Here is a 72,089-nt window from a genome sequence, read left to right as displayed (position 1 = left end):
ACAATAAATTATTTTCTCACATTAGGTATTACTGTAGTTACTTGACTCAGTCTGTGCTTTCAACTATCCCACAGCCATTAATAATAGGTTACCAAAAAATTGCAATGCAACTATAATGCAAACCATGCAGACCTACTATATAACAGCCAATTGCTTACTGTAAATACTCTATTTCTCAATACCTACACACACATTAACTTAGTGTGTTTTGGAACCATTAGCAAACATGGTTCCAAAAATCCTAGGCAAAGGCTTATAATAAGTTAATAATATAAATTACTTTATGCTTTAAAAAAAGAATATAAAGGAAATCAGGATAGAAGAACAAAAAATAAATATCAATGATTAATAAACCTGTATAAATTACCAAGGCAATGTAATAACAATATACTTGAATTATAACAATATTTTAATTGAGTAGTTTTGTACTCAAACAGTCTTAATAGGGAAGGATTGCACTTTGATATTTGACTTTCTTAATGGTGATGGGAGAATTAGGTGAGGCCATCTGTCCCAAATTTATAAAAGAAAAAAAAACCATTCAAGGAAAAATAGGATATGTGGCTCATATATATCTCAAGGATGAGGGAAAGTTCTGCATATTGCTCTTGTTTCAACAGAAATGAGTACAAGTACACAAAATAATATATCATTGATACTTTACACCAGCATTTCTTAACCTCAGCAACTTTAAGCTGTGTGGACTTCAACTCCCAGAATTCCCCAGCCAGCATGCTGTTGAAAGAGCTGAACTCCACGCAGCTTAAAGTTGCTGAGGTTGAGAAACACTACTTTACACTATGCTGACTTAGCCAGATCCTTACAAATGGAAGGAGGTGTTGGATATGTTACAGTCAAAGGCTGATCTCTTTCTCACATGTCTCTTGCAGTTGAGGAATACAGATAATATATATTGCCCAAGTTGGAAGACATTATCTTTTGCATCCATTTTTCATTCTGCTTAACTATCTAGATTGCATTTTTCATCAAAAATATGCAAAAGGTAGTCACCTAAAACAGCAGGATTTTTTTGTAATTGACAGAATGGGTCCAACAATTGTAAAGGTTGATAGAATATATACATCTAGGAGAAGAGTGACAATAATTTGAGCTGACTCACTAATTATAATGTGCACTGGGACAGAATAGGGTTCTTTAATCAGTCCTAAAAAACTTCTATTATTTTAAAAATTGATTTATTATACTAGACCAATAGGTAGATATGTACATACAACAGACAAAATTATGTGAAAACAGGAAAAAGAAGCCCTGGAAAATTCCACTGTAAACAACTCCAAATAATTTGATCTAATTGCTTGACAATTCTTTTTTTTCCCTTTGACTATAAAAGACTAATTCAAATGTTGATAAACCATACGTATCAACAGTTCATTCCTGCAAATTAGCTATAGCTTTATCCTTCCAGCATTGTATACGTCATTTGGACATAACTCAGGAATGGTCCAGAGTTTCTGATATCTTGACTGATTCCAAATATTAGGGATATAACCTATAAAATAATTAACCATTAATGAGACAGATTCCCCTCAAATCTTGCTATGCTATTTCAGTGTGGTGTGTGTGTGTGCGCGCGCGCGCGTGCTTGCGTGTGCATGAGCACACTTCTGGGAGCGATGAGTGAAGACTTCTGAGCATGTACACCAACAGTGTATGCCTCCAGCAGGATCCCCCAAAATATAAAGGTCATCCCAGCTGCCTAGCTAAAACAAGCAGATACCTACAGTATATCAGGCAGTGGTGATACAGGAAGATGCTGGTGGTGGACTATCACTTTAGTGACAACAGCAAAGACATCATTTCATCCTATGTGGGTAAAGCAAGAGTAAACCACTCTTGTATTTTATCAAGAAAACTGTATGGATAGACAATATAAAATGATTGATAATATAGTGCCAGGTGATGGGCCGCTCAGGTCAGATGGCACTCAGTTTGCTACTGAAGAAAAGCCGAGGATCTTTCAGACTACTAATGGTATTTATGACATGGCTAAATTAAAGCCTTCAGAATATCTAGTTACTGATGTTGCCATGCAGGAAAAGGCTAAGGAACACAAGACGTTACTGCTGATGCATGCTGGATAATTGGGAAAGCCAAATACCAAAAAGAACTCAATATGTGCTTCATTGATTATAAAAAATCCTTTGCTTGTATCAGTGACATAAAGCTGTGAAATATGCTTATTGTCCTCAATGGAAACCTATACATGGGTCAGGAAGCTATTGTATAGACAGAACACTGCAGAACAGACTGGTTCTAGGTTGGCAAAGGAATGAGACAGCCATCCCCTCATTTATTCAAACTATATGAAGAATATATATTGAGGGAAGGTGGATTAGAAGAACAGCATGATTTTAAAACTGGAGGAAGAAACATCCATAACCTGGTCTATCCTGATGACACTACGTTGATTGCTGAAAATGTAAACAAACTGCGAGCTCTAGTAATGAAAGTCAAAAAATGAGACTAAGATTACATACTGTATAGAGAAGACAAAACTAATGACTGGAGATACAGCAACCAACCTTGGACTGACAGTGAAGATATTGAGGTGGTGGATATCTTTTGTCTTTTAGGATCAACTGTCAACAGTAACAGAACCAGCAGTCAAGAAATACACCACAGACTAGCACTTTGTAGAGTAGCAATGAAGCCCTTGCTGTTGGTTCTCTACAAGGAGTGCATACTTGTAAAGTAGACATTGCAATTGCGTGCTAGTGACCATAAATTGTCTTTACCGTCCCTTCAGAAAGCCAGGTTGGTGTGGCGGTTAAGGCACCAGGCTAGAAACCGGGAGACCAGGAATTCTAGTCCCGCCTTAGGCACAAAGCCAGGTGGGTGACTGGGCCAATCTCTCTCTCCCTCTGTCAACCCTAGGAAGCAGGCAATGGCAAACCACTTCCAAAATGCTGCCAAGAAAACTGCAGGGACTTGTCCAGGCAGTCACCAGGAGTCAACAATGACTCAAAGGCACAAAAACAAACAAAATCATCCCTTCAACTCCTGCTTGATTTTCATTTTGAGATCAAAAGGTTTGAGTGCTGGGAAGGCTGATTTTGATCTCCTTCAGCTTACTCTAATCGTTGGAGAGAAAGCTCTTCTTCAATATGCACACTGAACTCCATCTCTTCCCCTGTTTGCTTTCATTAAATACTTCACCTGTATTTACAGGTAGTCCTAGCTTAATTTCCACAATTGGGACCAGCAACTCTGTTGCTAAGTGGTGCAAGACATCATGTGACTGCAACTTGCAATTTTACTGCCAGCTTCTCCATTGACTCTGCTTGTCAGAAGCCAGCTGTGAAGCGTGCAAATGGCTATCATGTGACCACAGGACACTGTGACTGTTATAAACACCCACTGGTTGTGAAGTGCCCAAATCTCAATCACATGACCACGGGGATGCTGCAACAGTTGTAAGTGCAAGGACCAGTTGTAAAGCTACTTTTTCAGTGCTGTCGTAACTTCAAATAGTTGCTAAACAGGGCAGTCATTAAGCGAGGACTACCTGTAATGTATTTGCCAATCCGATGAACATTCATAGAGAAAAGGGAAAACTCTATCCCTTACTCCCACAAAGTACAATAATTCAATAATTGAATATGCATGTTGAAAAGTAAGATAATGTTTACTAATATGCTGAGACTTACATGTAGCCATGCTTTTAGCAATTGTTATTGTCTGAAGAAACCAACCATTGCCACCAGCATGTGCATTTTGGAGGGGATGAGTAACTATTTTCTACCCATAACCTCATTCTTGGCAACTATTTTAAAGCTTTGCCTAAAGCCCTAAATCAAATGCTTTTGACTAAGTACTATATCATCCAATTATCGTATCAGTTTCTGGCAGGATAGATATATGACAGAAAAGGGAAAAGTTGAACGTTATGATTACGAGAATCATCAAGTGCTAAGATTTTGTTCTGTATGAGGTGATACCATTAAAGCCTGCCTAAGATACTGGAGGATTTCACCTCAGGATAACTCCACTGGGGACAATTAGAGTCCTTCCAGAAACAGTGTGATTTTAAAAAAAAGCAGAATAATTCACAATAGGCTATTTGGAAACTGGTTCTTACAATCACCAACTACTAGGAGTCACTAAACATTTACCTACCCTAATGTTTTGCTACCAGGGTAACCTGCCTATCTTCGTCTTTAAGGATGAACTGACCACAGCTGGAAGGCACGGAGTCTCTACAGCTGAAATAGCTTTTTAAAAAAATCAATGGAAATGAAGCTCAGAGCTACAGTTTTGTGGAAGAGCAGTCTGAAGGGGAAAAGGAAGTCTAGCTGTCAGTGCCTTGCTCCTTCCAAAAGCTTTGCCTCTTCTGTTCTTTGTAAAAGATAACAGTATAATGTGTAGCCATTAGAACAAGTCATATAGATTTATTCTTTAGTATCAGACTAATTACCTGTCATGAGTACTGATGGTGAGCAGGAGGGGGCCTCTATCCAGGGGGGAAAACGCATGCGTAGTACTGAGGAGTTAAGCAGCCATTCAAAGAGACACAGATCAGACCCGCCTTAGCCTTTGGGGTTTATATGTCTGGGTTTTTCCCACGCTTCTTCAGTTTGTTAGGATTCTGTTAATGTAGCAGTAATAAACATTAGAGACCTATTCATTGTCTCAGCGTGGTTCCTGACTGTTAGGACATTACCTCTACTTTATTTAGGAGCGCTCAAAGGACAGAAAGAATACAATTATATGAGCACTCAGCAATTTTGTTGCATCTGGAAGAACTATTCCCAAAGTTTTGAAAACTTTTTTTTATAAGCAGCTGTATCACTCCATGATGCCTTTATTGATCATAGGTAATGTCCATGTATTTATTTCTGCAGATTTCAGTATCTGTTTCCTTTTATGCTTTATTTATGGCATTACTTACTTTCTTCCATGCAACTGAAGATAACAGTCTTCTCAATCACTTTTTATCTAGACAACCCATGATCCACTGGGTCATCGTTTCAGAGATATTTCCTTACCAGATTCCTCAATGCTTTCAAAAATCACAGAGCTTCTAATGTACTACCTTCACTGGAAAAGTTCTTAAAAATTCAGGGAGATATTCAGAAATTCAGAAATGTATCTGCCTTGAAAATAGCTCATGTCATTCATACTGAACTGTACAGCACAAACATCAGGAGTTGACCACAGGAAATGTTTTATGACATTTTGTATTATGTCATAAAATGTTTTATGATAATTTTTATGTCATAAAATGTTTTACAAAATTTGCCAAATTTCTATTCAATGGGAGTCATGGGTGCCAGATTTTGGACACATTCTGTAAGTTAGCCCATTTGAGGTACCTTGGTTCAAATATTTTTGGCTTATGATGCACCATTTCACCCAGTTAAAGGTTACAAGTATCAGACAGACACACGAATTTTAGTAGTACCGTATATAGATAGATGGTACATTTCTGATAATGTTTAATTGCACAGAAATGCATTTGCACCTATATGACCAGGGCCACTGTATTATCAGCCATTAATGAAGAAACTCTGCTTTACACAGAAAAATATCTGTGATGAGATAGGAAGGCAGAATCAAGAGGCATGCTCCATTCCTCCATTATAATTTGCATCAGATACAAGAGCTGGAAATGAATTATTAGCCACTGAAAATTATCGCAGACATGCTGATATATAAATCTAACCATAAAACAGGAATGGGAAATCTGTTCTTGCTGTTGTTGTTCAGTGGTTCAATCACTTCTGATATTTGTGACCTGACATTTTGCCAAGGCTGTCTTACAATAACTGCTTCTCTGAGTTCTTTTAAACCATAGCTTGTATTCATACTATCTAGCCACCTTGTCTACTATCAGCCTCTTTTTCAGGGTCTTCTCCATTATGTGCCCAAAATACTTAAGTTTGATTTGTTTGTTTGTTTGCTTGTTTGCTTGTTCATCTGTTCATTCATTCATTCACTGGCCACCGAACTCCAGTGGACTCTGGGCAGCATACCAAACCTAAAAAAAATCCCAAAAAACATAAAAACAGCTAAAAATATAAAAGCAGACAGACAGCCCAGACTGAAATGATCTAATAAACAACAAAATCAACAATGCAAAACAGGGGCCTTAGACAAATAATCATCAACCCCAGGCGTGGGACCAAAGCCAGGTTTTCAAAGCTTTCCAGAACCCTAGGAGAGAGGGCACCATCCTTATCTCGGGGTATGGGGGGGATGCTGTTCTAGAAGGTGGGAGCCACAACAGAGAAGGCACACTTCCTTGGTCCCACAAGATGTCATCAACATTTAATGGAGGCAACCTGGAGTGCACTCACTCTGCTGCAACGTACTGGGTGGACTGAAACGATTGGAGACAAGTGGTCTCTCAGAAATCCAGGTCCCATAGCTTTAGCTTCATTATTAGTGCTTCCAATGAGTAGTCTAGCTTTGCTTCATCTAATATTGAATTATTTGTTCTTCTTTCAGTCCAAGATATTTTTAGGAATTTTCTCTAGTATCACAATTCAAAGAGATCCAGTTTGGTGTAGTGGTTAAGGCACCAGGCTAGAAACTGGGAGACTGTGAGTTCTAGTCCCACCTTCAGCACAAGGCCAGCTGGGTGACCTTGGGCCAGTTACTCTCTCTCAGCCTTAGGAAAGAAGTCATATAAATCTTATGAATGAATGAATGAATGAATGAATAAATTTGGATTGCAAAACCTTGAGCATTATCTCATTAGCGTGATATATATATATATATATATATATACACACACACACACATACATACATACGCGCATATATGAATGAATGAATGAATGTGTGGTAGTTTGAACATTTCTCAGTACTGGTTTTTTTTTATAATGGAATATGAAATGGACTGTTTCAGTCCCTTAGCCACTGCTACATTTTCCATACTTGCTTACAAACCACATGTAGTACCTTAACTGCATTGTCTTGTATGATTTTAAACAATTCTGATTGTATTTCATGATCTCCTGAAGCCTTGTTAGCAAAGTTTTCTAGGATACATTTAATTTCATTCTGCAGAATGTCTTAGTCTACTTCAGTGACTTAACCTTTGAATATATCCTGATCGCATAACTCATAATGTCATTAGATGTGAAAGTTTCTTCGTTGCCACAAGGTAGCCATCCATGAAGAGTTTCCCCATGACCATCCTAGCGCATAATTCCAAATTTCTCCTGCATTCTTCAAAAATCAGAATGAGTCTCTTAACAAATCAATTTGTCCATTACTGGTCATGAAAAATTATTTCACAGTTCTTAGCCCCAATACTTGCTTTCTTATTATGAGAAAAAGTATATGGACCCTAAAATAAACATACTTTTGCAAGATCTGATTAACAGGGAGAAGGTCTTCCAAGCAATAACTACACTGAATAAATAAATAATAATATATGTTTGTATATTGGTTTTTAACTTGTTTTTATTGCATTGTTTTTACCTGTTGTGAGCCACCCAGAGTCATTTAGATGAGACGGATGGCCATACAGATTGAATAAATAACAACAACAGCAGCAGCAGCAAAGCTGGAAGGATTTTCATTAATTTTGTCTTCAGCTGGACCCACCACAAAAATCTACTCATAGCATTAAAATGAAGAAGTTATCTTACAATTACAGTATTCAGCATAAGTTATTTAGCTCCCTTACTACAGTTAACATCAACTTCTCCGGTTTTGTGCATGTTTTTATTGTTTTCATAGTTTTAATTATTGTTTTATATGTATTTTTTGGTTCTTTTAATTGAGTGTTGTACGCCTCCCAGAGTCACTTCCTTGTGATATGGGTGGCTGTACAAATATGATCAATCAATCAATCAGAAATGTAAAAATTATTTGTTAATTTTATTTTTAGTTTCTGATTGGCTCTGTTCTCTCTCTTCCTAAGTTTAATAAAGTTTCCTTAATGGAACTTGTAGTACCTTTTCTATATTAAAAACCTAGTGGAAATCTCATACGTTTTATTATCAGAATACTTCAGGCCACACACAGATTTAAGGGGAGGTATAAAGACTTTGCCCATTGCAAATGCTCCAATGGTGCCTTGGACTAACACAATTCAACCACGCCATGAACGACGACATCCGATGACAACTGGGAGTCACGCCAATTGTGGCAAAACTGCGGGAAGGAAGGCTTGGATGGTATGGACATGTCGTACGTGGCAAAGAAGACTTGGTGGTGAGAATAGCCATGCATCTGGACCCTGGTGGCCGGCAACCCTGTGGTAGACCCAAGAAATGGTAGATGGACCGCATTAAGGAGGACATGGAATGCATGAACATCACCCCTGAAGATGCCTTGGATCGAGTCAAATGGAGACGGATATGCCGACAAGTGGACCCTGCCATAGCACGGGAATAACGCTAGGAGGAAGAAGATAAAGACTTTGCCCATTCCTGCCAGTAGAGTTTAGATGTCTACAGAATCCTTCTTGGTTAGAGGGATCCTCCTGGCAAGTTTGAGTAGAAGAGAACAGGTAAATATCAAAGGAGGGCTGCATGCCATAGACTACAATGTAGTAAGGCAGAGTCCCCATACATGCTCAATGTCCACTTTATATGTGACAGGGAAAGACAAACAGGCCGGCTATTTGGGGGGTTACCATATTTGAACTTTTCAAAAAGAGGAGGTTCCAGGGAGGGTGGATTATCTCTGTTAGTAACTACCAACTCTTATGATGTGTTGCATATCACATATACTCACATTATTATAACATGAGCTGATAGAATGAGTAAAAGTGAATATAAAATACGACTACAGTATACTGACTGCCTCATATAAACTCCACTGAATATAAGGAATAATAAGCAGTTTTTCAAAATGCAATCTTTTAAATCAAAGAATTCCTGGACTAAACAATATTGCAAAATGAAATATGTATAAATCTGAAAGCCCTAGATTGGCGAATAAGCAGCATTTCAAAGTCTCTTCAGTTGCCCTGGACTGGACTAGTAAAGAGCTTAAGACCTTGACTTTAGAAGCACACCTGCCAACCCACCATGGAAACCTTCTGCCATACCTTGTCATGGTGGGCTCAGATTCAGATTCAGAGGCAGAGACTGATGAGCAGCCAGCTCCAGAAGTGCCCATAGAGGGTGAACAGTCAGCTCCAGAGTCACAGGATGGACTGCTGTCTAAGCAGGCAGGGGAGGTGGGGCTGGCCCAGCAACCAGCAGAGACAACTGCCGCTGCTCTCCAAAGATGAGGGCATGGAATTACCACCCGCTTGCAACACAAGAGCTTGGTGGGCTGCAAAGAGAGCAGAGCAAAGGCACTCTGTGAGATTACTCACTAGGAAGGAGCCGCACCCTCCTAAATGAGCCACACCGGGACTGCTCGTATTTAAGAAGAGCTATGAGCTTGAGCCTCTTCGTTGGTAATAACCGTTCACAAATCCAGACTCTGTGCACCTTGCTTTTGGACTTGAACCCGTGTGACCATGGCTCTGAACCTGGGCTGGCTGACGACTTTGCTACAACGTTTTGGGCCCTGGATTTTGCCTGACTCCTCTTGTGCTCCTTGGATTTTGGACTATTTCTTTAGGCAAGTTTGCTGGACTTGTGGGGACTTGATTTCTCTTGTGTGCATGTGTGCGTTTGCACATACCTTTCCCTCTGCTGCTTGCTAAAACTCACCTAGTAAAAGTTTGCAACTCTCTCTTTGTGTATTTGTGTGTGCTTGGCCTGAGTCAGGACATACCTCAATCCTTGCCGCTTACTTGCCCCTTCTGCTTTCCAGTGAACAGCAACATCACCAATCAGAAGAGGAGCATAGCCTTTCCTCTCAAGCCACTGTATTGATTCCACTGCTGCTGCTACCTTTACCAGGCGGTGAATTGTGATTAAGAAGGCTGTTCTTGTGCCTAGCTTTCATCCCACTAGGTTGCAGCATCTGCTTGGTTTGTGCAGGGCTCACTGATGTTCTTGGAATGAAGTTATAAGTTATTCATGGTGTGAGAATGTAATGGATGTTGGAATGACCTTCGGAGACAGGAGGAAGAGCCACAGACTAGCCAATGCATAGATTGATGTCAGCCTTGCGAGGTAGTCCAGACAAGAAGCACATGCAGAAGTACTAGCTCTAACTTTATTGTCAGGTCACATTAACAGAATCTTGCAAGTCTGAAAGTACATCTCTACTCCCCCCACCTCACCTTTACAGTCCAAGAAACTAGGGAAAGTTCCTCCTGAGACATTTGCCCTGCCCCCATTCTTTCTGTGGACTCAGCTACCACTCGTCTGACCATTGTCTAGTCTGCGGCTCTTCCTCCTGTCTCCCAGGGTCTTTCCCACATACCATTACAGAGAAAGAGTTTTGTTTTTCAGCCTGCTTGTCACAGAGCCTGACCCTGAGAAGGAATCACCAGCCCAAGATTACTCAGCTGGCTTCCATGACTAAGGGAGGACTAGAACCGGACTCTCTCTCCTTCCACTCCAGCACCCACTGCATTCTCCCAACTGGGATGAAGAATCTACATTGAAAGAATGGCAGAAGTCCAGGCACTTTTGAAAACATCCATCTGACCAAAGACCTCAGGATCAAAAAAGAAACTGTCCCAAAAAAAAACCAGATGCACTAGTAACCCTGCTATTTTCCCCCTTTGCCTCTGGAACCATGACATCTATTCTCAATTATTCTTGTCTCCAGAAGGACCTCTTATTTGAGGCCTGTCCAATCAATTAATATATTCCATGGATTTTCTGGGGACCTTTCTAGAAAGGAGGGAGAGAGGAAAGTGAACAATGTGAATATTTATAAAATAAAATCATGGTATCATTTCAAACAAACACATGTAATTTTCATTCTTTCATGATTGCTAAATTTGGGGCCTGCCCAAAGCAGGAAAAAAAATGCTAATGAATTAAGGCAGCCAGATTAACTATTTGGCAAAGAAGTGGAATCATAGTGTTTGCTTTTGTATTTATCACAGAGGTCAAATACTGAGACTTGACTTCATGAAACAATCGGTCCTTCTGTTTCATTCTTAAAATGTCATTATTTCCAATCCTTGGCTAGCTTTAGTGAAAAATCTCAACTATACGTTTCTACAAAATTAACTATTGCAAGCTAATTAAGGTGCACTTTCTTCTTTTGAACTTTCCAGGAATAAGACAAGAATAGAATTTATTCTCAGAATTTGGCATGTCGGCTTCCTGAGCTATCTTGTAACACAGCACAGAGGTGCTGCTAACAAATAAATGAGTAGAACAAATATACAGACCAAACCAGCTGTACTTAAAAGTGAAAATATGAACTATTTCAACCATTTCATAATTTTGATTGCTTCTTTTTAGGTTTCAGCTAATTAGTGCCTGATTTAATCAGCTTTCTGTCTCAATGCTAGGAAAGGACTCTACTCAATCCCTATGCAGTCAAGTCTTCTTCTGGCATCAGTTCTAAATTTACTGTGAGAATGGTGAGAGAAATTTGTTTTTCTGTCTACAGGATTGCATTGTATATTACATTTAGTCTCATGTGGCAAACAAGAATTAACTCATTTTCCTAAATGTCATTAACACTTACATGATTTTTTTTCACTTCTTGGTGATTATAAAAACTCTAAATGCATGCCAGCTAAAGAGGACAGGCAACATTTACACTCTGTTAATTAATTCATCACCTAAACGCTAACTGTCTGATTCATTTAAAGCTCTATTTTTCAAACTTGGCAACTTTAAGATGTGTGGACTTCAACTCCCAGAATTCCCCATCTTAAAGATGCCAAGCTTGAAAAACACTGCTTTAAAGCTTTACAAATCTGCTTAAGCTTGTGTGATGTAATTAAGATCATTATATATTATTTAACCAATAGATAACTGCTTTATATCTAACTCACTTTCCTTATGATCACAAAATACTGAAAAAATGATTGTATATTTATTCATAGTTTCTATAATCCTCAGTAGCATTCATCTAACTAGATTAGAGATTTATTACATAGATTAATCTTTATTCCTTCAGCATCTGTATACCAATCACTGTCTGACAATTCTCCCTTCATCTCTTTTGACTGTATTACAGGTCTAGCTTCCTACACCAGACAGATGCTGGCTAAGAATTGTAGAGATCAAACTCCAATGGAGCCATCAAGTCTGAGAAGGTTGTTTTACATTGCAAACAATGAATTCTTAGGCCCCTGCGCCTGGAACAAATACAAATCATAAGAAAAGGAAGCAACATTGTACCTGGAATAAGACAGGAACAGAACCAGGCCTAATCTATAGTAAAACAATATTCCCAGAGAGTTTTGGTCTCAGAAAACACCTTTCTGATTGAGGCAGCAGTCATGAATAGTTAATATATTACAAAGCACCTCAAACTAAGTTCTTCCATCTATTAGTCTTTGTACCATTACTGTTGCTTTTAAGACCTTGATGATGATGATGATGAAGCATGTACCATTTGACTAAATTTATACGTAAAAATTTATGTTTTCTGGACAAGAAATTCAGAAGGCTGCAAGTGCTTTTCAGGTCAACAGCAATATGTTCAAAAGCACCAATATTAGGAAGCAATATTAGGAAGCAATAAAAAAGGAACAATGTCATAATGTTATCAAAGCAAATGAGTTTAAAAAATAGTCAAAGGCTTTTCTGACTCCTTAACTCCATTCTTTACCTGATTGCACATTCAGGAATCTGCTCCCCCAGCTAATTTGCAGCCTTTCAATTCATGTGGAAAAATTTATGATTACATTAAGTCTACCCCTAAAAATGCAGAGCACATATTTCATTTTATATCGGCCCCCAGAGGGGGGGCTGCAACACTTCTCCCGAAAAGAGCTTCTGCTGTGGCTTCATTTTCAAATGACATCCAACTGTTAAAGGGAAAAAGAAGATATTTGAAGCTACTCCTCATGCAGAGATAAAAAGCAGGCAGCATAATCCTGCTACATCTTGATAACATTAATTAGCAGTACAGCTTAGAGATTTTATAAAAAGTTAGATTTAACACTTTGTTGCAAAATTGTTGAAACATTTCCACATTCCGATTAATATTTCTTTTTCCTTACAAGCGGAGCAGCAAATTCTATCTATCATCTTTCGTTCACTTTACAGTCTGTGGTTACAGTGGCATGAGAAGAATATATGAAACATTTCCTACATTAGTTGTATATTGTATTCTCAAGAGATGTTTCAAAATTCACATCCTGTAAATGTCAGAAAGGAATAAGGTCTCTTTTCTCCCTTCATATTTGTGGTCCTGAGCATCCTAAAGTAAATCCCAAACAATATATCCAACTTGCCTTGAGTCAGTTTAGTTCTAACAACCCAAAAAATGTTCTTGCAGCATCCCCCTCAATTCTTCCAAGTGCTGAGGCACAGGATTTCAGAAGTTTGTGTTTCCTTTCTAAGGATGTAGACTTACATCCTCCCTGTCATACAGTTAGTCTTGCTTAATGACCACAATTGGGACAGGAATTTTGGTTGCTAAGCAAAGTAGTCATTAAGCAAATCTGACCAGATTTTACAACCTTTTTTGTGGCAGTCATTAAGTGAATCACTGCAGGCGTTAAGCAAGCCATGTGGTTGTTAAGCAAATCACATGGTTCTCCATTAATTTTGCTTGCCGGAAGTTGGCCAGGAAGGTAAAAATGGCAATCACATGACCATGGGAGGCTGAAATGGTCATAAATGTGAACTGCTTGCCAAGCACCCAAATTATGATCATGTGACTGCAGGGATGCTGTGATGGTCGTAAGTGTGAGGACTGGTCATAAGTATTTTTTTCAGCAACATCGTAAGTCTGAACTGTCACTAAACAGTTGGTCATTAAGCAAGGACTGCCTGTATTTGTGTTTAGTTATAAATATGCAAGTTGAGAGCCAGTTTAGTCAAGTGGTTAAGGTGCTGGGCTAGAAACCAGGAGTCTATGAGTTCTAGTCCTGCCTTAGGCATGAAAGCCAGCTGGGTGACCTTGGGCCAGTCACTCTCTCTCAGCCCAACTCAGTGCAACGTAGACTAGCCTCCTCGTGGTGCACCCCAGGCAACGTGACTTGTCACGGCTAAATAGTCTACACATCTGGCTGCTGGACCTCACAAAGATTTCCCAGCAAGAAAAAAGCAGCATGAACACCAAACTATGCCATACGATTAAAAATATATATATGCAAGTTAACCATAGGCACAAGCTCAGCTTAATTTCTCTGGGGTTTATCACTGTTCCTGCTCCCGTTGCTAGGTCTTAAACAAAACTCTCCTTTGAGTTGAGCTCAGCTCCTGGTGACTTCATAGGCACATTGATATTGTTGTCTTAGCAGACAACAGTACAGAAATAGTTTGCTATTGCCTTTTCCCAGAGAACTTCAGAGTCTAGTCTACAGGCCTGCGAATGTCCCATTTAAGTACTAACTAGGGGCTCATTCACACAGCCTGATCCTGAGATGTAAGAAAATCATGTCTCTTTCAAAATCGTGTTCTTTTTCCCATGGTTCTGCAGAGTGGTAATAAAGTTGCTGCCATTACTTTCTATATGGAGTTGGCAGAAGAGCAGACATTGAATGCTAGTTTTTCCAAGGTCAGAAGAAGAAATCTTCTGGGCTGAGAAAAAGCACTAGAGAACTTCCTCTGTCTGTGCAAGCTCTGTGTCCTCCTCCTTCTCCCTTTAAACTTAGCACCTGCAGGGAGAGAAGTCATTGCCTGCTGCTTTTTCCCAACCCAGAAGAAACAACCTGGAGCTTTGCCTTCACACCTCCACTATCACCCTTTCTCCAAGCTCCATGCCTAAGGCAGGCAAAGGGGCCCTTGGAGGGACCTAGAAAAAGAGCAGCTGGAGCAAAGCCTGACAGATTGCCTCCAGAAAGAGCTGTTCCAAAGTTCTGGCCTGGCTTTCTGGAGAAGTCACTTCCATCACATTCTCTCTTGATTTCCTTCTCATTCAAAGTACTTTTTACATGAACTATCTTATGGCAGAATATCCTCTATCTAAGAGAGGGTTTTTTTTAAAAAAGAAGTAGGAAAAATTTTCTCTCCAACTATTATAAGTTTATAAAATATAACACAAAGGCGGTGGAAATGAACCATCTTGTTATCTGGCCAAAATACATATTAACATCATCACCTATATGAAGGCAGAGAATTAAAGGAACCATTTTGTTCCTATACGAATATTGACCTTCTAGAAGACCCATTTCTACCAAGTTCATACTGAACCACAGGAAAGAAAAATAAAACAAATAGGTTCTGCCAGGAAGATCTTCTTGTCTGTCTGACAGCCAGAGCAGAAATGGCCAGAGAGGATCAGAATGTGAGAGCCAGATGGGAGAGGGAGCTCCTGCAGAGTGGCTGGGAAGGTGAGTCCAAGGTGGAAACTTCTTCATATTTAACTGAAAACTGGAAGGTCACATGCATCATCCATTCATTCATTCATTCATTCATTCATTCATTCATTCATTCATTCATTCATCAAATTTATATAGCCACCCATCTCACACAAAGTGACTCTGGGTGCATACAATAAAACCTACTATTAAAACATGCTACAAAACCAATTAAAACCAATTAAAACAGTAAACATAGATGACAAGCGGGAGAAGATCACACATAATGCCATGTAAGTCAAAATCAGCACCTTGAATTGGACCCAGAAGCAAACTGGCAACCAATGCAACTCACAAAGCAGAGATGTAACATGTGTCCTCTTAGGGGCACGCATAATTGCCTGTGCTGCTGCGTTTTGTACCAGTTGAAGCTTCTGGATACTCTTCAAGGACATCCCTGTGTAAAGCACCTTACAATAGTCCATACGGGAGGTGACTAGGGCATGAGTAACTGTGAACAGTGTCCTCCAGGCACTTTAGCTCAAGTTCTCAGAGCCAGCGGGACTCAACAACCCCCTCCTCAAATGACCTACCAACACTGGCCTCCCCTATTAACTGTTCTCACTAGGCTGGCCAGGGGTTGTGTCAATTCCATACAGCCCCTACATCCCAATCCCTCTCCTGGCTCTCACCTGAGGGAAGGCAACTCACCCAACTACAGCACACCTCCACCCTTCCGGCCTCAGCCTTGGACCCAGAAACAAAGGGGAGGAACCACAGCATCCCTAAGGCACCCGCCCTCCACTGTCTCTGGCCCTCCCAGTTTAGCTCAGGCAGTCTTCTGTCCTTTACAGAGTCCTGTACAGCCTCTCAATCCACGAAGACCACGTAAAACCATGCTGCCATCTGTCCCTGGGGCAGGCTGATCCGTTGCACTGAGTCTCCCAAGAAACAAAGTGTTACTACTAAACAACATCACAAAGCCACAACTAGGCAACCTTGCAAACCCCAATTGGACAACTTCAGCATTGGCTCCAAAAGCAAACTCACTGCCAAGGCCCACACCAGACTAACCAACAGCTGGGTTACTGCCCATAGAAGATAGAATGGTGGCAAACCCCCTCTGGCAAACCCCAGCAAGCTCCTGCTATAAGTCCGTGGGACTTATAAGCCGCTATAAGCTCCTGCTATAAGTCTGTGGGAACCAAGGAAACATGCCATTCTGCCTTCTCAAAGCCAGCAGCTCAAGGAGGAGTCCAAAAGGAATGATGACCTGGCTGAGGATCCAGTCTGAGGTGGTCCAGTCCTCCACCAAGGCCAACAAGGGAAAGGCAGGTAAGTCCTCCACCAAGCCACCAAGTCCACATATCTCTGGCATTTCAAATCCACCATGACATCAAAAAACCCCAATCAAATAGAGCTCAAATAGAACCCACATTCACATACACCACTAGTCTCACCGCCATTTTTTCTCATTCATGTTTATGTATGCATATAGTGAATGGATCCCATCACATCTATAGATGTGACACCACAAAAACAAACAACTGGGTCTCCACCCCAAGAAACCTACAAATTGAAGTTCAGTAGTGGGAGGGAAAAGAGAAGGAAAGAGCCTAGGCAATTGCATGTGTTTATATTTACATACAGATGGAAAGAGGACTGAGATATGACATTACTAAGGCCTTTAGACCAATTCAGAGTAAGAAGCTGATACTGCCACAAAGCTATTTTGGAAGAGAACTCCAGGCAATACAGGAACTATCAGGGCTCAGTAGCCTTCCCAATATGGTAGATTCCAGATGTGTTGGACTACAGCTCTCATCTTTTTTAGTCAATGGGAATCAAGGATCTGGAAAAGCTAAAACCCTTCTGTGTTGGCAAACTTTCCACATGCCAGATTTTTTTTTAAAAGTCTGTAGTAGTTATCACATAGAGAATTGCTTATCTTTGCTTGCAGATTTATGTCATACAATGCCAAGAAACAGTGTGTATGTATGTGTTGTTGTTGTTTGTCCCCCATTTATGTTTCTCTGTACACATACGTATATGTTGAAATAGCAGTGGCAGAGGATCATGCAAAAAAATAGGTCATTATTTAGATTATTTGTAGTGTCTTAGACATACATTAGTTGAAGTCACCTAGGCTGCTGTACTTGATAGATGTGTTGATCCCAGGCTTGATTATTTTGTGTGTGCGCAGTTATGAGCAGGCCACAGCATGCCCATGTAACACTTTTACTCCATGAGTTGCACTGGTTGCCCGTAGGCATCCAGGTGCAATTCAAGGTGCTATAAAACCCTTCATGGCACAAGGCCTGATTATTTGAGGGACTGCCTACCTCCTCCAATTTCTGCCCATCCTACACAGTTTGAACAGAGTTGGCATACTCTGGGTCTCATCAATTAGATAATTTCATTTGGTGGGACCAAGAAAGCAAGTCTTCTCTGTCACAGTACCTGCTCTCTGGAACACCAGTCCATCAGAGATTTATACAACCCCCACCCTGGCCCTGTTCAAGTAAACCCTTAAAACCTGCTTCTATCCCCAGGCCTGGATTAGAAAGGGTAGAGAACCCTTTGTGGGATTTTCTTTGGACTTTCTTTTGGATTATACTGTATATTCTGGGTTTTCCCTGTGTTTTATTGTCGCATTTTGTAAGCCGTCCAACCATGAGTTGAATGGATTGGGGCAGCCTATAAATCTAATAAATAAATAAAGTTTGCTAAATTTTTAAGTCACTATATCTAACCCCTTTATTAAACCACTCAGCTAAAAATTTACCATATTCTCTCTTTAGTTTACAAAACATGTAGAATGAAATTCATGTTGGAATAATTCTGCTTTAGGAAAGTCACAGATGATCGACAATGCATTTTTATATTATTTTAATGATAAAAAAATATTTATGGAACTTTGCCATCCCTTCCTCAGCTATGAATGCAATCCTATATAATGCCTACTCAGAAGTCAGCCCAGTTGGTGTAACGATCCACACGCTCGAGCATTCACTCAAGGACAGTTCTGAGACAGGCTCGTTTAAACTGTTTAATGAAGCGAAGCGTCTGGTACAAAGCAAAGTTGCAAATGGCTTCTTTCCCACGCGTTCTACAATTTAAAATTCACATTCTCTACTTCCCCCCCCCCTTCCACCCATCAAAGTATGTACTCCCCCCTCTGCCAACAGATGGCCCAGATGGTACTGGCCGGATGGCCTTGGGCCATAAACACCTAGCCTAAACAACCCACTTCAAACTCCAGGTCAACACCCCCTCCCTTCTGGGTTTCTGGAGACTCTCAGTCTGTTGACACGGGTTCAATGAAGATGGATGCAAGTCCAATCAGGATGTTCTGAGGATGTTGTGATCAGGGAGTATGACAGTTGGGCTCCATGGGATTTGATACCAGATCAGTGGGGATAGCATAAATAGGCAATCTATTTCCATTCAGATTTTCCTGAATTCTCAGCATGGTGAAAGGGGTTAGGACACAGTTCCTCCATCTCTCCACTGTCTTTTCATTAAATGCACAAGAAGGACAGCAGCAACTCTTTCAGTTCCACTTAATTGATAGACAACTCTGAAGCAGAGGCATTAATTGAGTCTGTACTCCATACAACCTCTGCCATTATGAGCTCAGTTACCCTACTTCCATTTCCGTCCAAATTATCACCAAACCACCCTAATGACACCATGACTTTCCCATATTGGCCTTGATTTTTGAACACTGTCAGGATGGCAACTTGATCTCTCCTTAGTGGGGATGGGAAATTATCAGACCTTCTAGATAAAAAAGAGGTATTTTGCATGGCTGATGCTTTGCCATTTGGAGGAAAAACACAAGCTTGGAAAAGGAGGCATTGGCAGACAAATATGGGGGAACATAATTCTAGCCATCCCTGAAGCACATCATCCCAAAAAGATGAAGTAGCTAGGAACCCCCCCTCCCTTTGTTTTTCAAACTGATGCACCCTAGAATCAGATTGCAGCTAGCATTGTCAGAGTACCAGGGATGCTGGCATCTCCAGGACAGTGAGGGGGCAGGATGATAAAAGCAGCATGCAGCATTGAAATGCAAGCCCCGCCCCTTTGGATGTGCATTGTGATGTCACATGGAGGTACAAAAGGGCATTGTGCGTGAGGCACAATGCTTTCTGTGTTCTGACAAAAGCAGCAAGCCTCTCGTGGCCAGGGATGTCTCCAGCAGCAAATGGAGGATTTTCGTGGTGTGTGGTAGACCATAGTAATTTCTAGTCTATAGACTGGCCAATTTGTGAATGTATACAATGAGGAAAACTGTGTGGCTTTTTGCAAGTGTTCTTATTTATCCTCATCAGAGATATATCTAAGGTTCATCCATATAAACACCTATCACCAATCAGAGTAATACAAGAACAAATTAATCTATTATTAATCAACCATGTTCTCTTAAAATGTCATGCTTATTTAATTCTGTCCATTTTTAATGACTTTTTAAATTGTTTGCTGGTTATGGTTTTCTGTTGGGGATGGAGTGTAAATTGGGTGAAAGAGTAGCAAATCAGCTGGGAATGTTAACAAGATTTTCCTTAAAGTGGCATAATTAAAGGCTAAAGTCGACTTTAATTTTTTTCCTGACTTGCTTCTTTTCACTTTACTGCTGCTAGTGTTAGTTTCATCATACTGAGCTGGACAAAACACAGTAGTAAATGTTGTGGTGGGGGTGTTGTCTCTCACTATTGCCCACACCAGACCCCTCCTCGGGATCTCTACACTCACAATCCTTCCACCTAAGTTCCATGCAGGGGCAACTGTAGGGCAAAGAGTCAAAAAAGTCAAGGTGGCAGTCAAGTGTGCAATTGAATTCGCATCCTTTTACATGTGACATGTACATTAAAAATAGGCAGAATTTGATCAGATAGTCACACCCACCATCTTGACATTTTTAACACACTCAGCATCCATAGTGTTTGGCTGTGAGGTTGGACTTGGATCACGTGGTTGTGACCACCATCTTGACTTTTTTGAGACAAACCCACCCACCCATGGACACTCCTGGTTACACCCTTGATAGGTAGTAATATTGCCAACACCTGTTCTTGAATGGGAAGATGCTTCCGTGAGCTGGAATCTGAATGAAGCAGAACAAGAAATCTCCCTTTCTTAGAAATAAGCATTTAAATAAGAGGTTCTAGTTTTCCCTTTTAACCAGGATTATCAAGCCCAAGCAGCTTTGGAATATGTGTTGCTAGTGCAAGCTCAACACTAGACTAAGGAAGAAAAGAAGGCTTTTATTTTAATAAAAACATCAACAGTTCTGAATGAATAGTTGAACTACCACAAGTCACGTGAGGCTGAAATCTATAGAGTAAAGCTAGCAGTCAGTAATTCATAAACAGTCTGAGCAAAAAAGAGAGAAACAGAAATTTGGAGCATATATAAAATTATCCAGAATTGAGCGAGCAGCACAACTGAACTGAAAAATAAAGATGCTACCATGTGATCACCATGTGATCAATGAAAGTGCCTACTCCAGGCTCAGAGAATAAAGAAAATCTAGACTTATTCTCCCTCTGAATTCCATCCATCTGCTTCTTATTGGAGTGGACAGTAGTGGTGTTTTCAGAATATTTAAAACACACACCCCCAAGGTTAAGAGTGCCCAATAACAGGCAACTATCAGGCCACCCAAAATTAAGAGTATCCTTAATCCACTACAACTATAATTCAGCTTTCAGAGAATGGACTACATCAGATCTTTGGGCTAACTGCTAGTATTTTCTCATCCTCCAGAGTAGCTGCAAAATTGAATTTGGAATTTTTTTCCTTCCATTTTAAACTTACCATAGCTTGCTATGTCATCCAAGCTGTATTTTATCTTAATCATTTAAGACAATAAGCCAACTTCAAACTTCTAAGCCTAGCTTGTTTTACTCAGCCATGGTTAACAGCCATCACTGTATAGTGCTGGAATAACATGCTGAACCAAAAGCTCTCAACTGTTTGCAGTCATGCTAGAAGAATAGAAGAGATGAAGATGCATTAGATCACACAATTCTAAGTGAGGCCCATCCTTGTAACTATGGTTTACATTACATCCAAGAGCAGCCACTGTCTTATATTAAACACACTGTGATGATAGATTATCCAACCAAATCCTGAAGAAATTCTTTCAAGCTGAGGTCATTCTCCAATACAGAATCTAACCCATTAAAAGTACTATTTTCCCATTTATTCAAAATTAAATCCCAGCTGTTTTGAGTAATTCTATCTATCTAAGTGAATTTACAAGCACTGTGTTGTAATTCTTTTTTCTGGACACTACAAATAGCTTTTTACTGAAGTTTGAAACAATGATTATACTCTAACATGAATAACCCATTGTTTTCTAGAATTTTCTCAGATACTTTTGTGGAAAAGCTGTGTCTGCTAAATAAAATCATTTGGGAGGAGGTCATTGCAAAATTGTGTATTTTTAAGAAACTTCAGTTCAAAAGATCAGTTTCTCTGTTTCAGCCAAGAGAAAAAATAGGATGTTAACTAAAGGAAGATTTTTCAGACATCATTGTCACTTTATTACCCTAACACAAAGATTTTTTTCATTAAAAAAATCAAATGAGATTTTTCAGTGCTCCCCCCCAAGAATTTTATGGCAAGGCTAGCTGACAAGTGATGTACTACTGTGGTTTTACACTACCCTCATTGTTCTGAGCTTTGAAATTCCTGAGGCTAAGCTGACATGTGCTCAAGACATGAAATCCAGTTCATTTTTTGTGTGCATTACCACACATCAAAGCTGCAGCTTAATGAACAAACCATGTGGGCTTATGAAACGGATGAAACTACTCGAGCATATATTAGTCTGTTTCTCTGGTTTAAAACTCTACTTTAAGTCTTCTGAAACAATTGTTGTTGGACAGAGATGGGAACAGTCCCATGATTCAGATGGAGGGAGATAAACATATAACATTAAACTTGTTGGAATGAATCCTTCACAGTGCATTAATTTCTCTTGGCTAATTAATAACAGTAGATTATATCTGGGCTACATGATTAAATGTTGGCAATATGGGTATATAAACTCCTCAAGATGCCCTGGATTAAATCTATGGGCCTTAGAAATAGTACCAAAATGCTTAGTGAACAGCCTTCTTTTGATTTCAACCTCATCAGCTCCAAATTCTGGTACATTTCAGTTCCTCTTAATCCTATAAACTGTCTCTCTCTTGATCCTCCATTTGATTTTTTTGTTTGGTTATTGTTTGCCACTCCTAGTTTAATAAAATAATATTATTTAATATTTTCCCTTCTTTTTACTTTTCCCTAGCTAATGCAAAGTTTTTCTTTTGCCCTCCAATTCCCCTACTATATTTTCTTTCCTCAAGATGGTGACCTATAATCAGGGAGTTACATGCATCTAAATCATATCCATCTGGTGGCTCAAGGCCCAGATTTAATCCCCAAAGTAATTTTTCTTATATTTGCTTGCTTTACAAAATCTTTCATCTCTATCAAGATGTAAGTGGAAACTGTGCTTTTAGCTACACTCCATGGCCTCTATACTTCTGTGCGTGTGTGTGTTTCTGAGTCACCCAGCTGGCTTCGTGCCTAGGGCAGGACTAGAACTCACAGTCTCCTAGAATAGCGTCTAGCCTGGTGCCTTAACCACCACACCAAACTGGCTCTCTCTCTCTATGACTAACTTTGGAAAAAAGATCACATGTATGCAAATACTGATGTATTTGTTGGGTCAATATGAGGAGAGAAGGGGAGAGAGGAGAGAGAGGGGGAGAGGTAGGAGAAAAGTGGGGGGAAGATGAGTAGAGGATGACAAGAGATGAAAAAGGGAGGTCGGGAATGAAAGTGGCAGAAAGAAAATGGTTAGCCCTCTGCCTTTTTCTAAGTGCACCTTCTTTTAGTTTCAACCGCACCAACTCCCAATTCTGCATTGCGTTTGCTAGTATACGGTCCTAACAACATTTCCCCCAAGGAATTACATCCCTGGACATGAAAGAAGTTTGCCACATCCTGTCTACAGAACATTGTCTCCCCCACTTCTGTGCCACAAGCACAAGAAATGATATTCCCTGTTTTAGGTCACTTTGCAGATAAGACTACCCATATTTTAAAATATTGGCTCAGAAATGTCACAGTGGTTGGATGATATATTACTAAAGTAAGGTTTGCTCTGTGTAGCATATTATTTAAATTTTTGAGAAATAACGATTCAGCAGTATTGCAAAGAGAAAATAGATGAGGGAAACCGGGTCCTTTCTGATAAGCACAGTGCAAGGTTTTGAAGTATGTGTTAAATGCTGTCAGAAATTCAGATGGGATTTGTTGAGGGAATACATTTCCTAACTCCTATAATTGCAAGTGCTTATAATAGTTGGAGGACAGGGACAAATACTGCTTAGATGGTGGCTATGTTATCAGTTCATGCTCAGCTGAACAGAAATTAATCCTGGATTTCAATTCTATAACCTCTTTCTTGCAGATTAATCCAGTGTAAAAACTATGATATGTGAACAATGCCTAAGACAGTTCTGGGAGTAGCATTGGCATACCGGATGCTGTTTTTGTTAGACCATAACGGTCAAGCTTTTTGACAAGTTACCCCACCTAGAAAAGCCTAGGGTATCCTAGGCTGGGCTTCAGCCCCTGATGGCTGTGCTGTGATGGTGGCAACTTCAGACCAAGAGCCATGAGAGATGCAGCAGTAACTTTAGGGTACCTGCCATTCCAGGCCCTGAACTTCACCAGCTTCTCTGTAGCATCAGGAAGAACAAAAGTGACACACATCCTGCTCATCCAACCAACCCACTTGTTTCACTTTCCTCTTTCCAAATGGAAATCTTACCAACTTCAATTATGCTAGCACATCACTCCAGCAGTGGCAGGCAGGAGAAGTGGGGCTGCCGGGTCATATGGTGCCAATGCTAGTTGGCCAGGGGAGAAAGTGACTCCTAGCATCAAATGAGCACAGGCAATATTTTATTTTCAAATGCTGAAGTATAAGATGATTGATTGATTGATTGACTGACTGATTGATTATGTGCCATCCAGTTGTTTTCAACTCCTAGTGACCACATAGATTTCCTCCATGATGATCTATCTCTAATCTGTTCTTGCAGGTCTCCCAACAGTGCCTCCATAGCCACTGTAACTGATTCCATCCACTCTGTTTGTCTTCCTCTTCTTCCTCTTCTTCCACCTTTCCCAGCAGTAGAGCTAGGCCTTCGGAAAATGTGTCTGAAGTAGAATAATTTGAGCCTGGTCATTTGTGCCTTGAGTGAGAACTCTGGGTTGATAATTTTTCAGTGATCAATTTGTTTGTTTTCTTGGCTGTCCAGGGTATTCTCAGGAGTTTTCCCCCACACTGAAAGTCAAAAGAAATTTAAATCATTCCAAGCAATGAAGAGCTTCTTGATTCAGTCCATACATTTCTCCTTGTGACAGGCAAAGCAAACATCACAGCGCTACTTTTTCTATTTCTTTGTACAGTATGTATGTGTGTGTGTGTGTGTGTTTTATACAACAGCACAGTTTACCCTTTACTGTGAATGACAGTTTCAGTAAGCCAGTCAGCAGAATGTTTCCAGACAGTGAAATAGCTAAAAAGTATGCATAAGGCATGCAGATAGCTGGATACACAAAACGAGAGACCTGAAGGTAGCCCTGAAAAGAAGCAGCTGCTGTTGTACCACAGGTGTGAATCTTCAATTAAGAATAATCATATTTTTCTGTCAACACTAATAAAATTCAGAACTCCAGACATGACAGGTACCGTAGGTGTTTCAGTAAGCTGCGAGGAGTGACAAACAAACTGGTGCTCTTCAGAGGTCTGATGAGGGATATGAACCCAGAACGGTGATATTTGAAACAAAGATTGACAGCTTTCCAAGGCAGATGTTCGAGTTGCAAATTTACGCCACCAACTTCAGAATCTGACACAAGCCTTTTAGAAGGCTAAACTATCTAAATAAAATCTTTTCAGGTGCAAGTAAGCAGCAGCTAACGCGAATAAATGGCACTGTGGAAAGGTTGCTCCATTTAAAACAAAATTGACTTAATGGAAGAGGGAATCTTAGTTTCATCTTTCCTATTTTTTCAGACAACAAACATGCAGGATATCCCTCAAACTGGAAAACATCCTTTTATGTAGCAAGCAGAGACAAACCAGAGAAATATCTGGGGAGTATGTCAAAAGTAAACTTATCACCCACACCACCAAACATACTTTCCTAGTTTCTCTAAAGAGCCCAATTAGAAAAATTCTCCATCTGACTGCCTTTTGACACCTATTCCACCCTCATAACTTCATTGTATGTAATGAGAAGTCCCACTAAAATGATATCAAAACTCTTTTGTGAATCGAGTGCCATCAGTGATTCCTCTGCTGAAAACTCTTAAGTGGAGAGAGATGGAATTTTATCAAGAGCACTTAGGAGATTGTTATAAAAATGAGAGTGATTTTATGATTAGTTTAAGCGATGCAGCATGGCAATTCCTGAAACAGGATTTGTAGGCTGTACAAATTTGGGGTGGGGGGGATGTATGACATGTTTCATACATGTTTCATGCTTCTGTGAGCTGGAATCCAAATGAAGCAGAACAAGAAATCTCCCTTTCTTAGAAATAAGCATTTAAATAAGAGGTTCTAGTTTTCTCTTTTAACCAGGGAATCATGTTTCATGTTTCATGCTTTTCTCCCCTCTCCTCCTTCCAGTATTTCTTGCTGTGTTGTGTGTAACATGCTGTGGACTGGTAAAGAAAGGTCAGAAAGGTCAGAAATGAACAGGTTGCTGCTCTTAGAGAGGTTTATGGCTTTTCTGTTAGATATGCATCCTTCTTCCTCATCCTCAGTATAGTGTGAAGCCTATCACAAATGTATAAGCCTCAGCACTATCCTCAGATTGGTTTGCTCACTTACTAGCAGAAATGTCCAAAGAAATCCTCCCATTATAATTCTGGTTAACATCCTAATTCATAAACATCTCCATTACTGTCTTTCCTAACCCATTCATTCATTCATTCATTCATATATATATATATATATATATATATATACACATACACACATACATACATACATACATACATACATACATACCTGTGTTACTGATATACCAACATGCTGTCTCAATCTTAATATTGGCTTTCTAGTGAGGGGAGAAAAAAACTGAAAAGTATTACAAGTTAATGAGCTTTATAGTGGCCATCATTCCAAGGGCCTTTTCAGAAGACCTGGTTTTTCCCTTAATGCCAGCAGATGCAGGAAAATTCCCAAGTACCTTCAATAAACTATTCAGACTGGGTTGAACCAGATACAATGGTTCATACCTAGCCTAACACTGACCAGAGGAGGATCTGTCCACCACAATGCAGTTATACCGATCTCCTTCACACTCATATAATCATCTCTACCTCAATAAAATACCAAATTTAGAGCATGTTCTGCTGGACACATGGGACTAGATACTGCTTTTTACAAATAAAGTTCTTTCCTTCTTCTTCCTCCACTATGGATCAAAGGCTGAGAGATGCAAACTTTTTATTAGAGCATGTAACTTCCTTAATAAATTCTGCTTGTCCCTTGGGACTTGAAATATCTGCCTCTAGATATTCTTGAAGTGCTTGATTGTACTCAGACATCTGTTCTGCAAAGCGATGGAGAAATTATGAACTGTGGAATTCAAATCATGAATTTCTTCATTTGTTTTCTTACAGGATTGTTCTATCTTAGCCACCAGTCAAAGCAGAATGTACTCAAAAATGGTAGACTGTTGGATGGCACATCAACCCAGTTGGGTAAATTCTTACAGATCATCACCGCTTCACCTCACAACAATACCCATGTGGATGGAGCTGGGAAAGAAAAAAAATCTCCCTTTTCTCCTATCCCAGTCTTGATAACACATGCCAGAATAAAATCCTGAATTACAGATACTTTTATCCCAAGTAAACAGCATTAAACAGCAAAATCTGTAAGCTGGAGATATCTATTTCCCTGTCACCTTGACTTTCTTGGTCAGACGGCATACAAATCCTTTCTTCATAAAGGATTTATGAAAGAGGGCAGGGCTTCAATCATGCAGTCATGGCCACCATCTGAACATCCCCCCCATCCCCACCCTTGATGCCACTGCTGGCCTCCTTTCCCTTGAATAGACAGCTAACATTTTTCTTCACATCTACCCCTCTTCTCTTAAGAAGACAAAAGAGGAATGTCCAAAAAAGGGAGGGCCCAAAAAAAACAAGATGGCGGCCACAACTTCTGATCAAAACCCTACCCTTTTTTACATATGCCACATGATCGTGGCCACCATCTTGACTTTTCTCACCCCCATGCCGAGATCCTTGAGGCCAAGTTGTCTGTCTTGGTGCTTGGTTTAAAATGAACTGTTTATGTCTGAGCAAACTAGTAGAATAAATAAATAAAAATGGAAGGAACACACAAGAACAGTGTGTTGGTGATGTTTTTAACTTCCACCAAATGAAATAATATTTAATATTTGAGGCTATAATTTCTCATGAAAATCCCAAAGCCACTTAAATATTTCTAGATATTCAACATAAGACAATATGGTCAAGGATTACCTACCCTCAGCCTTGCAGGTCAAAAAGCTATAAAGGGGTTCTCATTGTGTGTAATTACATGGATTATTGTATTGATATGGGATTCTCACATTGTGGCTTCCCATTAAACTCCAGGCTATTATGCACACACACACGGCTTCTTAAACAAAAAAGATGAACATAAACCATGCAATAACCCCCACCCCACCCACATCTCCAATGTTTTATATACAAAAGGAGTATGAAAGAGATGTTTTGTGACTTCCAAAGTCTTTATCTTCTGCACACTAGCATAACTGGAACACCAAATGTACTTGAGGGTGAAAGAACCCGTTGGGTTTAGACTGGAATGAATGAGGGCAGGAGAGAAGGAGAAATTTTTTCCTTCATGTTATAGCTGATTAAATGAAGCTTTCCTTACTCCCCTAGTGAATTCAATGTGAAAAAGAGCTGATAGCAACTATTGTGAGGGTGGGGGTAGAAGAGAGAAAATGGGGCTGTTCTTTCCCCCTTGAGCCAATGCTTTCCTGAAAAGGGATGAGAATTTGACAAGGATCAATAAATACATCATCACCATAAGAAAGAAATGTAACTCCAGGAGGAATTCAGAATATAATTTGACAAGTGATTGTTGCTCAAGCATCACCAGTACAAATAAAATACAGAAAGAGCCTCATTTTGGCTCTACAGTGAAGAAATATTTTTTAAAACAACTTTCTTAAGCCTTCCTCCAAACAGAGGGCTCCTGGCATTACCAATCCAAATACATTGTGTAAATCAGTGTTTCTCAACCTTGGCAATTTTACGATGTGTGGACTTCAACTCCCAGAATTCTCCAGTCAGCAAGACTGCCTGGGGAATTCTGGGAGTTGAAGTCCACACATCGTAAAATTGCCAAGGTTGAGAAACACCGATATAAATTGTCAGATTGGGATAAAGTACATTCTCCGGTGCTTTATTCTTTCTCATCACAATTTTCCACCCCACATTTCTTCACCCCCTAGCTCTGATTCTCCCACCATCCACCCTCTGCATGCTCTGTCTCTTCCTCCATTTCACTCTCTCTTCAAAACTCTGCCTGTTAGGCCAAATTGCTAATTTTGCAGTTTTTAAAAATCAGTTTTAACAACAACAGACCAGAACAGTGTCTTACTAATATGGACAGTAAAACAGAACAGATGTCAAATGATCCACACATCCGTAACTGGGAAGCTCCCAAACATCAAATGCTTTCTCACTGCATATTAAGAACACTATGAATACTAATGCAGCAAATTATGTTACTCAGAGACATGCGTAAAGCAAGAGAGAATAAGTATTCAATAAAGGCAAAATGCAAGGGCCGTGTGTATAGAAAAGGCAAAAATTAAGCTGAAATAACAATGACATGCTATGAGGTATAGCGGTAAAGAGATTAACAGGAAGATTTTTTTAAAGTAAGTTTGCTATGGATTGCATGCTTTTTGTCTGTAAACCCAATGCTCTACGCATAAATTGTTGAAACTTCAAACCTTCCATGATGTTTTTTTCCTTAGGATTACTGTGTGGTGAAGTAAGGCTGGTATTTATTTGGTTCTTAGATCAGCCAGAGAGAAGTGTATCCCATTATGGACATACCATAGGATTTGGCACCACTGTTCAACTACAGTACTTTAATAGACATGTAAAATAGAAATTCTCATAGAACGAAGCAGCACTGAAGAGCAGTAATTATATGGAACGAAGATGGAAAGCTTTCAGTTTTCACTGTGGATGCTTATGCTATATTGTGAAGATGGGTGGAGAGACATTAAATGGTTAGGATCTTGAAGTGAGCCTAATTGCACACAGCTGTGCTGAAAATGGAAGCAATTAGATGAGCTTATCTTGGGCACGTTCAGAAGAGGGAAGGCTCTCTGAAAGTCTTTTGTTTTGGATACCCCAAGATGAAAATAAGAACTGGATCTTAAAAAAAAAATCAGACACGCACAAAAAATATTCAGTTTTATCATGGCTCATTTTGAAGCCTTAACGATCAAAGTTTGCGCATAATTTAAAAGAACAGAGAGGGTGGGGGGGCAGGGGGAGAGAGACAGCCAGAGTGTGAAGGCTTTATAGGAGAAGGACTTCTGCACGAGAAGAAGAATCCTTAGAAACAGGATGTAAAAAATGAACACTCCCAATAGTGGCATGAGATTCTCGTGATGCTGTTTTTCTTAAGAATGACACCAGTTAAGAGCAGCATTTGACTTGGAATTAATTAAGGGAAGGGAAGGGAACCGCAAAAGAGAAGTGTTAATGAGGACAGAGCCTATATTGCCTCGCTTCTCTGCGTTCTCAACCCTGCTGGTCTACTAAAGGTACGGCCAGGTGCCTGCCTTGTGGAAGACTTTCAGTTACTCTTCCTACCCTGGACATTTCCCATGCTCAGTGCAGGAAGTGTGCTTGCTGATACAGGGCAAGGCACATTAGAGTTGCGCTGGCCCTTACCAGCCATGTGGCCAGGATGAAATCATGCCAAGTGAAGCCCACCAGGAGCCTCACGCTCTCGCTCCACTGTTATTGGCTAAACAGAGGAAAGCATTCAATTGCCTCAGGACACCTGCTGCAAAGCTCCCAACTCCCCTAAGTAAATGAATAGGTATTTATGTGCACGTTAAAGAGATCACACCACCTCCTGAAATCAACATCTCATGTTCAGAAGCTTTCTCAGTAGGGAAGAAATAACCATCTTTTCCAGAGATGGTTCTTCTACAGCAGCAAACCTCTTGGAAGGGCTTCCTGAACATTGGGCTTTTTAAAATCTAGTCCAGCAAAATCAGCCGCAACGTGTAACTACAAGAGTCAGGTTTTGAATGTTATAACCTACGGACAATAGCATTCAACCAAACAGAAGCCATTTCTGTCCATGAAGTTGTCGGAGAGCTAATTCCTGAAATAAGGTGTGCAGTATGGCACTTCGCTCTGCTGACAAGCAATTGGCAGGTAGCTTTTACAATAGCAAGATGGATTCACAGCATGGAATGTGTTGATTGCTCGTGTCAATCCTTTTGTAATTTTAAACTAGTACTAATTAGAGCTATACATCTCTCCCAAGTATAATTAGATTACTATTTATACCTATTGTCATTACAACCAGCCTGAGAAATTAGTTCCTGGGCTTCATCACTGGCAACCCCCCTCTCCCTGTCATGAGCACGGATGGTGAGCAGGAGGGGGCCCCCATCCAGGGGGGAAAACGCATGCGTAGTAGAGAGAATTTGAGCTGTCATTCAAAGAGACCCAGAACAGACCCACCTTGACTTTTGAGGTTTATCTGTCTGGGTTTTCCCACGCTTCTTCAGTTTGGTAGGATTTTCTGTCTACTGTAGCAGTAATAAAACACTAGAGACTTATTCCTCGTCTCAGCGTGGTTCCTGCTTGTCAAGACACTCCCACTTTAAAACAATAATCACACTGTTCATTGCAATCCAGATTCCTAATTCTATAATAAGGGTTTGGAGGGGGGGGGGGGTTGGTGCCTTCAAATCAGTGTTGACTTCTGGCGACTGCCTGGACAAAGTCCCTGAAGTTTTCTTGGCAAGGTTTTTTGGAAGTGGTTTACCATTGCCTGCTTCCTAGGGCTGAGAGAGAATGACTGGCCCAAGGTCACCCAGCTGTCTTCGTGCCTAAAGTGGGACTAGAACTCACCGTCTCCTGTTTTCTAGCCTGGTGCCTTAAGCACTACACCAAACGGTTGTCTATAATGAGGATGCATAATGGAAAATAGCAAGAAGGTTGGGTTGTCTTCCTCTTATACCTATTTCCTAATGAAGTTATATGGAAAATCTATTGGCACTGGGCTTTTTAAATTGTAAAACAACTTTTATTCATGCTGAATTGAAGGCCATCAGTCTCCTCTGTGGAAAGAAAAAGAAAAAACTCTGTAGAGTCCCACTTTTCTTTGGCAGCTCTGCCATTTTTCCTTTTGCCCCTATGAAGATCACCACTTGTAAGCAAGCATCATACATTGCAAATCTCAGACCTGAAAAATGTTCCTCATTGGGCTTTTCATATTGGGCCTATCACTGATATTTTCATTTTCTTTGGTTGCTGCTTCACTGCCTTGGGATAAAGCATGTCCATAATCTTCAAACTATGGAGAAAATTTAACAAGATTCCTCCAGTATTAAAAAAAAATTGACATTTCAAATGTTGAGATATTTCCACAGCTGTAAGAGTAACAGAGGTTATTAGATTCAGCTTTTCTCCTACAGGATGCAAGTAGTTTCTAGACTTAATGGATTTCTCCATTCTCTGCACTCTTAAAAAGACTGAATAATGTGGAACTGCAACTTTCCCTGTAGAAAAGGCCATGTTGAAATTGGAACAGTGTTTCTCAACCTCGGCAACTTTAAGATGTGTGGGCTTCAACATATTGTACAGGTAGTCCTTGCTTAACAACCACAATTGGGACCAGAGTTTCAGTTGCTAAGTGAAGCAGTCATTAAGCAAATCCGACCTGATTTTACAACCTTTTTTGCAGTGGTCATTTACCAAATCACCACAGGTGTTAAGCAAACCATGTGGTCATTAAGCGAATGACTTTGCTTGCCAGAAGCTGGCTGGGAAGGTTGAAAATGGTGATCACGTGATCATGGGATACTGCAACAGTCATAAATGCGAACTGGTTGCCAAGCACCCAAATCGTGATCGTGTGACCACAGGGACACTGTGACGGTTATAAGTGCAAGTGTCAGATCCCCCGATCAAAGGTTTCACAGAAACCCTTATCAGGGCATCTCCCATCATTTCATTCTCTCATGTTGCCAGATGGGAGGGGGTGCGAAGTTGGAGTGTAAAGTGGTTTATTATGGCTATGGAGCACATCAAGGACGCGGGGTTGAGATATGGTAGAAATACCATCTGGATGGGAGAGGGAGTGACATGCTTCATGGGAAAGGGGACTAACTAAGGGGATGTAGTTTTAAATTAGATTTGAGCGGGAAATCTTTATTTGCAGCTTGCCTTCTGTACCATTCATTAAGCTTCATTAAAACAGTTCAAAGAGATCCAGCTTCTTGACTGTGTATGTGTGAATGCTCAAATGATCAGGTGCTGACGGCAAGGACTGGTCGCAGGTTGGTTTTTCCAGCACTGTCATAAATCTGAACCATCAGTAAATGAATGGTCATTAAGCAAGGACTATCTGTACTGGCTAGGAAATTCTGTGAGTTGAAGTTCATGCATCTTAATATTGCCAAGGTTGAGAAACACTGAATTAGAATGTTCAGCAGTCTAAACTCTGCTGCAGCTTGTTCTCCATTTTTACTGGAAATTTACTCTAAAAAAATAGTTCTTTATTAATACTTGCTTACCTCTCTGTTCTATTGTGCTTGTGCTATATGATTGTTATCTGAATAGTGTGAGATTATTAGTAGTATATTAGAAATCAAAGTGTTAATCCACTGATATGATAGTTATTTAATGAATCACATGCAAGTTATTTTCCTCCCTGAAAGGCACCATAATGGAAATTTCAGAAAAATAGAAAATCACTTAAGAATTGATGATCACACACATACAATCTCTCAAATGCAGTCGATAGGTTGTAAAACAGAGAAGAACAATCATTTAATACTTTTAGGCAAAGTATGTGATATGGCAGTTATGGGTTCTATTTTGCTTTATTGGTTCTTAATACTCATCCTTCTGTCCCATTTGTACTACTGCTAGTGAAAAAGTAAATTTACATATTTGGGCAAATCAGACGTGTGTATATGTGCACTTAATCTAGAGTGGGAACTGCACATTTCATGGTAAATTCTTCAGATCAAGAATCCAGAAAGATTCATTTATATGGATAAATCACTCAAGGCCTTTTTAAGACATGTCCTCTTTCCAAAATAATTTGGCAAAGTAAGCCAATTAATGAAAAAATAATAATAAAGATGGTAAGGTAAGGCCAATGTAATATCCTTGTTTTCATGGACTAAATTCTCCTTCTGATTTTAGTGAGATGGTAACATGGTGAACTTAATTTACATCTTAACTTACCAGTGTCTACATAAGGTTCTTAATTTCTATTTCTATTTGATTTTACCAGTTCCTTTTGGGTACTGGAAATGCAGATCCCTGGATCTTTATGAAACTGATTTTAATACTAAGGATCCTTCCAGTTTCTGCCTCCAGGGGTTTGTTTATGGATTGGAGAATAATCTTTTTCAAACACATTTTTAAATAGGGACTTAAAAGAAGCAGAGAATAGGAAAGTTTGCGTTTTTAGCTCCCCTAGTCCTTTCCTTTTCCTTAGTTCTTAAATTCTGTGGGGGAAAAGAGGCTATAGGAATACCAATTCTTTAATATTTATTTTATTTATTACATTTGTATCCAGCCTTTTCTCCAGGTGCTTTTCTTCTTCCTACATTTTTACACCACAACAACCCCTTGGAGTAGATTGGCCTGATAGAGCATAAGTGGCCTATATGATGTTCTTATTTTGTTGGCTTTCTGCCAATATCTCCAAGAGCTGAAATTGTTTTCTAGTTCTTCATCGTGTGTGTGCACACTAATATGTGTGCATGTATTGAATTAATATTATTTATAACCTTCTAAGGCCTGCCACAGGATTTTTGAATCAATGCCGTGCAGTACATCAGTTAGAGTTCTTCTGTATTAAAAACACTATAAGTTCATTTCTTCCTCAGGATATATTTATATCTCCTATAATTTTAGTCAGTGTGGAAAGCCTTAAAGATCAATGTTACACTGCTACCTATTACACCAATATTTTTAAAAAAGAGGTGCCACCACAAGTATTTACCTCATAACAGACCTCCCAGACTTATTAAAGACGACAGGAAGTCTAGGTTTAGCTCAATCAGTGTCAAATTAGAAATGATCCAAAGGTTGGAAAATAACTTCAGCACGGAGGTACACCTTATGTAAAGAGAGAGAGAAAGGGGGAGAGAGAGAGAGAGAGAGAAGAAAAAGAGACATGTTTTGGGGGGGATGCTGCATTCACAGTTCAGTGCAAAAGGAAATTACACAGGCACGAAAAAAGTGTCAGTTGATCCAAAAAATGGAATATACATTTGACATTTTAAGATAAAAGAGGCTGTACCTAAGAGACAGCATTAGTTTAATATTACAAAATGTTATAAGTAATGAAATATCTATATTTTACTTATCACTGATAATGTTTTGTAAAAGAGGAAAGTAGAGAACGATGTATCAAATTCTGCTTGCTATCAGTTTCCAAATCTTTTGCTGGAGTTTCTCAGGAAAAGGAAAAGGCAGTGGCTTAAAACCAAGAACCAACTTCAATCAATAATCTTTCAAAAGCATATTCTTTTGATTGCTAAAGGTATTGGGAAGATTAGACTTTATGTTAGGAATGAAGATAGTCAACACATAACAGTGATTGTGTTTGCACAACTCCTTTAGCTATAAACCTCAGTGAGCAAATGTGGCACCATTTTATCCCCCCACGTGCCTTTCTTTCACCAAGGTTTTAGGGTTACCTGTCATTTGATTCCTAAATTGCCTTCATTTTGGATCCCTCTAATCCAGATGTGGTATCTTAGGTTTGTTGTAAGTACTGTAATTTAGAGCATCTGAGCTAAAGAGATCCAAGATGGTGACCAGATTCACATGAACAGGAAGCCTCAAATCTCAATTAAAGAGCAGAGTTCAGGGAGTGGGGAAAAATAGGACCACACACATACACTTGCTGATATATGCAGCTAAGTATATTCTGCAAACATGGTTAATATTAATATAGAGACATGGGGTTTTAAGGGATAAAACAGTTAGCTTAATACATTTTTTGCATTTCTGTAAACCCAACATAGGCTCCTGCCAAAATAAGGCAAATGGGCCCTGGAGGGGATTTTCATTGCTGACATTAGTTGACAACAAGCATTCGCTGACAACAAATTGCTGCTGAGAAGAAAAGCTCTGGATGAGGTGATTGTGGTTGTCACCATTTTAATTCCTACATATATAGTACTACTGGGATACATTCTGAATAAATCAAATAGGTGCATGTAGCCCCAACATCCACTGCTACACTTTGGATCCCCAGGTTAATGCCATGCACATGCAAAGGGGCAGGGCTTTGATTGTGCAGATATGACCACCATCTTGATTTTTTGGACCTATGCCTATTCTACTGCAACACACCACAGTATCAGCTAAAGGGAACACAGTGAGATACAGCTGGAAGCATCTTAAAATCTGATGCTTTCATCATTTGCCCCCTCCCCCACAGACCTCTCTTCAGCCATTGCTAGAAGAGGAAACCTGGTGTCCCTAAATGAACTTACCTTTCATCCTTCTAGTTTCTCTAGCAAGTTCAATACCTACAATAGCAGTTTGAGAACATCTGGCTTTTGAAAATAAGTTACCCACATTCTTGTTCAAACGCCCTGTGTCCTCATTATCCATGATCACCATAGATGTAGCCGTATGGTGAAAGTAAGCTTTTTTTTCCTGACAGCTATTAGCCTAAATAGGTGACCAGTTGACATTTCTGGTCACATAAAGTATTATCAGCAGGAAGCTCTCACAATTTAGTGGATAAGAGGTTACTTGTTTCTCCTTCTTTCTTATGTCCCAAGGACAGTACCGTGTGAGGTATTTTTGGCAGTTCTTGAAAGGCTCAAGGCATTTTGACCTTCAATATGGTTCTTCAGAAAGAACATCTTATTCTCAGCCAAGTGTGCAAGCAATAGCAAAGTGTTCAGTGCATACGGATTAATTAATCTAATGGATGCACTGCACAAGTGGGAGGGGGAGTCACATTTTTTTTATTTGTATCACTTTATCAGATATCCAGCGTTTGTATAGATGAGGAGCATCAAATCATTTTACAGAGAAAACATGTAATCAAAGTTCACTTGGCCACGACAATATTAGCATAGCTGTGTTGCCACAGTCCACAGCTTTCAGCCAGTAGAAGAGTTTCAAAAAGCAGAGCACCATGTTGCACCATGTTACGATGAATGTTTCTTCAGTGCAATAAGAGACCCTTAATCCTATGGTACTAAAGCAGGATTAGACAATTCTATTGTGGGACTGGCTCATGGTTATTAATCTGTAACCCAAAGTTATAAAATATCTTCTGGTCAAGTTGTAATTCAAAACTGTACAAATATCCTAAGATTAAAGCACATGATCTATGCAATTTTATCTACTGATCAGTAGAATGCTTCATTTAAGCTATATGAAACAGAGTTTTGGATCTGTGTTTTCTGGATTTCTGTCTGTGTGTGTGTGTTTCATTGCATTCTAAATCATTAGGACTTTATTAGTTTATCAAGCCTGTGGGAAAAACTAAGCTACCAAGTCTGCTTCTGTTGCTCAAACTGCAGCTGGGTTTTCCTTGCACCCTGTTTGTGCTTAAGAGAACGTGTGTGTATCCTGCACTAGTGGATAGAGAGGGGCTGGATTTCATCCAAAATTATTTTTAAAAAATCCCTGGTCTCCTACATTTGAAGGTATAGGTGCTATGTTTCTGCTCACAGCTGGATTATTTTAGCAGCAGAGAAAGACTTGGTTTACTACCAGTTGAGATTTAGGAAGACCTGGACTGTGGATCTAGATCTAGTTTTTTGTGGAATTAAATACACCAAGTAAGCAGATTGCTACATATTCAAATACAATCACTAAGTAACATTTAATTAATAATAATGGAGTCATTATTCTAATCAAAGAGCTGAACAATGCCATTTAAATTTTTAACAGATGTAATCATGTAAAATGAGACTAAGATACACCCATGCGCAGACACCCAGCTACTGTAAGTTATACACACTTTAATCTGGAAGTTTATTTAAATATCATCACACTCATTTCATTACAGTGGATGTGTATGGGGAGAAGAAAGTCCAATATTTTTAACAGGGAAATATTGTTTTCAGCCAAGCAAACAAATGCTTAATCACAATTTTTAAAAATTAATAATAGCTCAGAAATGGTAACATACTCTTCAATATACTGGCTGTTGATGAAGGTGAAAGGTCCCCTGTGCAAGCACTGAGTCATGTCTGACCCTTTGGGGGGACGCCACTTTCACGACATTTTCTTGGCAGACTATAGCAGGGCAGTTTGCCATTGCCTTCCCCAGTCGTCCCCTTCCCCAGCAAGCCGGGTCCTCATTTTATTGACCTCAGAAGGATGGAAGGCTGAGTTGACCTGGCCGGCTACCTGAGAATCCAGCTTCCACTGGGATCGAACTCGGGTGGTGGGGAGAGTTTCGGTCGCAATGCTGCCGCCTACCACTCTATGCCACATGAGGCTGTTAGTAATCTTTTAATATCATGTTGATATCAAAAAATGATATAGATTAGGAACAGGCAAACTTTTTGTGGCCAGGGAGTGCATTTTTATACATATACGTAGGATAATGCAGTGACATCACCAGAAAGGTGGGACCAAAATGTTTGAAGTTTAATTTCAGATATCAGATCTATCTAGAATGCACTCCTGATCTAGAAGCTTGATTCTCTGTATTCATAAGGGTACCTGGGACAGCAGAAGGAATGTAAAGAATCTACATTTCTTTTCAAGTCTCAATGATAGTGTTATGAACCATTCTGAGTGGATGGAACTCAGAGTGGATCTGCACATGCTCAAATGCAACATAGTTTTACAATAGGTTCCACTACTGTTAATGATTCCTCAGAGGCTAATTTGGAGCAAGAGTTGTTTCCCTATTACGACGGAAATATACTCTGCATATGTTCAAAATAATCTTCTTCTATTACTATCCCCTCTTAATGGAAAAACTCAGCCAGAATCTAGGCATCCCAACAGAATACAAAGGTTAAAAGCCTAGGTCCTTCTGCACGCAAAAAGAATTAGCATCCAGGGTAGTGATGAAGGACACCTTCATGGCCAAGGTGCTCTAGATATCTTTATTCCATACGCTCTTGCCTCAGCTACCAGCGTCTGTTACTAAAAATAATACTGAAAGGGAGAGTGTGCATTTGAGCATGGGCAGAGGTTGAGGAGTTACTGACAGAAGGGGATGCTTGTGACCTGGTGCAAGTACATGTGTGCAGATATGGTGCTGCAAAATGCAGACACCATTATCTTCTATAGTTCCAAAACAGCTTTTCCCAGTTAGATCCTATTGCAGTCCTTTAGTCTGCTCCCTTTAAGGGTTAAAGAAATATTTCTTAGTAACATGTGGGAGTCAAACTGACAAAAACATATAAAGCACATAAACACAGTAGCTGTTGAGTTCAGACAAACTATCGGTTCCTAGGCATTGCTGAGAAACTAATTTTAAAACTAGCATTTTGTTTTAATGTAGGCAAGATCTTACTTGCTGCTAAATCATGCTTCTGTGGTTTTTGCCAAGTGGGGCAATTGGTGAAAAGCATCTGCAACCTGCTAATTGGGCAGCAGAGTACTTTTGTTGTCCTGTGTAAATAACTGAAAATGACAGCGTATCAGGCAAAGCATATATGGACTCATCTATATTGCCAGAAATCAAATTAACAGGAAAACATCATCATCCTGAACTGGCCTCATTTTCAGTGAGATAGCAAAACTTAACATGAATTCAAATTCGTGTGAACTTTTATTTCTTTTCTCAGTGGAAAACGAGCATTTTGGGCTTTACAACTGTGAAATGTCCCCCAAATAATCATAACTTTTATAACATGTTAATGCACATGGGATTTTAAAATCTGTATTTATCCTCTATACAAAATGTATCATACAATCATATTTCAGTTTAAATGTTCTTAAATAAGGCTATTCATCAGATTTCTTTCTGAGCCCCAAATTCTGTTTCTGCCTAGATATAATTTCAATTGGTAATTCTTGGTCTAGAAGTATGTCAGCTATAATCATCATCCCTGAACAATCTTGCAGTAGGAAAATATAAATGCAATGCAGCCAAAGAAATTACTAAATTATCTTATTGCTACTACCGACGTTCTCTGATATTTATGGACTTCTCTAAACCTTCCTTCCTTATATCTCTGCTATTATAACGTCTTATCTGTGAATGTTTTATTATATTGAAAGTGTATCGAAAAACAATGCACTGTAGTTTATAACTGGCCTCTAGATGATGCTAGGATGCTTTATACATAATTCTCTCAAAGAACTACTTGACTTTAAAGGGCCTTGAAATGCCTCCGATTTTTGCTTTCTTCAGCCTCGGTGGCTTATTGTCTAGCAGTTGAGAAGCAACCTGTCCTCTGCAAGGGCTATCCTTTGATATCATTCAATGTTTACTTCTGCTTCTTGAAAAAACCAGTTAGATGGTATTGTAAGAAAGGGTTGAATTAACTTTTCCCTGCAATTGTCTCTGGATCAGAAGGAAAACTTGGCAGGGCTGGGGAATTAATGGTTGTGTCTACTGGAAAAAGATATGGGATAAATATATAGTCTTCTTCAAGCTGATGCTTTCCAGGTATTTAGATTTCCAACACCTCTAAAGAGCACCAGATTGAAAACTTTGACTCAGAAAGCCTGTTTATCCCTTATATGATTATACCTTTCCATATTGCCTTTCTAAACTCCAAAGGATTAATCGTACCACTGAATAATCAAATCAGAATTAAGCATCAAGATCAACCATCTATGCAGAAGCCCAAATTAAAGCAGCCAAGACACATACAATGATGTGGATAACACCACCTCCTCTGGCGGTTGGTTTCACTATCAATCTCCCCTTATTGTTTGGATTTTTCAGCATTCAGCTACCTTCTTGTAACTTAAATTCAGGCCTGCCCTTGAAATAACAAAGAACAGGAGATGGCTTTATTCTGTTGATATCTTTTCAGGTACATAAAGAGGGTTATTGTATCTTCCCTCAGTATTCTTTTCTTAAGGCTAAACATTCCCAGTTCCTTTGATCTCTCTTAATAGGATTTAGTTCTAGTTCCCTGATTATCTTTGTTGACTTTCTCTAAACCTATTCCAGTGGGTCTGAACCCTCCTTAAAGTCTGATGTCCAGGAGTTGAGATGAAGGCAAAGTGGAACTTAGTTCCCTGATACAATCTTAAAATTACATTTCTATTGATGCAGCCTAAAGCTGCATTTGCTCTCAACAACTACTGCACAATCTTTTTCACAAGTACTATTATGAAGCTATGCATCCCCAGGACATCGGATTTCTGTTTTTTATGTGCATAACTTAGAACAAACTAAAGTGTTATCAGCAAATTTCATTCTATTTTAATTTTGTGTTATCAGCAACTTCTAGAAGCATTCTCTCCAGCTCCTCATCTAAGTTATTAATAAAAATACTGAAGAGTGCAGGGCACAGGGCCAGGATTGAATTTTGAGGCATGGCACTTCATACCTCCCTCCAGTTTGATGAGAAATTGTTATTGAAGCTTTATTAATATTCAAGATATAATTAAAACACAAAATACAGAATATAGGACAGATAGAATACAAGTCTAAAAAAAAAAACAAGAAAAACTAAAACAGTGCAGAAATAGACAGAAAAACATATAAGACAGGTGGCTTCTGACCTTCTCCAACACAGTTAAAAAAGTACATAAAAGTTAATCTCTTACTATTAATTAAACATTTAGTAACATTATTTCTCTAAAATCAAACCATTTAATCATCAAAACCCAAAATCAAAACTTCATTTTTTTGCGTTGCAAGCAAATGGCTTCCAAAAGTGGCTTCCAAATAGAAACAAATCCAGTTACAGTATTTTCTCTTATCAATGCTGTCAGTTTAGCCATTTGCGCCAATTGCATTAACTTAATCATCCAGTCCTCCATTGAGGGAATTTGTGCATCCTTCCATCTTTGAGCAGTTTGATGAGAAGTTGTTGATAAACACTCTTCAAGCCAGCTATGTGTCCATTTAATAGTCATGTCATTCAGCTTATACTTAACTAACTTGCTAATCTAGTTGTCACTGGGAACTTCATGCACTGTTTTACTGAAGTCAAGATATATTATCCCACAATCCCACAAACATTAATAAGGATTTTTCTTCCTCCCCTTCCTTTTTGTCCTCCTCCTCCTTCCTCTTTGATCAGATAACTTCCAAAGATATAAAGTCAGCTTGACAAGAATTGTTCTTGACCATTCATGCTGATGTTGGCTATCATAGCTTTATTGCCAATGTGCTTAGAGTTCAACCATTTTATCATCTGTTCTAGAATCTTCCCAGCTATCAGTGTTAGACTGACTGGTCTATAATTACCTGGGTCCTCTTTTTCTTCCCTTTTGAAAACAGAGCACCATTTCTTTTCCAGTGGTCTGATATTTTCACCCGTTCTCCAGGATTTCTCAGATAGAATACACAATGCACAAAGGTTTGGTCGGACGGTCAGCTAGTTCCTTCATTACCCTAAGATGCAGTTCATCTGGTCCTGGAGATATATGCACATTCAGAGAAAGTAGATATTCTGTGATCATGTTTCTGTCAGTCTCAAGCTTCATTCTTGCCTCTTCAATCTAGTCTTCACAGTTTACTGGTGGAACACATGCATTTGTCTTGGAGAAAACTGAATTACAATAGCAGTTAAGAAGCACTTCCCTTTCTCTGTAACCTGATTTTATTTTGCTGTCTTCATTAAGCAGCTGGTACACTTTCCCTTTCTATACTGAACGTATCCAAAGAACGGTGGAGCTGTAGCAGGTCTTCCAAAGGTGACTTAGCTACAGGCAGGAGCCAATGGGACAAGGTGCTCCTTCAGAAACTGTGGACTCAAATTGCAAAGGGATTTATAAGTTAAAACCAGCCACTTGAATTGGGACTGGAAATGAACTGTGAGCCAGCTGGAGTGGTAAGTTCATACTGTTCATTTTCAATCAGTATTCTTGCCAGTTTGGTGCAGTGGTTAAAGTGCCAGAATAGAAACCAGGAGACCCTGAGTTCTAGTCCCACTTCGGGCACCTTGGGCCAGTCACTATCTCTCAGCCCTGGGAAGAAGGCAATGGCAAAGCACTTCTGTAAATCTTGCCCAGAAAACAGCAGCGACTAATCCAGGCAGTCACCAGGAGTCAACACCAATTCAAAGGGACAAACACAAAACAAAACTCTTGCAGTAACATTTTGTACTAGCTGATTCCCTCTTTAAAAGAGGCATTCTACTTTTTGAAGCCAGCCCCTCATCCCCCCTTTTGCAACTCACACAAGCCAAGAGTGGCAAGGATATGACACACAAGGAGCAGAGCTCATCCCAGAGAGAGCCTAGGGCAGTTACTCAGATGTCACCAGTTCAAACAAATCCCAGATGACCTTGCAAAATATTACCCTTGCTATGTCACAGAACACTGCACAAATATCATCAAACTCCAAACAAACATGCCTGCCAAAGAGGTCATGGAGCCTCAAAGTAATTCCTCTGACCCACCACTTCCCAACAGGGAGCATGGTACTTGGACAGCAATCCACAGATGTAATGAAGGTTGAGAAATATTGTTTTGCCACCCTTACTACCACAATGCTTCTACATTTACATACTGCTTCTACATTTTCTCCCTCTATTTGCCAGTTATCAATCAAGCTGGTTGCCATAATCTTGGTTTTTTTGAGGTTTAGCTACAAGCCAGCTTTTGCACTTTTTCTTTCACCTTCATCATAAGGCTCCTCAGTTCCTATTCGCTTTCAGCCATCAAAGTGGTATCATCTGCATATCTGAGATTGTTAATGTTTCTTCCAGAGATTTTAACTCCAGCCTTGGATTCCACAAGCCCAGCATGTCGCATGATGTGTTCTGCGTACAAGTTGAATAGGTAGGGTGAGAGCATACAGCCCTGCCGTACTCCTTTCCCAATCTTAAACCAGTCCGTTGTTCCGTGGTCTGTTCTTACTGTTGCTACTTGGTCGTTATACAGATTCTTCAGGAGGCATACAAGATGACTTGGTACCCCCATACCAGTGGTGTTCCCCATAGTAACATATGGCTGTGAGAGCTGGACCATAAGGAAGGCTGAGAGAAGGAAGATAGATGCTTTGGAACTGTGGTGTTGGAGGAAAATTCTGAGAGTGCCTTGGACTGCAAGAAGATCAAACCAGTCCATCCTCCAGGAAATAAAGCCAGACTGCTCACTCGAGGGAATGATATTAAAGGCAAAACTGAAATACTTTGGCCACATAATGAGAAGACAGGACACCCTGGAGAAGATGCTGATGCTGGGGAGAGTGGAGGACAAAAGGAAGAGGGGCCGACCAAAGGCAAGATGGATGGATGATATTCTAGAGGTGACGGACTTGTCCCTGGGGGAGCTGGGGGTGTTGACGACCGACAGGAAGCTCTGGCGTGGGCTGGTCCATGAAGTCACGAAGAGTCGGAAGCGACTAAACGAATAAACAACAACTACCACAATATAGGCTCAACCTGAGCTTGTACCTGTGTCCCATCATGCTCACTCCCTGTCTTTTGCTAGATTTGCTCCATGTGTCTCTTCTGACATTCCATCTTCCACTGAGGAGCATGCTGGGATCTGCATACAGAAAAAGGCCATTTTGGAGTGTTTCTGTTGTCTTTGTATTCCAAAGGTCAATACCTGAATGAACTGATCCTTATACTAGTACAGTGTTTCTCAGCCTCAGCAACTTTAAGAAGTGTGGACTTCAACTCCCAGAATTCCCCAGCCAGCATGCAGACATTTTAAAGTTGCTGAGGCTGAAAAACACTGTACTAGTGAGTCACTAATTGTTCTGAGTCTTCATTGTATTGCAGGGCACAGCTATATCCATTCTGGCCTCCAAGGGCCCCTTCTTCCTGAGTTCTGGCCAGCAATATTTATTATTTCACATATATCTCATGAAGGATCTTCCATGAGGGCATCAAACTTGTTTCTGAGTTCCACCAATGCATAAAATTTCTTACAACTTTTATTTCTGATTGTTTCTCTCTTCCACTGAACTTACTCTTTGGTTTCATTTCTTTCCTTAGAGAGTTGCTGTTCCTGTCAGTTCCTACTGTACCATCTTCTTTGTGGGTTTACTATATCTTCATCCCTGTAACAAACTGAAGTGAAAACTGTCTCGGCTCCTCTTTTTCTCCAAGCACAAATACAAGCTTACACCTGCTGCAAATATATGCCTGCCTCTACAGACAACTGCAGAGAAAATGTCTGTTCAGTTTTGTTTTATAAGGCACGACAAGTAGAGCAGCTTTTACATCTTGTTCCCTTCTCAGGCTTTCAAGTAAGCCAACTACCTGCTTTCCAGTTAGAAGAAAATCTGAAAAAAGACTTCTCATGAAACTCTCTTGCTGGACTCTGCTGCCGAACTTCTGTTAGCTCTCTGTTCACTTGCTGAATTGGTTTGCTCCTTGGAAATTAGTTGTCTTGGTTTCTTCTACAGTTTCTGCAGCAGGCTGAGCTTCTTCAATAGAAAGTAGGCATTCAGTCACCCACAATGGGCATTGGGCAGCTCTCAGAAGATACCTCTTACAATCAGTAGTTTCTTCAGCAAATTAGCTTTTAACCATACACAGCTGACCACATAGACCCTCAGACCTCTGTTTCATGTCTCTTCCTACTCTTAAATTCCACCACTAAACATTTCCTTGCAGCTTACTCATTGTTATCTTCCAACAATGCAGAACAGGAACAGTATTTTCTAATATAATCAGTAACTTTTCAAACTGGAGTTATGTTGGGAGCCCTGATTATGGAGACTGTACTTGCTTTTGATACACATCCAATCCATGGTCCTCCAAGGATCTATGTACACAGAAGACTTAAAGAAAATGCCATCAGCATTTACCATACTCAGTATGAAACTTTTAAGAAGGAATAGCACATAAAAAACATAGAACATGCACCAGCCCAATGAATTGCACAGTCATGTATCACAAGAAGCTACTTCTATGCAATTGCTTCAGAACATCTCAGTAAGATTCATTTCCCTGCACTTATATTCCTAAATGTAATACCTTAAATAAGAGCCTCGTGTGGCACAGAGTGGTAGGTGGCAGTATTGCAACCGAAACACTCCCCACAACTTGAGTTCAGTCCCAGCGGAAGTTGATTTCTCAGGCAGCCGGCTCAGGTTGACTCAGCCTTCCATCCTTCCAGGGTTGGTAAAATGAGTACCCAGCTTGCTGGGGGAAAGGTAATTACGACTGGGGAAGGCAACGGCAAACCATCCTGCTCTATAGTCTGCCAAGAAAACATCACAAAAGTGGCGTCCCCCAAGGAGTCAGAAATCTTTCTTCTTCTAATATTTTAAATAGGTAGATAAGATATCTTAAATATCTTAAATAGGTAGAGAAAATAAATTATTCTGGACGTTAGCAATTTTTATGCCGGTTGATGATTTTGTATTTACCCGCATAAATTGGTACCCTTCTGCTGCCTTCAGATGGATGGATTGATGTGTAGGTAGATGGATAGTTAGATAGACAGACATTTTTACTATTTTTATATAGATAAAGTTAGTGTGCAAAGAAAGGTACAAGCTTTCAGAGTGACATATGCTATCAGAAAGAGAATTCAGAGAACAGTTTAACAGACTGAACTTATTGTTGGAAGCCCTGGTAAACCCAGCATGCCTCATTAGCATGTGAATTAGCATGTAAATTGAGTTGTCCCACAATGCAACTGTGAGGAAGCTGTTTGTTGCCACTCCCACTTCCTCTCTCTCTCTTCCTTCTTCTTCCACCCAGGGAAAAGCAAGCATGCTGCTCTGCTGTCCATTCATTAGGGCCATGTACTCAGGATTTGTCCTTCTTCCACACAGCCCTTGGCAGTAAAATAGGGCTGAGGGTTTAGGGCAAACTAAGTATTCAGAAAGAAAAGAAGAACAAAGGGACTTCATCTTTTCCACCAAGATGGATGTAACAGAAGCAACAATAAAGTCAGTAAAACTCTTTTTTAAATATCTTAACCTAATCTGTCTAAGTGTGTGGTTCTTTATGCTTGGGAGGGCTGAGTGTGTAAGATCAATAACCTGTATTTCTCTGACATGCTCACTGAAGCTTTTTAAAGATAATATTCTTTTTCTGTGCTAGCTTCTCAGCTGTGTTATAAGCTCTGCTCCAATTCAGTTGGTTCTAGCAGGCCACTAAATTGGCTTCACTTATGACCCTATTTTGAACTCATAGTTTTCTAGATTTCATGTGAGGACCTACAGCATATAGCTACTTTAGGAATTCTCATTATCCATATACACAGTCCACTGACTGCATTTATAAAAGCTGCTGGCATAATATTTATGACATTCAGATGCTATTAAAATGCCTTACAATTGAGCAAGTTAACTTAACTGAAATCTTTTCAAGATTACAGCTGGATTATATTTGCTTTTAGATGAAGTTCAATGAATTACGGCAGTTGTGATTTGTGTCAGCACAAACAGGCCCTAAACCATTAGATAAATGCATACATAAAGGCCTATTAAGTAATCTGGTCTGTTCCTGAATCCATGCAGTTTTCTTTTATTAGATACTAATATATGCTGTACTTCTAGCAGTTGCAGTACTGGAAAATTGCACAGACAGGATTTCTAAGACACTATTGATCTATCTGTCCTGTGTCATTTGATTTACTGTTCCAGGCCATGGTTAAAGCTTGGGAAAACAAGATCATAGCTACATAGTCCAAAGTGGCAAAAAATCAGGACGAGTCTGGTAGCACCTTTTTTGACTGACAAATGTTATTTATTTATTTGTTTGATTTGATTTTGTCACCACCCAACTTCAAACTGATTCTGGGTGGCTCACAATATAAGAAAAACAAGACAAATACAGTAATATTTTAAAAATACAATAAAATAAGTAAACCAGACAACAAATGGCCTACTCGGTCAATTCATATCAGCAGAAAGCCTGGGAAAAAGGCAGCCCCTCAAATAACCAGGCCCTATACCATATACAGCTTTATAAATGATTAAATATAGTATTTAATTAATATTAATTGGATAATTTTGATTATCTGCTGTCAAGCTGTTGTTGACTCTTAGTGACCACATAGATAAGTTTTCTCCATGACAACCTGTCCCTAACCTGGTCTTTCAGGTCTTGCAATGGTGCACTCATCACTACTGTAACTCAGTCTGTCCACCTTGCTGCTGGTTGTCCTCTTCTTCCCTTTCCTTATCTATATTTAAATGCAAAACCAATCAAGTTTCATTTTTGTCCAGGCACTGACCCAGGAGTGCAGCACCTGGCCCATCATTAATCCTCCTACGCATACAGTAAATTGAGATGAGTAACTTTTTTCCAATGGGCTCACTCTTTTGTCTGTTTCATTGTTTCTGGCCTCTCAGGGCTACAAGGACATGGAGAACAAAAAGGTTAAGTCACAGGTGTCAGTGGAACTAAATGTTTAGGCTTTCAGTTATTAAAGATCAAAAAAGACCAAAGATCATCTGTTAAAAATCACCATTTTACCCAAATTTGCCCTGCAATAGAACATGATTGACAAACGATTTGGCTTGATTCACACAAAGTAGTATGCCAAAATGTCACAGTTGAGAATATGTGAGCCAGGCCTATGTGCTCCTTCATTATTTGGCTTAGAGGTGACCACTGAGAGGATGCCCACTATTTAAACTCTTCATTTCTAGGCATTTATTGACTGCTATCTTAGAAGGCAGTTTCTAGTGATCAGGAGCCATCAAAATTTGGACATTTCAGTTCCCAGGTACAACCAAGTTTCATGAGGTTTCAAGATTCTTGAACTCTCACAAGTTTACAGATGAGGATATACTTTATATTAAGACTGGGATTGCTGAATCTTGCAAAGCTTGATGATTTTGCAGAATTCTGTGTAATTTTTTTTTTTAATTATTGGGAGGATGTCCTGTCTAAGCTGCTAATCTCAGCACTTATGCTAGCTTTATCTAAACAAAATGATAATACCACATAACATTCATCTAACCATAATCTTCCTCCAACTGACCAACTCTATTATTCCCAGCTAGCCTGGCTGGTGATTGGAGAAGACATGCCTTCAGGATTATTGCTGGGTGAAATCAGCTTCTCAAACCAGTGACGTCTGCCATAAAAAGACAAACATGTGCCGTACAAGAGTCACAATGCATAAGTGATGAAAACTGCCAATAAAGCCATCCAGCCACAGTCTTCTTAATAGAGTAAAAACAGTTATTGTCCTTTTGCCTGTTTGCATTGCTAAATGTTGATATTACCCTTGGCCTGCATTGCTATAGATAAATATCATCTAAAGGGAGAAGAAATATTATGCATGAGAAATGAATCTAAATATTCTTTACTAGCATGTGCAGCAGACAGTTTCACTATGTGCCATGGGAAGCTGTTAAAAGCTTTGTGAAAAATGAGAAATATTATCTTATCCTTTCAGGTTGTACCCAGATAACACAAAAGCAGCTTATTAAGACATGGATCTGTAGCTCATACAACGCTTCACAGAATGGCAGATTACAAACTTTTTAGAAGGAGATGTATGCAAGAACACAAATAGAATAGAGCAAGTAGCTGAGGAGCAACCATGTTTACAGTTTCTGACAGATCTTAGGCTGGACAGGTTAGTTCTCCAAAATCCATCTGCTACTAACAACTCTTAGCCAAACAAAAAAGTATCAAGATCTTGTGGGGGAACTGTATTTTCATCTAAGCTAAATGGAAAAAGTTCAAAATTGAAAGGGGAACAATATCACAAAATGCATCACTAATATATGGAATTTACCATTACCATATGGTGCAGCGATCACTCTCTTAGACTTAAAAAAATGACAAAAGTATAATCCATTTCCCTCTAGATCTTTTGTGCTACAATTCCAATATATGACCTCTGGGCATGCTGGCTGGGGCTGCTGGATGTTGTAATCAAAAACATCTGGAGGACAACATATTGAGAGTGTTAAGCCAGGTTATCTCACTATCAGATTCTTGGAGCAAGTAAGAAGATCACAATTTTCATGTGTTACTTGAGGGCTTTTAAAGACAGCTGGCTAGCCATGGTTGGAAACAAAATGTTGGTTTTGATGAACATTGATCAAGCAAGGCTTGTTGGACCCAGCTTTGAAAGAACAGGGAAGTGTGGAAATAAGCACGCAAAATTCCTGTATGCAAGCTATATGGTACATTGTATTATCTTCCTCTCTTTTAAAAAAAGATAACAGCATTTAATTAGCTTCCTGATAAGTTTGTTTGTGGATTAACACTCTGGATGAGACAATTTTTTTAAAACTATACTGCCATCAATTGCTGCAAAATAGCTTTAACTGGCATGCAAAAATGCCTCAACAAATAAAATGAAAGAGCTGGGTGTGTGTATAATTAACAAATTTAACAATAAACACATGTTTTGCCATCCAAATGGGTCCCTCCTCCCTGTGCCTTAAAATATAAAAGCAAAATCAGCAAAACAAGGAGATTATACTGATCTTGGCTTTTTCACTCCTATATTAAAACCAGATTTGGAGAACAAATAGACATGGGTTTTCACATTCCAGGTTATAATATCTTTTTTTTTTTCGGCTTACATTTATCTTATCCTTTCAATCACTAAGATTTCCAGGACAAGATTTGTGAAATAATGTGTTTTAGGGCTATTGTTTTTCCTTTCTCTTTAAATATTACTATGTTCTAGTGGCTCAAAGCTTCTTCACTGTAGCCCCTCCCTACCAAGTTTACAGCACACAGGAGGTAGTCTGAACTGTAATCGTAATCACAGACTATGTGATGAAATGCAATTGATCAGTAATTAAGTTTATTGTCACATCCCAACCCCAGTCAATATTAAATGACTCTCAGTAGAAAACCACAGCTACATAGTAGTGTTTTAAAACAGTCTTCCCATCCTATGTCCTTGAGATGTATACAGACTTCAAATTCCCATCCAGAATAGTTTTTACGTCCTATGGTCCAGGGACATCCAAGAGAGGGTCAAAAAATTCAAGATGGCAGCCATGACCACATGATCAAAGCCCCACCCCTTCTTTGCATGTGTTACACTTTAAAAACAGGTGGGACTTCAATCATACAGTTCAATCATATAGTTTTGCTCACTACCTTGACTCCCCTATAGACGCCTCTGCTTTAGTCCAAACAATTTGAGGGTACCAGTTTGGCAAAGGCTGTTTTAAGCAAACAAACAGCAATTACATTATATGTCTAATCTTGAATGATTGAAGAGAATGATTTCCAAGAAAAAGAGGATCTACTGGATTTTTTTTTTTAAAAAGCTCTACTATTGTATTGTCAAGGCCATAAATGACTTGCTTCATGAGCTGATGAGTCGCTACTTAACCTCCTGCCATAATCTGTTTCACTCTGGGCCAGCAAAGTTTGTGTAACCATGCAGAGCAACTGTAGGCTTTCCCCATGATTTCATCTGGGCCAGGAGTGCCAAACCTTATTTCTACAGTAAAAGGGCTAGTTTTTCTTTGTGCTTCTTACATTGGGGGTGCATATCTAACCTGCAGGACAAGGAAGCTAATACAGTTTGGAAGCCAGGGTTTAACTGTTTGGATTCAACCTAACACACTTGCCATTTTATTGTAAAACAACAATAATTGCAGGCTGTCAGCAAAGAGTTAAAGATTCTCCATTTACCGATGTTAGGTTCCTGGTATGGATGTCCCATCTCCCTGTGCATGCACATTACTTCACAGCCCTCTACAGGAGACAAAGGGAGCCTGCAAGGCAAAGGACAACATGAACACAAACAGTGCCATTTAAACTTTGCATCAGATGTCATAATGCAAGTACCTAATTGCATCATTTGTGTGATGCCGCCATGATGCATGTGTCATCACCTTCATGTCATTGTGGATTGCTGTGGATACATGGAACATTTGTCATAATTTCATCTGCACTTAAAGACAGAGACTGAACATTCCCTAATCTTTATAATTAGACTTCGGGGAACCTTAGCACAGTCATGTCCAAGGCTTGGACAAAGGAATCAATATCATTATGTGACAGTCAGTTAAATATTCACTGAGCCAATCAAGTGCAGAATTTGCCTTCTGAGCCAGAGAAAGTATCACACACTGCCACCTGCTGGTGGCAGTGTGGATTGTTTCCATCTGATGGAGAATTTCGATTGAACATGATTCTTCCTCATATGAAATATGAATATAATATCATACTGAATATACAAATTTGAATCCCTATGTACATATATTAGTATTCACAAGGTTGCTGATCATGCTTGTGAAGGGCAAATGTGTGCATTGTGGTGTTGCAGCTATTAATCTCAATCCCATAGTCCTTATTGCCTATCTGAAGAAATTAATATTAACACCATTTGTGCCACCCAGTAGCCACCACTGGGAAGTCCCTATTGGCTTCTGCCAGGCTTAAAACTCTTAAGAGATTGATTGATAGATTGATTATGTGCCATCAAGTCATTTTCAATTCCTAGCAACCACATAGATAGATTTTCTCCATGACGTAAGACATTAGGCTCTCCAAAAATGATTTCCAAACAAAATTAAATCTATATGGGGATGATCAGTTCCTCAGTACTCTTGACCTAAACTATTTATGGTTTTAAAGTCAAAACAAGGACAGTCCCATAAATGTCGTCTGCAATAGAATTGTAGCTTCCTAAAATGTATACTCTTTCACTGACAGGTTGTTAGTCTTAAGTCACTATGGATCAAAACATATGTGACTAATAATATTTCCATATTTCTATAAACAATATATAAAATATCCCTTAGTAAATATTTTATAAAACATGTCTTAAGTAAATGGATAGCTTCTTTTACTTCTGAAGCATCAATCCAAGCTCAGCACATCTCATGTGCTGAGCTTCACGTGTGTAGATATAAAACTATTTGAAGCAATAATGTACAGGCAGAGTGTCATCATGGATGGAACTGGTCATCAATTGGAAGGAATACAAAGGCATTGAGGGAAAGAGGGAGAGACATACCTGAATGAAATAAATGTAAATCACTACATTCTGTTACTGTCGTGTTAACCAGGAATTGCTTAGAAAAGACGGTTTGGAGTTTCCCTAGCTGAATCAAAATCACTGAGACTCACATATAATCCAAAGCTGGACTTCCGGTGGAGACATGACTGATTGAGCAGCTGTGCCCACAGGCTCCGCAAGCAGAACTGACAAAGTGGCAATTTTTCTTGGGCTTAGGCAGGTTTTCCTGAAGCCCAGGAGTGTTCTCCAGATGAAGGAAAACACCAGGAATCACCCTATCTGTCCTCTGGATGGCTGCTTGTAGCCAGAAGATCGCAAACAGCATTTCACATTCGACTGGTAAGAGCTAGCTGGGAGGCTGGGAGTCACCATTTTCCAAGCCGTGCTGTAGCTTTAAAGGGACACTAAGACTGGCCACCCTATTTCTAAATCACCAAATAAATAGATATAGATATAGATATAGATATAGATATAGATATAGATAGAGATAGAGATAGAGATAGAGATAGAGATAGAGAGATAGAGAGATAGAGAGATAGAGAGATAGATAGTATGCATACCCTAACAGAGGCTTTCTACAGCAAGGAGAAGCGGGCTCTCTTGCTGCTTATCGTTATTTTTGGGATTACTTTTTTTAAAAAAATTCTTTTTTAAGTTTTGCGATTCATTTCCCTTCCAAATATAAAGGAAGATTGAGAGTAAATAATTGTCTTCCTGTTATTATTTTTGTATAAAATTTGAATATATTAGCATTTTCCTACATGTTGAATCAGCTGATTTAAACCTTCAGCTTTCTGTTTCTACTTTCCCTTGGGAACTGTCTGTTTATCTCACTTTTACTTTGTGTAAACATACTCCAGAACTTTTTCATATCTTCAACTATCTCTGGTTAAGCTCCCAGAGGGCACCATAATCTACTGCATGAGGCATGGAGGATTCTAAAGAGATTTTTTCTGACTTCCATCAAGACTTTAAACAGATCTTTTCTGGATCCTATCAAGTTTTTATACAAGACATTCAGGACATTGTGGAAAATACGAGTTTTAAAATGTGTCATCTGGTTGGGGATGTAGTGAATGAAATTGAAGAATTCAACAGTGATAGAAATGTTTCTTCTAAGAATGAGATTGGGATTTCTGTTGAGATGCTGGATGAAGATTGGATAGTGGACTTGGAGAAATTCAACAGAGAGAGGGATCTGCAAGCAATAAGTAAAATTGACTTCTTGGTGAAATGCCATGAAAAAGAAGGGGTCATTATGTATGGGAGATTTTCTGAAGCTGGAATTTTTGAGGGGTGCAGTTGGACTGTTTGATTTTTTCAAGAGAAAAGCTCTGTGCACATTGTGAAGATATGTAAATGCTTTGGTTTATTCTGAAGTGGGATAAAGATTAAAGAATGTTTATCTGGATTGTTGGATCAGGGTTTGACTGATGTTATTTGTTTATAAGGATAAGGATTAAGAGTATTAGGGTATAAAAAATGTTGGGTGGTTCTAAGAATTTGATTTAACATCACTGTTTTGAATTGCTTTTCTTTTTGGGATTTATTAAGATTAAGATTATTAAAACTGTTGTATTATTTAGTATAATGGCAGACAATTTATGTGCTTTTTAGTTTGACTTTTATTATAGTAGACAGAAATGTATAGAACAGTAGTAGGAAGGGAATAATTAAGTAAGTGTTATTTGTGGGAGGAGTTGTTTAGGAGGTTTATATTATTATTTTTTTCTTTATTTAAATATAAGAGGAGGGAGTAACTGTACTTAGTGATTTTTATAATGTGCTAAAGGGGAATGATTTATAGAAATAATGTGATTTTTGTTTAATATAGAGTAAGGGATTGATTATGGAAAATTTTTGTATATCCTTTCTGTTAAAAGTCGGATTTTTGTAAATCCTTTCTGTAATGTAAAAAAATTTTCTTTTGTTTTTTCACACCTTTTTAGTTTTTCTTCTTTTTTATCATTCTTTGTTTTTTTGTAGCTTTTATCTTTCTCTTTAAACTTAATAAAATTCATATAAAAAAATATCATCCAAAGCCTGCTGCTGTAGAAGGCCATATCAGTTATCACTTTGCCACAACCCTGTAAGGAAGGAAGGTGATGAACACCAGTAAAGGCAGTTCAGTGGCAAGATTAAATAGCTCACCCCTTCCATTACAAAATGCAAAACAGGTTTAATTCCCATTCCCCAGCTGCACTCCATGAAAAGTGTGCTTTCTGTATTCCAAGGGAACAGATCTATAGCACTACCAGTATTATACAATCAAACATAAATTTCAAGAGCTTAATTATGCATGAGGGTGCATAGAAAGTTTAACTGCAGTTCGAATTGGGGGAGCAGGAAAATCAAGAAGGAAGTGCGTGTGGTTCCCTGACCCTCAGCTAGACTAGCTGGAACACAGAAATGTCCACAGGGTATGGTCAAAAAGTCAAGATGGCAACCGTGATGATTAAGCTCCACCCATTTTTATGTACATTGCAGTAGACATAAAAAACAGGTAGAGCTTTGATCACATCGTCATGGCTGCCATCTTGACTTTCTTTTTACTATACCCTGCAGACAACACTGGTGGGGCATCTGTTATATCAGTTTAGATGGAAGATACTTGAATATGAGCCTGTAAGTGGAAACAACACTCCCCAGGACTAGTCTCTAGCTCAGGATACTTCTGTGGAGGAATTTAGAAATTGAAGCAATTTGGAGCAAAGGCCATCTTTTCATTTCTCAGTTTTATTTATATAAATGTGATGTTGCTTTGTAATTTAGAAAAATAAGGCAAAGAGAATGGGATGAACAAAATATACTGTATATTTAATGCTTTGGCACAGGTGAGCTGAAGGATCAAGAAGCAGTAATAACCCCAGTCAGGAAAAGAAAGCTATTTTGGTTATGAAGGGCCAAACTAAGTAAATCTAAGAAATACATGATTACTCCCTCCCTCCCTGTAGCTGAAGAGTATTGGGGTTTGTATAAAACGAAGAATAAAAGCTTTTCTTCTATGCTTGCCTACCAAAACATTTTCTCCAAAAGAAAATATTAAGCCTCTTTAGCTCAGCCCCACTCCATTTGCTGAAATTTTACCAGACCCTGCTCATTTTTCACCATTCATCTTTCCAAGATTAGAGATATTAAAGAAATGCCAAGACATTCAAAACACCAGCCCTGGGCAAAGAAAGCTCATGGCATTCACCCCATTTACAGACTTTCTATCTACCCACTTTTCTATTCACCGGTCATGATTATAGGGCTTGGTAATGTCATCTCAAACTAAAGCCATTTTCATGAGAAAAAAAATATGCGAAAGGGAGGGAGGCATTTAAAACCAAAGTGATGGAAGCTCATTGTTTTAATGAATATGCAAACAACATCTTGAAGTTATTTCAGAATAAAAGCACTTACAGCTCTTTTCTTGGCCTTAGTTCACTGCAGTATCTACACTTAGCCACTGAGCTGGATATGATTTCTGTTGCCACACTTTGCAGAAGTCATTCAATCATTTGGCATTTCCTGTTGTCTTTGCTGCCCAAATCTCTGAAAATCAGAGTCTAACCTTACTTCTGGCCTTCCCTCCTTCCTTCAATTCTCCACTCCCTTTTTATAGGAAGAATTGCTGGTTGGGTTAGGATGGGCATAATTTGTTTTTAATCATTTAAAGCTTAGAAAGGGTGTAGTGCTTTTTTTCTAGAATCATCCAAACAACAAGTACATTTTTTAAAGAAAGGCACAGGAGCCATAGATCAGCAGAGGGAATGGGCAGTTTTATCAGGGATTTCAGATCACGATCAAAAGTATATGTTCTCAACTGTACTATTAGGGCTTATGGTTGATTTTAAAAGTTGAGAGTTGAGAAAGTGAAGGGACCCCAAGGTAATATTAGCCTTGCCCCCCCCAAAAAAACCTCTGACAGGCAGAGAATTTAATCTAATAAATCTCATTGGCTCCTTGCTCAAGTTAATGTCCCAATTATTCTCCATCCTGGAACTGAAGTTGCAATATTGCATAATGTCTGTAAGAATCAGCAGAAAAACCATTGCATCGCCAACTGATGTGTTGCTTTGAAGCAGGTTCCTGCTTTGATTCATGAATCCATTTCAGTTGAGCGATTCAACCGAAGATTTGTTAAATCTTTAATTTGTTAAAAATTAAATTTGTTAAATGTATGGTAAGACATGACTGCTAAGATGTGACCGGTAATGCTCTGTTAAATGTGAACATATGTTAGACAACAGATGCAGTATACTGTCCCTTAATTCTCCTTTTAAATATGAGTGTGTGTTAGTTAATAGCTGTAGTATTATTTCCTTCATTTTTTTTTCTTTCTTGATTGTATAGTTTTAGTAAATAACATTATTACTTTACTATTGTTTATTTTTGATGTTATATAAATATATTGAGAGCTCTTCCACCAAAGTCAAATTCCTTGTATGTCTAATCATACTTGGCCAATAAAGCTATTCTACTCTACTCTACTCTACTCTACTCTACTCTACATCACCCATTTGAAACTTTACACAGACCTCCTGGCTGTATCAGTAAATTCTGAACTCCTGCCATGTCATACTCTTTCTTTAGGCATAGAAAGTGGGGGGTAGGGAGTGGGGAATCTGTATCTAAGCACAGAATGTTTATGAAGGTCGTAAGCACAGGCATTGTATGAAGTGGAATGTGGATGGGATGGAAGCAAGGATGTTTTGCAAGATTAGAGAGACATGGAGAGATGTAATGAATAGCACTGCTGTAAGCCAGTATTAGTTAAGTTTCTCTTCTCATTCTTGTCTCATGCCTGTAATCTTTTTTTGGCTTACTATTTATTAGCCCTTTTCTACACTCTGCGTAGCAATGCTTGGCCCAAACAAGAATGGCAGGATGGGTATGTACATGCAGTAGGTCCATTTTTTATCTGAATGTGCCGCAAATCATAAACTACACGTGTGAGCTTGAAAAGTTATCAGTTCTTAGGCACAGATCTACACACAGCTATTTACTTTAGACCAGAAGCCATTGGCTATGCAATGGGTCTTTGGCAGGACAGTGAACCTTGATTTTGTAGATCTTGATGCAGTGGACTATTTTCTGTGCCACTTAAGTCCATTTGCATAATGCCATCAATTACATCATGTGCGTAATGACACCATTACGCAAATGATACAAATTGCCAAGATGATGTGCTTTCATATTTAATGGACATTTGTGACTAACATATACTCCTTCCCCCAATTAATCCATTAAAACAAGGTTTCACTATATTCACAATATCCCATTCTCTCAGAAACCCAGTCACTAATGATAGTTTCAGCCTACTCATCCAAGATTATCCTTGCAGGAGCATATTCCCTCTTCCTCTTTTATTTCCAGTGACATAGTATGTGTATAAGATTTCCAGGTGAACTTTCATACAGACACCAATCCAAATGCATTCATACTCCATGAACATTGACAAAAGGGTGACAGTAGAAGAAATGCAGAATGCACAAAGCTATTTCACAGAGCAGGATCCTGTATAACTAAAATACCCTGGTTGTGGGATTGGCCCCTGGCATGGTGCCCTTTAGGTCTGCACATGAAATAGGTTCTCTCTTGTCTTCCATTCAGTCCAGGCCCTGCAATGTTTAATGGGGACCTCCCAGAGTAAGGCACTGGAGAGGAACACAAAATGCAGGATGAGTCCAAGAAGGGCTTGTGATGAAGATGTAGTGACTCCCCTGATTGGTAGAAGTTGGCTTTTTGTTTTTCTTTTTTGTGCTGGTCTTTTTCTTGTACAGCCTTGAATCTTACACATGACTAGCCGGCAGGGAAAAAAAAGCATTTTTTTTTGCTTTTTTCCCCCAGTCTCCTGTATGCTGGGCAGTTCATGGGAGTGGGTGGTAGTGAGACAGAATGGAATACAGAAGGACTTTTATAAGGGGGGGGGGGGGGCAGAGGCGTTTCCTGTTTTCATCAACTAGTCTAAAAATACATAGAAATACTTACCAAAATATTCACTACTTAGGCATTGCTTATAAAAGCTGTTGGTTCAGAGGCACCGAGGTTATATCCTAATTCTGAGTTTTTGTTTTATTCATTAATTTACATATGTGTTTGGCTTTCAAAATGTAAACAAACTACTCACACTATTTGACATAAAATTACTTGTACTTGTACTTGTACGTAACTAGCAAGTAGATACCTAGAAAGCAAATATCTGTGAACCTGTCAGCAAACGCCACCTGCCCAACATCAGCAGAAATAAACCCATTTGGAAGACGAATCTACATTTGCTTTTCAGCAAGAGATTGTTAAGAAGACGACTTTTTAAATTATCTGGTCAAACTTTCTTGACTTGTTTTGTCTGGGATACATATTTTCAGGATTACCCTGCCTCTTTTTAATTTTCATTTTATATCAGGTCTGGTGTTTATACAGTTAATTGTTCATTCAGATCCACTAATATAAACTTGAAATGTTATGTACCATTATTATGCTGCTAGAATTACTGTTTGTTTTACTAAAGCCAAAAAAAAAAAGAGGAATCAACCTATTGATGAGGTTGCATCAGTCAGCAAATTTTCATCCAACAAATATATTCATCTGCTGAAACTCTCAGAACTGCCAGGCTAAAACCCTCTTGATAGAAGACTGAAAATAGTTTAAATTGGCAAAATCCCTGCCCTGTTTGGAGCCTAGCAGAGTAATGCCTCTGACAAGTTATGATCCGTCACTTATTTACCTTCCTAGCAAAAACTCTTAGTAATTATTTTACATTTTGGCATAAGCATAATTGTTTGTATTCACTGTCTCGTAATCTTAGCTGCTGATGAAACCATCAGCTTCCTTTCACAATCATTCTTTGAATTTGTTCCTTGGATCTATTATTCTATGAACCTTACAACATCCAGTAAGACCTGTTCGCTGCCTGATGCCGAGGCAATCTTAAATATTAGATAGAGATAGATGATACTGTAGATAGATAGATAGATAGATAGATAGATAGATAGATAGATAGATAGATAGATAGATAGATAGATAGATAGATAGATAGATGAGAGAGAGAGAGAGAGAGATGAATTACTAAATTAATCTAGACCATGAGGAGATACTTGTGTGTCATATGCAGGTCAGCTAAAGGCCAGGGCCAGCCCAAGGCATGTTGTTGCTTGAGGGAAAAACCAAGAGAGTGCCAGTTCACCATTCTATATATAGATGCCAATTAGACTGACAGTTAAATCTTTCTTACAGCACTAAGGCTGTAAATCTTCTTACACTGTCATATTTAATCCAGTTTACTGAAACTAATTTAGGCAGCCCAAACATGGAAACTGTGTCCTTCCTCTTGGAAGGCAGAGGAACTTCCTCAGCATTTGCTACCTGAGGCAAATGCCTCATTCTGCCTAACAGTAGAGCCAGCCCTGGGAAAAGCACACTTTTCTTACTCAAAAGTATACTCTATTATTGCTTTCTTTGTCCTATGGTGAACAGAGAAGAAGAGGCTCAGCCACGATCATCTCCAGTGATCTCTTCTCCATATCATGGAATAACATGGGTCTTGTACCTATAATGCCAAAACATGGTTTGGTAATGCATGTGGGCCAAATCACACTTTATGCACCTCACAGATGCATGGGAGGTACTGAAACTATCTTATTCAAGAAAGAGAGTTAGAAGATAACAATGGCAGAATTTGCCATAACACGGCATGCAAACTGCCAGTCTTTCTTCTTAATCAAATATTTATTTATTTTTATTTATTTATTTATCTAATTTATCCCCGCCCATCTCCTCCCATCGGAGGCCTCTGGGCAGTTTACAACAATCGATTAAAACCATCACAATAATACAAAAAGTAAAATACAGTAAAAAATACTATAAATAGAAATAAAGAATAAAAAATAAAATATAGTTTTATCATTATTTTCCTAATGAGTCCTGCTCCTTACGTTGTATCTGAATGGTGCTCTACCTAGGAGGAGCTACAGTGACAGAGATAACAGAATTGCACTGCAATCTGGCTACTTGTAGAGGGTAAGAAATGGAGAGTAATTTGATGGAGAAATGCAGGAACGTGGGCAAAAGGGGTGAAACATTTTTTAAGGTCCAGAACTACAAAATAACATCTGGAAGCGGCTCAGGCAGACACCTCCCTAATTCACTGAACTATAAGAAGAAAGAGGTACAGCACAATCAGACTTGTGCCATTCTGTTATTATAGCCAATCTCAATTAAAAATAGTTTTAGTCTTCCTGTGGAGTTGATTTCCTAGTAGCGCTTGCACTATTCCTTATAACTTGGTTCTCCAAAAAACTAGATCAAAGTCCTTTATCATCACTCCTATAATCAAGCACATGATTTATCACTTTACCTTATCGTTCACCATGAACATCCACTCCATTTTCCATTGCTCACAGCTATGAGTATCACCAGCATACCAACTTAGTTTAGGATGAGGAGTCTGACATAACCTAAATTCTAATCTTTGGAAATACCAGGAACATCTACGGGACTTGGTAGACCAAAAAGGGTTTAAGTGAGAGGAATAATATTGAGATATCACAGGAGATTTGGTGCTCACATTCTGGTATACTGTCTTCACCATTCTTACCTGTGCAAGCCCAGCTTTAATCCTCTAAATTAACATTGCAAAACAGGATAATGCCTGAGATTTCTTTTCCCCTATCACTGTAATTCTCTTGCATATCAAGTCAGTGAATAAAATACAGACCTGCCCAAAAGCTTCAACTGTTCTTTAAAATCCTCAGCTGGGCTACATGAAGATGTATTGTCAAAGCAAGGAAAATGTATTCCACAACCTACCTTTCAGTAAATTAACCATACGTCAGCCTCAGGGCTGCGACTTTTCAGCTTGTAGTATCCCTAGTAGGTGTTTCTGTGCCTATGACAATTAATTAAATTGGTTTGAGAGTACCCTAGTTTATAGTGTTCTGATTTTGATTGGACTGCATTGAAGATTTAACATTAGATCTATTTTTAGCATTTTAACATGCATTAATGCAAATAAATCATGAGGTCTATTCTAGATGCATTTGCAGCATACAGGGTTTCTCATACCATTACGTATTTCCATTTCACATTCATCACAGCAGTATAATACATCTGACAGAAAAATGCATTCTTGACAAGTTAAGATTTTCTTAGACAAAATCTCCTTTTCCTAGAAGCATGTTCTAGCTGATTTATATCTCACATGTTTTCAAATGCATACTCCTCTTTAAAAGCTTCTCAACTATATTGCTGCAGTCTAATTTTTTATTTCAGGTGGCTGGGTCTGTCTATTACCTAAAACTAGACTGAAAAGTTTGGGGCCCGAGTTCCTGAAGACTCGTATTTTAGAAGCCTGATCCTGGCTCTCCATATTCCTCTCTCATAGTCATTTCCAAACACGATCAGATGCAAGTAACAGTAATTTACATCTTCTCTTCTGCCCTTTCTTCTTCCTGAAATCCTCTGGGACACACAAACACAACCCAGTTTCTCATGATGGCAGGATACCCCAGTTCCAAAAAACCCCTATATTTTCATATATGCTGATGGACCACCAGTGTTAAGCATTGTAACATCAGCCCCTGCCCCCGCCCCCACCCCAGAGCTACGGCAAAAGTTGTCACCAAGCCGAAGATTTTATATGAACACAGTTGAAAATTATTATTGTGACTAGTTCCCATACAGTCAAGAAACAAACAGCCTGGTACCAGATCTAGCCATTACCGAAACAAACAGAACCAAACTGTTGTTCCTGCCCAAATGAGAATGGATTACTTAGAGCAGATGGGAGAAAGAGGTACAATAATTTGAATGCTGATTGCAGCATAAGTAGAACCCGCGCTGGATACAAAGCAGTCACTGGAATTCTTTTGTAATTGTTTCTAGCTTTATACAATAAATCAAAAGTTGTCTCTTTGTGTGCCTGTTTATCTGTTCCAGTCCCACTTGCTAGGAAGAAAACTGATAATTAAATACATGGGGATTAAAAATGCTGTGTTAATTTATTGACTTTAATTTTGATTAAATGAAACTGAAGTTATACTAAGTCAGATCTAGTTTTTGTTCTAACTTTTTCATTTTTTTTTCCCTGCACATTTCTTGGAGTGGATCAGGACACCACTTACAGGCCAGACATGGGCCTTCACTCCTAAAGAGTTGCACACTCCAGCTGTAACAAATTCCTGAACTGAGAAAAGAACATACCCTTCCGTTGTGAGAACAGCTGGATCCGTTTGAGATATTTCTGTGCTTAACTAGAATCTCTGAAAACTCTCTGAAATGTTGGGGCAAAGCTAATGCAGGCACAGAACAATACTTATACTCGATTCCCCTTTGGACCTTGAGTTGATGAAGCAATGATTGCAGTCTAAAATCATGTGTATTTTAAGTGTATCTCAGTGTTGTAAAACTGCTTGAAGTCAGTACTGCTGGCATGAAGAATGTTACCATAAGCATTCTGATAAAAAATGCAGTAAAGCACAGCATACACCTCACATTAAGAACCTCCCAAAGAAATAAATCACTGCAGTAAGCCCAATTTGGCACAGCTTATTATTCAAGAGCCATAAAACCAGCCTTGCCCACATCTCAAAATTGGCCAATTTATACACTCAGGTGTCCATATCTCAAAAATTGTCTTGTCTTGTTCCTATGCAATTTAAATTTTTAAAAACAACATCACATTATCTGTCTCCTGTTTTTATTGACTAGGAAATACAAATACTCATCCTGACTGAAACTTAAATGAGGTGTCAACACATACGGTGCAAAACTTGTCAATTACTTCTGACGAATTTACACAAGAAGCTCCTAAAGATCATAGATATTCAAAAAGATCATTTGCTGCAGCCTACAGCCCTTTCTCCAGCTACTCATAAATTGTATTGCTACAAGAGTCATGATTCAAACATGCCCCAGGAAAGTTCCCTAAAAAAACAGAGAACAACCAAGAGATAGAATTAAAACTAGCTGACTCTGTAGAGTTGCCTTATATCACTACTTTCCCCCCTCCCTGCCCTGCAACTGGGCATAAGTACTAAGTCTGGCATAATGGACGTTCTCTTAATCAACATCCAAATTTTGCAACATATACTATTTTTTGTAAGCATTGGAAGGAGAAATTCCAATTTTTTAAAAAAATATGTTTAGAAACTCAGAAACATCACAAACCTCTAAAAATGAAATCTGAATTTCAAGTTAGCTTACAGATGACTGCCTTTTCTTCTAGTGGTTTGGCATTTTGAGAATGGCAAGGAGTTAGAACAGACATGCTTTGTCCCAACAGAACTATACCCAAAGCCTGGATTTCTTATTTTTTTTCATAAGCAGTAATCCTACAGGGGAAGAGTTTGTTTATTTGTTTGTTTGTTTTTCAAATTTTGCCATCGCCCATCTCCCCCAAAAAGAGGGACTCTGAGTGGTTTACAATGAAATTAGCACACTAAAACAGTAACCATAAATAACATCTAAAATATAAATACAAATACAATTACCAGATATAAATATAAATATAAAAGTAAAAATAAATATAAATATAAATATAAAATCCAAGTGGCCGTAAAAGATTTAATTCAGTGAGGAGAGCTCTAAGGTGCCAGCCACCCCCAGGAATAACTACTCCCCTTCCCACTGCAAGCGAGGCGGCAGAGCCAAGTCTTCAGCTTTTTCCAGAAGGTCAGGAGAGAGGGGGCTTATCTCCCCTCCAGGGACAGAATGTTCCAGAGGGCGGGAGCCACTGCAGAGAAGTCCTGCTTTCTGGACCCCGGAAGACAAAATTCTCTTACAGACGGGTTCTGTGACACACCCTCTCTGCATGATCAGATGGGACGGATTGATGTCATGGGGGTGAAACGGTCCCTCAGGTAACCTGGACCCATGTCATGTAGGGCTTTAAAGGTGATAACCAACACCTTGAACTGGACCCAGAAGCAAGCTGGTACCCAATGCAGCTCACGTAGCAATGGTGTCACATGTGCTGATCTTGGGGCACCAAGAATTGCCCACGCAGCTGCATTCTGGATCAGCTGAAGCTTCCAGATACTCTTCAAGGGTGGCCCCATGTAGAGCGCATTGCAATAGTCTATATGGGAGATGCCCATGGCATGAGTGACTGTTCGGAGGGCTTCTCAGTCCAGGAAAGGGTGTAACTGGCACACAACATGAAGTTCTGCGAAGGCCCTTCTGGCCATGACTGACACCTGCTCTTTGAGCAGGAGTAGTGAGTCCAGGATAGGCTGACCATATTTCCTTGAGATAAAAACGGGACATTGGGATGGCAAAATGAGACAGGGTTAAAAATGGGACATTGGGATGGCAAAATGGGGCAGGGCTGGACGACGGGCTGGATTGGCAGGCAGGAACTTCTCTGGTTTTCTCGGGCTGGGAATCTTTGGATTCCTTCATTTGCGAGAGGCATGGCTGGGCTGGAGAGTCTAGTGAACGGTTGTCCCTGACAAGCCGTTCCTCCTCTGGCCATGCTTTTATGTTTTCTTCCCACCCTTTTAAGGCAGGAGCCAATCAGTTCACCCTTTGATCACCGCCTATCAGCTGATCCTGTTTTTTTCTTTTTAGGTATCCCGCCGGGTTGAGCTCTGTGGCTTTTTTCCTGCCATTTCTGCTGAGCTCCCCCTCCTTCCACTCAAAGTCAGAGTGCATTCTGACATGTTTGCAGGAACTTTCAAATTTTTAAGTAAGGTTTTTAAGAAAACGGGACAAAATGGACATTTATATTAAAACAATGGGACGGTCTGGAAATGTTAAAAAAATGGGACTGTCCCATTCAAAATGGGATGTATGATCAGCCTAGTCCAGGAGGCCCCCCAAGTTATGCACTGGGTCTGTCTGGGGCAGTGCAACCCCATCCAGAACTAAAGCTGACAATTTCCCAGATACAGAGAAGCCATTAACCCACAGCCACTCCATCTTACCAGGGTTCAGCCAAAGCCTGTTGTTCCCCATCCAGACCCCCATAGCCCCCAGGCACCGAGAGAGGGCAGTCACAGCATCACTTACCTCACCCGTGATGGAGGTATACAATTGAGTATCATCAGCATATTGATGATACCTCAACCCGTGGTGGTGGATGATCTCGCCCAGCGGTTTCATGTAGATGTTGAATAGGAGAGGAGGGAGAACCAAACCCTGCGGCACCCCACAAAGGATGGGTTGCGGGACACATCTCTCCTTTCCTACCACCAGCCCTGGAGGAAGGAGGTGAACCAGCACAAAACCACACCACCCACCTGCAACTCCCTGAGCCACCCCCAAAAGATACCATGGTCAATGGTATTGAAAGCCGCTGAGAGGTCAAGAAGAGCAAGGATGGATGCACTGCTCCCATCCCACTCCTGCCAGAAATCATCCATAAGCGAGACCAATGCAGTTTCTGTCCCATATCTGGGCCTGAAACCTGACTGGAAGGGGTCTAGATAATCCATTTCATCCAGAATCCTAAGGAGTTGCAGCGCCACCACCTTTTCAACCACTTTCCTCAAAAAGAGGAGGTGGGAGACTGGACAAAAATTGTCCAGCATAGTAGGGTCCACTCCAGAGTTCTTTTAAAGAATGGACTCCTTTTCTGAACAGTGTGTATGTCAGTCATCACTAGGACTCTACCACATTTATTAGCTAAAACTCTGAAAAATACAACATAGAACTTTCTACAAAATGGGCAGATTAGTGACTATACATTTTGCTTTGTATCTCAGCTTCTACAAGAGGTAAAGGCTTATTCGTTCCTGCACGCCTCTTCCCCCCAATGAAAACATAAATCTTGAGGCTTGAGACTCTTCTAATGGTGGTAGTGGTGGTGAGGACAACTGGACTTCTTTGCAAATAGCCATGGCTTCTGATAAGCAGCCATATCTGTTCCGGTACTAGAAATCCTGTATGTTGTCAGAGTGGCAAACTGTATATTCTTTCAGAAATGATTGTGTTGTGTTCCAAGAGTCTAAGTCCTTCACACTCTTGCAGAACTCAGATTTCAGTGCCATTTTTATCTGCAGACATTTTTCAAGAGTTAATCCCATCAGAAGCACTGAAAAACACACTGCCAGGTTAGGCTGGAATATATATGTAACTGAAGAAGGTTAACCAAGTTGGCTGAGACCGACTTTGGCAGCAGAGACAAGATCAGTTTCCAGCAAAAAAGTTTACATCAGCAAACACAGCTTCCAGGAGATAATTTCTTTTTAATGTTAACTTACCTGACAGAGTTTTAATTTCCAGACAATAAAGATCCTTATTCAACGTCTGGCCATGGTGCCTTTAATTAGTCACTCTTGAGCAATTGCTCAGCATTGCTTGATTTTAATATTAGTAGTAGGGTTTTTTTTCTTTATCTTTAGTACTGTGTCTTGGTTGATTGGTTAATTTGGTTAGCCATCTTAAGCCCTTTTGAAGCTCTTGAGCTAAAATCTCTTAATATAGATTTGTAGCCACAGTTATTCCTTAGCTTATAACTGTCCTCAGTTTATTCCTCAGCTCATAAACTTTTGCCTTTGCTCAGGGAGTACAACCTGAGTTATATTCATCCATTCTATCAATGGGGGGAAAATGCACACTATTTGATCCATTTTTAAAAAATTAAAGCAAGGTAGGTGTAGGGAGACTAACTATAACAAACTGTTGTCATTTCAAAGCCAAATGACAACTTTATTGGGCAGGAAGGGAATACTGTTCATATTTAGCCTCTCTGAAGTCAATAAACAGTTTTCATTCTTTCCAGCCAAATGCTATTCTAAGAGCTTTTTCACTTCTTTAAAATACAGTATACTTGACCACCACTTCATTGATTGACTTTTAATGACTGGAAATGTTAACACCAAATAATGGCATCCTGCAACTGGATCAATAATGTGCATTTTTAAAGCATTAGCATGTATGTGCTTCCCCTGTCATTCTTCAATTCCCCCTGCACCTTGAAAGTCTTAATTTCTTCAAAGTAATTCCATCAATTTGTATTACATCTGTTTTGATCCATAGGAAAAGAAATTCAATTTAACAGCTTAAGTGTAAATGTGAAAGCGAAAACGGTGCTTTATAATCATAGAGATCTAGTAAACTGTGACACTGGGCAAAATACACAACTGCTGACAAAGAGAGCTTTAACATTACTCTTCTAAAGTTTTACAGGCATTAATTTATCCTTATCTATTGACCTTGAGAATAGTTTAGTATGACCATGTTTTCCATAAAGTAAAATGCCCTGAATTAATTTTGCAAAGTTTATGTCAAATGACAAAGTAATGAAGCCAATGCACTTCTTCTAGATCAGTGTTTTTCAAACTTGGCAACTTTAAGTTGTGTGGATTGCAACTCCCAGAATTCCCCAGTGAGCATGCTGGCTAGGGAATTCTGGGAGTTGAAGTCCACACATCTTAAAGTCGCCGAGTTTGAAAAACACTATTCTAGATGAACAGTGAGCAATCTTCTAGCAATCATCGCCTTCCAGAATACCACCTGCTCCAGCCATCATTGCTTAATACAGTAGAGCTGAAGGGTATTGACTGACTGGGTCAAGGGACTGCTGAAGGCATTCTGACATGATAGAGTGATGTCTCCAGCCTGAAAAATCCTCCCATGACCCATAGATTTATGCCAATTCCTACCCAGTCACAGGTGCCTGAGAAGGTGGTATTTCTGCAGCTGCAGATGTTTTGCTTATCTCTTTTCAGCCTGAGTTCAGGCCTGGTTTTAGAATAGCATTGTCACCAGTCACCATGATCTCTTACAGCAGAAAGACAGAGTAAGGTGGACTTTATTTAACTGCTCCATTATATTGTTTGCTTATTGAAGGTCTCTCTTGTTTCCTTTATGTATGTTGGATGACTGCATTCTGTTTTCTTTTCCTTTTTGTGTCCTTTCTCCCTTGTTTTTGTTCTCATGAAGTTGTTCTTGTGTATTTTTAAATCACTGATTTAATTATTGTATTTCACAGGTTTTGTTGTAAGCCACTTCAAGATGTGATTATATGAGAAGTGGTATAGAAACTAACCAACCAATGAGATGAATAGATAGGTAAATAAATGAAAGTTACATAACTGTAGATCCGAATGTGCTGCCATATTTTGAAGAAAGCTGCCTCTGCAGAAATGTTTGAGCAATTTGCTTTGTCTAATGCAATTAGATGACAATATGATGTGAGAGATCTCATCTAGAACCCTTTATAGACCACTTCCTTCTAGGTCAAGTGTAAGGATGTTGCTGTACTGTAGCCCCCCAAATTCCTCCCTGTCTGGGGCTGCTGGGAACTGTATTCCTGAATGTGTACAGAATTACAACCCAACAGAGTTTTTCAAACCTGTTGTGCCATCATGCCAACACAGCATAGCAAAACCAGAAGCACGTATTTGCATGCTTAGGCATCCATTCCTAGCCACCAAAATGATGAATCCTCCATTGTGATTTCACGATGCAAGTTCCATCCTTTCCTACTTGTGTCACAAGGTTGCATGCAAATACATAAGGGATTGAATATGTGTCATGATGTCACAACACAGATGTGGACACTTGACAGCTTGCAGATGCCTATGTTTGCATGAACTGAAGAATCTGACCATTCTTAGGGGTAGGGACATGTCAGCCACCGGATACATGCAGCCACAAAAAATCTGGTAATAAGAATATGTCTTGCAAGCAGCACTTCACAATTCAGTAAGCAGCTGAAATATTACAGTTATTCATCACTATAATTATCACGATTTAGTCCTCACAAAGAGAACCAGTTGATGCCCTGCCTTAGGTCTGAAGCCAGCTGAGTAACTTTGAGCCAGTCACTCTCTATTAGCCCTAGGAAACAGGCAAGGGCAAACCACTTCTAAATTGATGCTGCTAAGAAAATTGTACAGACTTGTCCAGGCAGTCACTAGAAGTCAAGGCTGACTTGCACGCATACACAAAAAAGTCTTAACAAAAATGTACTTCTCACTGAATCATTCCTTAGATCTGGTCTACTGTAGGTTCTCCATATGCACTTAAAGCACCTTTCCAGAAAGTGTGCTGATCACAGTGTGCTGATGTAGTTTTTTCACTGGAAAACAGTGTAGCATTAAACAATGCTGATTAAACAGGGTGTTCACCACCCAGAAACAAGCAAACTAATCTTAAGGATATTTATTTATGTATTTATTTATTGGTATAATCATTTATAGACCACTAATTTCCATGAGGACTTAAGACAGCTATACTCATAGAAATCACAAACTAATAAAAATAAAAGCCATCTAATCTAATCCAACAAATCCAGGCAGCCCTTATACCATCAATACCCAATTTTCAAGGCCTTCCTGAAGGCCAATATGTTGGGGTTGGGGACACTGAGAAGGCACATCATCAAGCCCTCACCCCTCATCTCCTGGGTGGGGGACCATCCTCATACCTTCCTTTAAGGATAACAGAGGGTTCACCAAATATGAGCAGGAAAGATGATGCCAGGAACTGACGCACCAGCCATGCAGAAATTTAAAGAGTGATAGCCCACACTTTGAACTGAGGCTGAAAGCAAATTGATAATTAAAGCATGAACACAGCATAGTTGTAGCACAGCTGAATGTGCCACCCACAATTTGCAAACAGACCACCACAATTTGGATTGGTTGAGATTTCTGAGTTGTCTTCAAAGATTGCCTATGTTGAGTGCATAAGAGTAGTCTCTACTTGAAGTAATAAAGGCATGGTGGACATTAGTCTCTTCCTCTGCCCATTGTGCAGCTGCGGGCTATACCTTCTCTTAGGCCTGCAATTGGGGCAAATAGTCCCCTGGCCACAGCCTCTACCTGGTGCTCCAGTAAGAGCCATAAGCCTACGAGGTCACCAAAATTATGGACTAGCAACTTTAGGGAATGTGACCCCATCCAGAATCAAGGGTTCAAGCCAGATTAGTCACCAACAAATGGGAACTGTCTCTTGCAGGGAATTAATCTGAGTGTGTTTTCGCCCACCCAGGACATTATAGCCTCCAGACACTGGGCCAAGACTTTGATAGTATCCCTGGTCTGGCCTATGCTGATCATGTACAACTGGATATCATCATCATGCTGATGATAACTTACCCCCAACTGAGAGATGACTTCCCTCAGCAGCTTCATGTAGATATTAAACAGCATGAGGAAGATGATTGAGCCCCATGAAACTCCACATTGGAGCAACCATGGGTATAACCATTCTTCCTCTGCAAATACCAGCTGGAACCACCAACCACCAACCACCAGCTGGAACCACTGCAATAAAAGCCCCAACACCCAACCCTGTCCCTGTAGGCATCCAAAAGGCACGGTGGACATTAGTAATGAAGGTGTCAGCCTTACCAGGTAGACCAGACAGGAAACATAACCAGATGAGCTTAAGCGACATTAACAGAATCTCACAAGTCTGAAAGTACAATTCTCCTGCCATCTCCCTTACAGTCCAAGAAACTAAGGAGGGTCCCTTCTGAGTCTCTTTCTCTTACCATTATGCAGCTGTAGGTTATGTCCTCTCTTATCTAACCATTCCCTAGGCAGCATCTCTTTGCCCCATCTCCCAAGGTCTTTCTCACATACCATTACAGAAGGCCACCAAGAGGTCTAATAAAACCAGAAGAGATACAGTACATTCCCTCTATCTAGGTCCTAATAAAGGTAATCCTATGCCATTTCCGTCCCGTATCCAGGTCCAAATCCTGCCTGCAAAATGATTTTTTTCTTTTCTTTTCTTTTTTACTGTCTCACTATACGTTTTTTTAGGTTCTCCATTTAAATCCTCTTTGCACTATTTTGGCAAAAATTACTGACAATATTATTTCTTTATTTCAGTGAAAATCACGAAATCCTGGCTATAAGACTCTTACAGTGAGGCTGTTGGAAAAAAAGGTGGAAGACTACTGCTGCATAGAGAAAGTAGGAAAGATTAAATCCAGAAACATTAGCATACTGCCTAAATTTGAAACACATTTATTTTATTTTCTCAACAGTTTGGTTCAAGTATAGTTTAAAAGCTATAGCCTTGTCATGACAAATTAAAAAGAGACAGGACAAGGTCATTCAGTATTAGAGACTGTGAGATTCTTCCAGATCCATTACTACAATAATGCATAATATGGGTTTGTTAATAGCATCTTCAACCTCAGTGCACAATCCTATCTCACCAACAAAAAACAGCTGTTCCAATATCCTTTCCAAGGAAGACCAGATGTCCAGGACAGTTTGGGAATTGGGATAGATTGCCCCATCTGCTCCATTATCTCACTTTGCCCTATCATTACAAAAGCATGTCCTGTATTTGTCTTTCTTTTATTTCTTGTATTTACATTCAGAAATATATCTATCATGAATAGGATCAGTGATGCTAAAAGCGTTGTCAAGAGCTAGGGGTAGGATGATGTTTAGGATTCTGTATTTTGCTATCAGCTAAGTTTATAAATAATTTGGGTTGAGTACATGTAGATCAATGTGCCAGAGGATTTTTGTGATGCGGCCTCCATTTGGCTGAGGCCGCAAGACTATTTCAGGACATGGTAGTCCCTG

This window comes from Candoia aspera, chromosome 3, assembly GCF_035149785.1.
Source record: "Candoia aspera isolate rCanAsp1 chromosome 3, rCanAsp1.hap2, whole genome shotgun sequence".
Lineage (NCBI taxonomy): Eukaryota > Metazoa > Chordata > Lepidosauria > Squamata > Boidae > Candoia > Candoia aspera.
The sequence above is the reverse complement of the archived record's forward strand: the minus strand, read 5'-3'. Positions refer to the sequence as shown.